Genomic DNA, 53,210 nt, shown 5'->3' on the forward strand with positions numbered 1-53,210 from the left:
AAAAATCGTTAATGCTGGCGCATTTTCTCTGGCATGCGGATGCGTCTATAGATTGGGCCGAATTACTCATTACCCAACTATAATCAAGTCATTATTTAACTATTTTATATATTACACGCTGTATATTACCACGAAAATAATGAGTGTTTGATTTAAGGAATTAATAATATTTTCAAACCTTTGACCTGCAACGTCTTACAAAATATTTACTCAGGGCCGTAGCCAAGAATTTCCATCGGGGATGGGAGGCAACTGTTTACTTGGGGGGAGGGGGGAATAATATGACGATTTTTAACTTAATGAATTAAAAGCTGAATACTGTTATTTTTTTAACAAGCCATTAATACTAAATTTTGTTTACATCGATCTTTCATCGATTCTCTAGTGCTCGATAAAACTCTCTAATATAGAGAATAAGGCCTCCCCCAATAATTATGGTTGCTGAGTAGCATTTGTTCAAGTCTTTGAATGCAAGATGATATAATTATACCATTATTTTCTGCAACTAATAGTCACTTTGCTATTTCATTTCATGATCTAAGGTTTCAATATTTAAGTTAAATAATGATTCTAATGGGACCATTTTATCTGATATAAAATAACTCAAGAGGGGACAATGTATTAAAACATGATAGAATATAACATCTTCTATAAATCTATCTAAAAAATAATTTAGATAGTAATCAATAATTTTATAATAATTCTTTTTTTAAGAACTTCAATTGGAGCCCTTTTTACAATCAAATTGCAATTTGGTGTCGACTAAAAAATTTTGAAGATTTGTAGGCTATATTCACTTAATGATTTTGGAGGGATGAGATTATATTTTGATATAAGTTTTTCAGCCTTGATTTTTATCAAATCACTTTTTTTTATTTTTTAACTGTAGATACTTATTTAGTGGATCTATTATTAATACCTCATAAATTATAATAATTAATTTCATGAGTGGAAACCTCTGAGTTTAGAAAAGTAAAATAATACTTCACCAATAGCCTCAAAATTTTTATAAATGATACGAGATGACTCTAAATGACCAATCTACCTCTGGTCTAAAAGTCTCTTAAGAGTATGGCCTGCATATTCACAGGATACGTTAAAACGCCTAAAAAATACACGTATCATTAGATAAATTACAAAAAATTAATTGATTATTTTTTTGAAACAGGGTTTGTCCCCCTCCATTTCGGTTAGACATGACGTTTGCAGCATCATATGATTGGCTTATTACATTCGATGAATATATATATTTAATTCATTAAGTTGTTTTAAAATACAATTAGTAATTCTTTCAACAGAAAGACATTATAAATGAATGAATCCTACTAAAATTTTTTGGATTTCTATACAATAAATATAACGAATAATGCTCAGGTTTTCACAACCTAATGTATCTTTTATCTCATCAGTCTTAAGATAAAAAAGAGGCATCTTATTTTTATATTTTTCTGTGATATATTCCAGCACCCTATCTGCCATAATAGATTAGAATTCGATTTATTGGGGTAAAATATAATGTGCATTTTAGAGTATTCATTTTATAATTTTCTTTAATTCAGGATATTTTTGGAGGGTGTATGTAAGCATTGCTATAAATAGTCCAGAAGTATAAATTATGTTTTCACCTTTTGCACCATCTGTTATTTTTTGCTGAACCAAAAATGTAGCTCCTGTATGCTAAGAAATAGCATCAAATCATATATTGATTAAGATAATAAAGATTACGGTTAATTTGTTGGCTTACCAAAATTGTTGTTATCTCAGTGTCGTTATTTTTATTAAGATTTTTATCATACCATAATATTATTGAATTTAAATGAGCGATAGAGCTTTCGTGTTTTAGCAGTTTCTTCTTTGCAGCTAACGCATTTTTTCAAGTGCTGAATCCCTTTTGCCCAAATTCATAATTTGGATGACTAATAAGTGAATGGATATTTTATAACTAATCTTTTTATAGGAAGGTTCTTATTTTTTATTTAAAAAAATTTGTTGTATTTTCATTTAGTTTTTAATGGCAAAATTTAATAATTAAAAAATTTTTTAAGGCCAGAAATTTTTTTTGGAGGAGCCTGCCCCCCCCCTCCGTGGCTACGTCTCTATATTTACTGGAAACAAATCCCTTCAAATCCTATATCTACCATTTAAAAACTAAAGAAAACCATATATATATTCATTCTAAGTTTAATTCTAAAAGTCAATTAATATATATTATTACTAGAAGATATCACGAGTAATAATCAATTTTACAAGGTTTTTATTTTTTTTTATAAATAATATAATATATACTAATTTATACATTTCTTTCAAACATTTTTAAGCTAAATTTCCTCAATTAACCTTTTTGTTAATTTACAGTTTCTGGTAGACCAACGTAGTGTAGTAGTCGTTGTTTCATTGGCACAACTATTTCTGTAATTTCTGATGAACTTTTATGAGTTGGAATAATTGAAAGATCTAGCTGATCTGTATGTCTCCACAATATTCTCTCGTTTCAACGATATATGAATATAGCCCTGTTTCTCTTTTATCATTACCTTTCTCCAACTTTTGGTATCAAACAGGTTGTGAAATCTCAATTACCTCCCTTTCGAATAATGATTTTGTCTGCCACTTATTTTTCTTTTCAATCTCAGGTTCTACATTTGATCCTATTCAATATAAACTAATTTTCTATATGGCATATGTTATTTAATTCACAGTAACGACGGAATTCCCCAGATATGATTTATGATCCATCGTCTAATAGAATATACTTAGTATTCTAAACCTAGCAAACCATTTTTTTAAACGTTTGATCATATTATCAGCTGAGATATTCTGCATTAGATCAACTTCTAGTCAATTATAGCAAGAATCTACATCAATTAACTAATATCGCGAATCCCCTTGTCCAGCAAATTCCATGTGAATTCGCTTCCAAGTCCTTAACTACAATCCAGAAATACAGCTGTACTTCTTGAATTCAAGGTCTATTTTTCTGGCATCCAGAATTTCAATATAATATTCTATATCGATATCATACCTGGTCTGCTACAATACAATCTAAAAATCGATTTTTAAATTTTTACCAAGATGTGCTCTATGAATTTTTTCTAGCACTGCATTCCTTAATTTATTGGATATCATCAATCTCCTATTCGATTCTATGATCTTATTATCGATTATAAAAGTTTTTACTCAAAGTTTTGTTAACTTTGCTGAACTATATTCGATTGTGAAATCATATGAAGTCACTTTGCAGGCCCAACGAGTCAAATGCTTATTAGAAATCTTAGGTAGATCTCGATTATCCCCAAATAATTAATCTAATGGTTTATGATCAGTTCGAAGTAAAAATTTTCTACCATAAATGAATAATGAAATAAAATTTTCAATTCCAAACAAAAATGCTCAAGCTTCTTTATCAATCGGTGCGTAGTGTCTATCTGATTCTAATAAAGTCCGTACGAGATATGTTTTGTCCTTCCGTCTAATATTTGATGTAACAAAACATCTCATAATCCTGAATCAGGAGCGTCGCATTCCAAAATTATTAACAACTGATCATTATAAGGAATTAACGTTTCGTCGGATGAAAATAATTTTATAATCCCTTAATGAGTCTTGTTCCTCTTTCGCCCACCGCTTAGGTACTTATTTCATTAATCTATGTAATAGCGCAACTTTACTACGAAGATTTCGAATAAAATTATTATGATAATTCACGAGTCCCAGAAAATCTAAGTTGTATATTCTTTGGTTTTGGTGAATTCCGGATAGCCTTCACCTATTCCGGATTAGGATATATACCAGATTTTTTAATAATAACTCAAAAATGATACGAACTTTTGTAAAAATCGAAATTTCGTCAACTTCTTTTTAAGACCAGCAATCTGTAATCTGTCTAACACGATTATCGAGGTAGAATTGATACCCTATTAACTGGAAACAATCTTAGTACAACGAGATTCTTTAAATGTATTAGCACCACAAAATAGTATGTCCCATCTTATCATTGAAAATTACATGTTTATTAACCAATTTTGAATTCTAGAATCTACTGCCAGGTAATATATTTTTTGTGAATAGCAAGATTCGATGTTTTAGATTGTCCAACAGAACATTAACCGACTTTGGTATTTGTATTATCCTATAATGTTGAGTCATTCCCAAATTAAATATAATCAATGATAGTCTGAAAAGAGGTACCCCATTATTGTTTATTATTACCACAGATAGCGTCATCCTTGCTCAAAACATTAACTTGAGCCTCGCCCTTAACATCTAACGGATGGTTACCATATGCAATCGATAATCAGGTTGTTAATATTTGGTCGCCAATTATTTTTCCATATATCACTCCGATTAATGATGCCTGCGCATTAGTGTCAAAATCAAATTCGACCAATCCATTAATCTCTGCAATTAGATTTGCTCTATTCTGTCGATTTTGTTAAATCTTCTATATTTTATGAATAGAATCACTTAAGGGCGATAAAAAATATACGAAGATATGGTTAAAAATATACGAAGATATGGTTTATAAATAAAATACATCGGGATTATATAATTTAAATTCTTTGATTTATAACAAACTGAAATTTTTTTTTGCATGCTGCATCTGTGCCTAGAAATTTCTTATCGGTTTGACTAAACCCACATTTATACTATTTTACTTTATTATAATCTTTATCAAATGTATTATTATATTTATCTATCTAAATCAAGACTAATAGACTCAATATGTATATTTAAAGCCTTTGTAATCATCCATACAGCTCTCAGGACACTCATGTCATAGGTCGCATGATGATAAAACATTCATATTTTAAAAATTTACAAAAAAAAGTTTTCCTTGCAAATATATATAAAAATAAGTTTTATTTAAATTTAAAATGTAATTTTAACATTAATCAAAATATAATCGTGATGGTAAACATCATTGGCAATTAAATGTGATTCTATTGTTAATTATAATACAACTAGTAAATAGCCCGTCAAAAATGACGGGAAATGAAAATTTTCTTCTTACTTTTATGCATGTTACCTGTTATTTGAAAATAATATCCAATTTTTATTCTTCTTACCCCCTCATCCCTTCAGGCCAGGTATAATCCATTAAAACTAAGTGCTATGGTTTGAGTAAAAATAAATTTAAAGCATTTACTTGATAATACCAATATTATTTGTTAAATATTACTGATTACTTATACCTAATATTTAATATTAAAAAAAATTTCCAGGCAAAGTCAAAAGCCATTTTAATTATGAAAATTCTTCCAAGCCCAATGAAAGATCATAATAATTTTGGTAGTTGAGAACTGAAATAAAATATTTAAATAATCATAATGAATTTAAAAATACAATCAAAATTCAGATTTTCATGGGCCTTGGTTTTTTGATCAGGTCAAGCCCAGGCCTGCAAAAAAATTTGTTTTAGGCCAATGTCTGACCTATAATTAATAATAAAAAAATTCTCAAGCGTCCAAGTTTATAAAAATTTTGAAAAATTTTTCCCAAGCCCAGCCCAATATAATTTATAAAAATATTTTCCAAGCCCAGCCCAACCCATAATAATTTTATAAAAAAAATTTCTCAAACCTGGCTAACCGATAAAAATTTTCCAAGCCTGGAGATAGGTAAATCTCTAAAAACCATATCTATTTTTTAGTCTATTTTGACCTAGCTCACTCCAACCAAGGCCAATCCATTAAGACTAAGAGTGAATACTATTTTTTTGAATAAAAATATATTTAAATTAGATTTTACCTGAGGGCCATATAAATATTCTGTGTTAAATATTATACCTATGCCTAATATTTAAAAAAATCCCAAGCCAGGTCCTCGCACTTGGTTTTCTTAAACCCGCAAAAGACCATAATAATTTTGATAGTTGAGGACTGAAATAAAATATATAAAAAGTCACAATGCATTTAAAAATACAATCAGAATATGAAATTTGCATGGGCCTTGGTTTTTGATCAGGCCTTGCCATGTCTTTAAAAGATATTTTCAGGCCAATTTCTAGTCCATATTTAAAATTAAAAAATTCACAGGAATCTTAGACTATAATAATTATGAAAAATGTTTCTCAAGCTAGGTCCAAGTCCATATTAATGGTGAAAAATATTTCCCAAGCCCAGGAAATCCCAAATAATTTATTTGAATCAGAAAAATAGGTCTGTTGTAAGGGGCTTATAAAAATTAAATCTGTCTAATTTCAAAATTATAATCAAATGAAGGGTAAATTTCTGATTTACCTATGATTCTACTGGTGAGCTCCTGGTATTTATATGAAATTCATGAATACATATTAAAGTACCATTCTGAAAATATGTTCATCCTAATTTAAATTTTAAACAAACCATTTTAAATTTTGATATTTCCAATACATGCTCACAGTACACATGCAACAATTTTACCTCTTTTAAGATAATTTTTGATATATGACGTTTGTCGTCACATAGCAATTTGCTAACAATTAGAACTACCATATTTGAATCATATCTGTCTATTTTAAAATTATGGAAGAAGAAAATAGAATAATATGTTTATCTTCGTCTTCAGATGATTCTTCAACTGAAAAGCAAATTTTTTGAAGTACTTCAAGATGATCATAATAAAGAAATTCATCGTGACTTTGGTGTTGACGAAAAAGTTATAGCAACTGTTACAGATAACGGCTCTAACTTTAAGAAAGCTTTCAAGGAGTTTGGATATTCCATGGAAGCTGTAGAGAATGACTTTGACATCAATGATGATGAATGTATAGAATTCGAAATCATTGAAAGTATTATTTAATACTTCTTTAAAATTTATTATGATATTGTAAATTTAGTAAAAAATTTTATTTAAATAAAATTATTTATTTGTTTATTTAAGGGTCTAAAGAAGCCTCAATAACATTGCCTCAACACATTCGTTGTTTGTGCCATACGATATGTCTAATTGCCACAACAGATGTCGAGAGAGCTATTAAGGATTCTCCTAACATTTCTAAAATTCATCATCCTGCAATAGCTAAATGTACTAAATGGAATGTAAATAATAGACCTAAAACTGCAGAACTTATCAAAGCAGTTTTAGGAAAACAATTAGTTACACTTTGTTGCACTAGATGGAATAGTTTGTATGATAGTCTTCATAGTTTATTAAAATTTAAAGGCGAACTTCCTAAATTATGTCAAAAATTAGAATTTCCTAAATTAAGAGATATTGAAATTCAATATTTAGAAGAATATTGCAATATAATGGCCCCATTGGCTATAGCGATTGACAAAATACAGAGTGAAATCAACTGCTATTATGGAGAATCAGCTCCAATTTTAAATGTCGTTAAAAAAAATTAGAAATTTAATTCAAACCAATCTACAATTTTGCAAACCATTAGCTGTTGCCATAGAAAATTATTTAAATAAAAGATTTAAAAATATATATGATTTTGATAACAATTTTAAAAGTGCATTTTTGGCAACTATTTCTCATCCCTATTTTAAAAATCGTTGGATTGATGGTGAAAAAGAAAAAAAATACCTTCAGGATTTATTATACATGAAGTTTTAATTGTTTTTAAAAATAATATTGAAATTAATACTTCAACAAAATCTTCAACTGATGAAGATGATGATTACTTTTGTCTTAAAAGTACCACATCCAATTCTAATAATTCAATAAATGATATTGAAATAGAGGTCCTAAATTATATGAAAGATGACAGGCGGAGTATAAATATGTTAAATAGTTATAAATAAATAAAAGAAATATTTATTAAATATAACACAATATTACCCTCCTCAGCCCCCGTTGAAAGATTATTTAGCTTTGCTAATATGGTTAATAGACCAAATCGTCAAAGATTGAACGATAAATCATTTGAAAAATTAATAATATTAAAAAATAATGCTGATTTATGATGCTGATTTATTATTATTTACTAATTATATAATTATTAAATGGAATATCGCATTATCTTTTATAATAAATTTGTTATTTTATACAATTTATTTTAAGTATTTTTTTATAAATTATTATAGATAAGAAAATAAAGCTTTATACATTTTGATTTTGACTATTTAAAGTTTTTTAAAAAAGTATCTTGTATCTTAGATACTTTTTTTTAAAAAATACAAGTATCTTATATCTTATTGAAATTTTTATTTTTCTAAAGTATCTAGTATCTTGTATCTTAAATACAAAATTTTATAAAGTATCTGTATCCGAATACAATTTTCTAAAAATTTGCCCAACCCTGTTAATACCATACACACAAACTAAATAATTACCCTTCAACATCTATATAATTAATTATGTTGAAATTGGTGCATAAAATGATTGTTAATTTAAATTAAATATATATGAAGAATTATCGTAAAATAAAAAGTTAAGGGTGGCTGCGTTGAAAGAACTTTGCCTTCCAATCGTGAAGTCGCAAGTTCGAATCCCTGGGATGGCAAAAAAAAATTAAAAAAATATATATTTATTATTATCGTAAAATAAAAAGTTGAGGAGTGCTGCATTGAAAGAACGTTTACCTTTCCAATCGTGAAGTCGCTAGTTCGAATCCGGGATGGCAAAAAAAAAAATTTTTTAAAAAATTAACATTACACTGTATAGTCTCCTTAAATTTTAAATACATTAAGGAGATACGAAAACGATCATTATGTGATTATGGAGATTATATATATTAGATAGTCAGGGAAAATGTCCTTGGTGTTAAAATGTAATTTTATTGCTAATCAAAATATAATCAACAGGGAGACTCCCTAGGTTCCTTATTTTTCTGTTTAGGCATCAGTGGCATCGTTAAGTCCATTCAAACGACGTGCTCATTATCCTTGCATGCCAGGTATATCGATGATGGTATACTTGGTGGTTCCAATGAGGAGGTCAATAAATTAGTTAATTTAATCAAGGAGGCTGGGTCTGCTATTGTACCATTAACCCTGAGTTATTTGAATTCCTTCCTATCAATTCAATCGACACACACAACTTCAAACTGACCACCCTTAAGGAACTATACCATTTAGGAGCTCCTGTTGGGGGTTATATATCAATAACGGTGGTGTTGCATGGACAAAAAATGTTTTATTTATTATAAATATATCTAAAACTAAAAATGATACTAAAAATAAATATAAAATAAGGTATATATATATATGTATTATAAAAAGAACAATTTAAACGAAATACATGGTTAAAGGCTAACATGTTTAAAATAAAAGCAATTTAAGTTAATTTAAAAAGTCAATCTCGATTAACAGGGATACACAGCAATATCTTCCTTTCTACATTCTACACTTGAAACACTTTTTGAGCTGGCTGATTTATTTTCGCTTCTCCCTTCCCATAAAGCCTTTATCCTCTTGAAAAAATTTTTCAATATTCCTCGTATTCTATATGCGCTTTGATCAACTCCTATTTTTAAATTTCCCATACCTCTCTGTGTTTATGAAAATGGGATTAAAGTCCTAATCGAAAATATTCTAAACCTCAAATTCGATGAAATAGCGTGGACACAAGCTTTTTTACCCAGATGAGTGGACTTGGTATCAGATATCCTTCCGATCTTGCCTTAACAGCCTTCATATCCAGTTGTCTTTTAACAAAAAATATAGTAAATTCCCATTTGATAAAACCCCACCCTTCCTATGATAATGCTATTATCGAGTGGAAAGCACGAATTATCGCTGATCACCCACTTCCAGAAACGAATAAGCAGATGAACTGGGATAGGCCTATTATTGCAAGCTGCGTTGAATCACTTCTTTTCAGAATGCTTATCTGACCGTCAGGGCCGTAGCCAGGAATTTTCACTTAGGGGGGCCAAGTGCTTACTTGGGGGGGGGGGGCTCTATTTTTTTTAAATCAAACAAATAATTAAGCATTCATATAAATTTTTTCCTATTTTTATTAAAAATTTAATAACAAAATAATACTATAATATGCATATACAAAACAAAATAATACTATAATATGCATATACAAAACAAAATATTACTATAATAGAATACGGCGATTTTTATTTTTAAATTTTAATATAAATGAACTAAAAGATAAATTCTGCGTTATTCTTTTTTCATACGCCATTAATACTAAATTTTGTTTACGTTTATCCTTCATTGACTCTCTACTGCTAGATAAAACTCTCTTTAATGTAGAGAACGAGGCCTCGCAAGAAGCCGTTGATATCCCAATGATTATCGCTGCTGAGTAGCATTTATATAATTCTTTAAATGCATGATTATATTTATTTTTTTATACATAATATGTAAGATATTTTCAAAATTATGATTTTCATTAGCTTCCGAAGCTAGCAATCCTTTTGCTATCTTCATTTCATGATGCAGTGTTTCCATATTTAAGTTTAACAGGGATTTTAATGGGGCCATTTTATCTGATAAAAAATAATCAGGGTCAAGGGGGGACAATGTATTAAAAGATGAAAAAAAATTAAAATCATCTTCTGTAAATCGGTCTAAAAAAACGATCCACAAAGTTATCTATAATTTCATAATATATCCTTTTTAAAGAACTCCAATTGGAGTCTTTTTCACAATCGAATTCTAGTTTGCTATCAACTAAAAAATCTTGGAATTTTTAGGCGTTTTGCGTACCCGTGATGATTTTTGGGGTGTAAGATTAAATTTTGATAAAAGTTTTTCAGCCTTAATCATAATCAAAGCAAAAGAATTATCACTTCTTTTATTTTTTAATATATTGATAGTAGAATCAATAAAATTTTTAGCATCCACTGGATTAGTACCTACTGATTGTAGATACTTATTTAGTGGATCTATTGTAATTAATATCTCATAAATTATGATGGCTAATATAATGTAATTTATATTAATACATTGAGATAAAAGACCAGAGGCTTCGACTGAATCATGAATTGAAACCTCTGAATTAAGAGTTCTATTAGAAAAGTAAAATAATACTTCACCAATAGCCTCAAAATTCTCATAAATAATGCGAGATGTTTCCAAATGACCAGTCCACCTCTGGTCTAAAAGTCTCTTAAGGGTGTAGTCTGTATATTTGCAGGATACGTTAAAACGCCTGAAAAAATTATACAATGCATTTGATAAATTAAAAAAATTAGATATAATAACAATATTATTATACCAATTTTGAACCACAAGATGCAACTTGTGGTTGTAGCAATGTATAAAAGGAACATTTTTATTAATTTTTTTTTGAAGAAGTGTTTGAACTTCTCCATTTCGGCCAGACATAACGTTTGCACCATCATATGCCTGGCTTATTGTATTAGCTGAATTAATATTTAGATCCTTAAGTTGCTTTAAAATGCAATCTGTAATGTTTTCAGCACACTCTAAATTATGATTCCTATTAAATTTTCTTGGATTTCTCCAGAAAAAATATAGCGAATTATTATGCTCAGGTTTTCACAACCTGAAGCATCTTTTGTCTCATCAGCCTTAAGACAAAAAAAAAGGCATCTCGCTTTTATTATATTTGTCTGAAATATGTTCAAGCACCATATCTGCATAATGAATATTACTTCGTTTTGAATCTGTAGTGATATATACTGGGCATTTTGGTGTATAAATTTCATAATTTTATTTAATTCAGGGTCTTTTTGGATGGTGTAGGAAAACATTGCTAAAGCCCAGAAGAATAAATTATGTTTTCATCTTTTGCAGCATCCGTAATATTTGTTGAACCAGTCCCACGGAAAGGTAGCTCTTGTATGCTAAGAAATAGCATTAAATCAAATATTGATTTAATATAATATTGGTTACGATTAATTTGATCACCTCCCAACATTTTAGTTATTTCTGTACCTTTGTTTATATTTTGATTTTTATCATGCCATATTTTAATTGAATTTAAATGAGCTTTTGAGCTCTCGTGTTTTAGCAGTCCCTTCTTGGCAGCTAACGCATTTTTCCAATTTCTGAATCCCGTTTGTCCAAATTCATCACTTGGATTACACAAGTATTTCCTACATGGAAAACAAAAGGCAGCGTCAGCTTCTACACTATACTCCAACCAGTCTCGGCCTCTATACCATGATTTTTGAAATGATCTTTGCCTTCCATTGATATCTTTTTTCGCGTAATTGTTTAATTTGATATGATTTGGTTTATTCTGGCCAATGTCACCTGGGATTTGAATTGAACCATTAGAGGACTTTTTTGACACTAAAAATATTATAATTAATAAATTGTAATGAGGGAAAGGGTCATAAATAATAATGGTCATCAGGATGGGCGAAGGAAGGGCATGCTGAAAATGAACAAACACAAAATTTATCTTGTATTTAAGATACAAGTTACTGTAGTGCCCAACGATGAAGATTATCAGTAAAGTTGATCAGTAAAATTTCAGTATTAAAAACTAGAAAAAAGTCATAAACATTATATCTTTAAAGATTAACAAAAAAATATAATATTTTTATATTTATAAATCAATTACTAGTTGCTTCTTGACAATGAGAGACTGAGCTGCTGATTGAGTCTCTTCTTCGTCTTTATTTGTTTTAAAATCAAAATGTAATAATGAAACACCATAATCTCCTACTCCTATTGATATTGTCAAAAATATATAAATAGAAAAATTTGGGTTAAATTTTAAACTATTTACCATCTTCCTCCTCCTGAGTGTAGTGAGGGTCATTTTCTAGATTATTAGTTTCATTCATATCTTGAAATATGAGTGAATATATTTATTTTAATAATTAAAATTATACAAAAATGATAATATTAATAATAAATGTCTGTCTCTTATCTTATATAAAATAAATATATATGAAATAATAATATATAGGTATTGCCCTATATCAATATCATATAAGTCATGAAATAATAATATAAATTTATACTAACTATGAGAATGAATATTTTTGAATAAATATTCAAAATTTATATTAAAAAAATAATCAATTCTAAAAAAAAATTCAAATTTGGGGGGGGGGGGGGGGCAGAAAAAATTTTGGGGGCCAAGATTTTTTCTGGGGGCCAGGTTTGGGGGCCCCCCACACCCGTGGCTACGGTTCTGCTGACCGTCCTTTATTCTCCTCGCTGCTTAATGGTTCAGGCCATGAGTTTCCTGAAGCCATTCCCTCAGTTAATTACAATTACAACTTAACCAAAATTAGCTCACTCACGCCATTGGTATTCGTTTAAACTGCCTAATAACCCAACCACCCCACACATGTTCAGGATGTAGTTCTGCCTTTTTGGGTAATGGAAGACATAGTTTTTATTGGTAGTTCGTGTAAAGGTCGTATCGTTAGACATAATTTATGCAATTCGTTCATTCTAAGAGCTTTAAGATCTGCTCAAATTCCCTCTATTCTCAAATCTTCTGGTCTTTTCAGATCTGATGGTAAACGTCCCGATGGGATTTCTCAAATTCCTTGGAAGCATGGTCAATTCAAGGTCTGGCATTACTCATGTATTGATTCTCTGGCACCTTCCAATCAAACCCTTAACATTCTTGAGAAATAGGAGTCACTTAAAATAGCAAAATATTTCGAAATTTCTCAAGAATATATTTCATTCCCATCATTTCCACAACCCTTGCAACCTTTGGAAATTGTGCTTTATCTTTTTTCAAGGAACTTGGCTCGTACATTCGCAAACTTACGGATGAACCTCACGAAGGTTCTAAGACAAAGACTCGCCATTGTTATTCACAAAGCTAATTACATTAGTTTCATAGGTAGCCTCATCCCACATGATGATTAGTTTTAACTTTACTCCTCTCTTTTCCCCCCTTATAACTAATATATGTATAAATATAATATATAAATAAATAAATAAAAACTGTTTAAATATATTTTTAATTTAATATTGTTATTTTTTTTAAATTTAAATTTAATATTTAAAATTTAGAAAAAATCAATTCAGTATAATCAATATGATATTCTGGGGCGATATTTAAACAAACAGCTCATAAGGAATGATCATAGGCGTAGCCATGGGGGGGCAAGGGGAAATTCCCATCCCCCCTTCAGAAATTTATCACTTTATGTGAATATCATTTTAAGCTGATAAAAAAATCCCCCTTAGTCTTCCCCCCACTCCCTGACCCCCAAAAATGTATGCATATATCTTAAAACAATAATTTGAAAGAAAGAATGTATAAGTTGATATTTTTTTATAAAACTATTCATCATAGTTTATACATTTTTGGGAGAAAGCATTTATATATAAAAAAAGTGAACCAAAAATGTTTTTTAAGATATGGAATATAAGTCAAAGATAAGTCTTAAGACAAAAGTGAAATGTATTATAATTATTAATAATAGATCCATAAAATTACTAAATAATATAATATATAAAATATAATTATTTATAAAGTGAGTAATTTTAATTTATTTATCTTAATAAAAGTAAAATATAATTATAAAACTATTAATAAAATTAAATCATAAATTAAATAAAAAAAATTAAAGCACAATACAAACAGTGGAATATTATATGTTGTAGATTTACAGTATATCTAATTTTATCAATAATCATATGGCAATCAAGTAATTTTTACCATTTTAGCGAATTATATATGTTAAATAGACACGGTGGCAGGCAAAGATGAGACAAAAATTTATTTATAAAAAATTAATTTAACATTATTGAACATGTCTAAATTTTAAAGTTTATATAGTTTTATAAAATAATATGAATTTGAATATAAAATAAATAAAATAAAATAAGTTTGTAAAAGTCGCGATATATTTTATAAAAGGTCGTAAGCGATATATTTATATAAGATTATAAGCGATATATTTATAAAAGGTCATAAGCGATATATTTATAAAAGGTCATCAGTAGAAATCGCGATGTATTCATATATTATAATTATTTTAACTTATTTTAATTAATATAATTTATTTATTTTATTTTAAATAATTATCTCTAACAATATATTTTACAGAAAACTATAAAATATTGATAAGGACATCAGAAAATATCTTTTAAATACATTGTGGGATGAATAATATGAAGATTAATTTTTAATATAATTTATATTTAAAATAATTAGATGGCGTTAAAAAATTGAATGCAAATTGTTGCATATTTATTATCAATATTGATAAGTAAAAATTGTTAAAATTTTAACTGTAATATATTCTCTAACTGTCAGATATGTCTGTAAAAGTGGAATTTTACCTAGTATTTGGTAACTAATTCTATATAATAGAGGAATATCAACTATATGTCTACTTACTTTTTATAAATATATTTCTTATATTTGTTTGTAGTAAATTATTACCATGCTTTTATATAAATGTATTACAAGTAATTTATTATATTTTAGATAACTAATAAAAATATATTTCATATTTGTTCCAGGCTTATTTTTTTTATTAAAATTAACCTCCTATCTTGTAAAAATATTTTATGACTATATATCGACTAAAGTAATCCGGCCGAAGGCCCAACTAAAATGGGGTCTGGGGGCGAAACCCCCAGTAATTTTTTAATTCCCCTCCCCCTTAGGAAAATCCTGGCTACGCGTATGAAATTGATTATTATTTGGACGCTATATTTTAAAATTTTATATTCAAACAATTATAAAAAAAATTCCTCTTGTTTTAATCTTATTCCATTTTACGCTTATTAATAGAATTTCCTAAGGTGATTTGTAGGTACGTCCTGCCTATTATTTGATTAATGGGCAATCATATATTTTCCTCTATTATGGGGTAAAAGAAGGATGGGTGATGGTCCATGTGGATATGTAAAAAGGAAACATTCTTCTCCTCAGTATTTTAATTTATTTTCTTACTGTGGCTAACGATCAAAAATCGTCATGCACATTTGTTACGAATTTGCAGATAAAAAAAAATATAGGCATTTAAGATTATTTTAATTTAAAGTCCTCCAGAGACCTGCAGGCCATACCGGGCCGTATTTTAATTGTTTTAAATATAACCGGGTCGGACCTGAAATTTTTTTTAAAAAAAATATACGGGCCGGGCCATTTATTTTAAAACCAAATATTTGAAATCGCCATTATTAGCTATAAAATTCAAATAAATAAAATATATTTTTAAAAAATCTGGACCGGGCCTAAAAATATAAAACCTGGACCGGGCCGAAAAAAATATTTGAAAAAAAATCCGGCCCGGGTGGTGAAAATGGTATCTTTGCAGGATTTTTCTCATGGAAAAGGTCCACGCGCTTGGAGGAACATTAAAAGAATCAGCAGCGCGTTCAAGCCTTCAACATATGAGTTCTGGACTTAACACCAGTTGATTTATATCAGTTTGCAAAACAAAACATGCCATCAAGTAAATTTTACATTCAACGAACGGTACAATTTAGAGAGATTAAACTTCGAGAAAGATTCAGTTTAGCTCGCCTCATTCCAGGAACTCGGATAGTACATTCTGTATTTACTTTGAGCTTAAGTAAACTTAAATCAAAAATATATTGACATGCAAAGAGAGGACTTCAGACACCAGGTCAAAATCTGATTCATGATAACAAGATTTAAAAAAAAAATTCTCTTTTTATATTGCGCAGCTGATGCGTCAGTGTAGATATAAAAAATAAATAAGCTGATAAAATCTTTAATTTGTGTAAGTGAAAGTTATTTTTGTATTAATTATAATTTTGATAATATATATTATAATAGTTTTTGTAAATATTTATCATATTGTTTTTTATATATATTAAATATTACAATTTTATAATTCATACCAACTGGATATATTATTAAATCAGATTGTTTGGACAAATATATTTATTAAAAAAGTCTTGGATCATAGCTGTAAAAATAGGGTTAATGCAGGACTCAGGTTCCAAAATAGTACAGCTAATTAAAATTTGCACAAGTTTGAATTCGTTAAACTTTTTATCGACCGCGCCATTTTTATAGTGTTTTTTTTAATAATTATGGAAATATAGAAATCTTTTGTTGTATTTTTTGTAGTAATAGAATTTTCGCCATTTTATTTCATCTCATAATAAATAATATAATTTTTTGTTATTCAAATTCAAATTCATATGATAATATATAATAATGAAAATAAACATTTTACAAAAAATACAAAAATAACAAAACAGCAATTCAATACTTATCACCAATCTATTGGGTTTCGTTCGTATTCTTTTTGGATAACTATCTTGACTTGTAATTCAATTCATCGTTAGTGCTTATTATGTCCTGCACTCTCTTCGGTTCTCTCTTCCACTTCGGGTTTCTCTTCTAATTCGTATTCATCAGTTAATATATTTTTGGTTTATTAAATGTTTGATAATCCGAATTACCGTGGAAAAACATAGGTCATAGGAAAATTGGGTGAACGTGTAAACGTTTTCTCGTGAGATACAATTATATTCATAATTTAGTTAAAGATAAAATATTAATTAAAAAATTGATATCAAATCTTTTAGTCTTATATAATTCTAAAATAATTTAATGTGCAGATTTACAATACAAAAATCTATAATAGGATAATGTTAAAATATTCTATATTTTTAAAGTAGCCCCTCTATTAATTAAAATGTTTTGATAACTTTATAGATTTTCTCGTAAGATAGAAATACTTTCATAAATTAGTTAAAAATATAAAGAAAATTATCTGTTATTGAATTAAGAATATAAATATAAATAATTTATTATAATAATGAAATAAATTTTTATTATATGTGTAAACAACATTTTTACATTGGTGAATAAAATATTATGTAAGTACAATAATATTTCGCATGTATTATAACACAAATTTACTAATTTTATTATATGATGGGTGAAAAATTTTACCTAGTAAAATAATTTAGCTAAAATCAAAAGGAATCAGAAATTTTACTATCTTATGAGGTGTGATTTTAACTTGGTTTGTTTTTAAGAATATAAATATTATAAGTTGAAGGTATAAATATTTTACAACTTTGGATAATTAAACAAATACCTATAAGTCAAATAATTTAGTTAAAATCAAAATGAATAAGAAATTTTTACAACTTTAGATAATTAAATCAATACACATAAGATAGTCAAATAATTTAGCTATAATCAAAATGAATATAAATTTTCCTATCTTATGAGGTATGATTTTGGAACTTATATAAATAAAATTTTTTAACTTGGTTTGTTTTTATGAATATATATAATATAAGTTGAAGGGATAAATATTTTACAACTTTGGATAATTAAACCAATACCTGAAAAAGTCAAATAATTTTGCTAAAATTAAAATGAATCATAAATTTTCCTATCTTATTAGATATGATTTTGTAATTTATATAAATTAATATTTTTAATTTGGTTTGTTTTTATGAGTATAAATATAATAAGTTGAAGGCATAAATATTTTACAAGTATAATTAAACCTATACCTATAAAAAAGTTAAATAATTTAGCTACAAAATGAATCAGAAATTTTTCTTATCTTGTTAAATGTGATTTTTTAATTTATATAAATTAAAATTTTTAACTTGGTTTCTTTTTATTAATATAAATATTATAAGTTGCAGGCATAAATATTTTACAACTTTGAATAATTAAATCAATACCAAAAGTCAAATAATTTAGCTAAAATCAAAATGAATCAGAAAATTTCCTATCTTATGAGGTATGATCTTGTAATTTATATAAATTAAAATTTTTAACTTGGTTTTTTTTAAGAATATAAATTATAAGTTGAAGGCATAAATATTTTACAACTTTGGATAATTAAACCAATTCCTATAAAAAAGTCATAGAAAAAATCAAAATGAATCATAAATTTTCCTATCTTATGAGATGTGATTTTGTAATTTACATAAATTAATTATAACTTGGTTTTTTTTTTGAATATATATATTATAATTGAAGGCATAAATATTTAACAACTTTGGATAATTAAACCAATACCATATAAAAGTCAAATAATTTAGCTAAAATCAAAATGAATAAGAACTTTTCCTATCTTATGGTGAATTAAATTTTTAACTTGATCTGTTTTTATTGAGGTAGATTTTAGTAGTTATTCTAATTTATAAAAAAAAAATATAATTTCAAAAATATTGAAAAAATTATACTTGGTTTTTTTCTTCTTTTCATATGAGTTATCCTAAAAAAAACTTATTTAATATATGTGTGTTAATTAATATATGTGGATTGTGTAAGAAGTGAAATATTAATAGAAGATTGTGTAAGAGAAATACTAAAACAAGATTTTGTAAGATGTTTATGATGTATAAGAAGTCGTTTCTGATATGTAAAGTGTAATGGTAGCAAGTGCATGAATGTTTGAATTTGGTATGATATTATCATTGGACCGAATACGCTATAATCATTTTTATTGGACGAATATTTTTTAAAGAACATTATTGGCTAAATTTGATTGACGATTTTTGAGGATTATTATAATAGATTGTTATCATTTTAAAATTTAAACTAATAATAAATAATAATTTTGCGTGTTTTTTAGATGCTTGAAGTCCCACTTCCGTTTTTATATTTTATTTTTTGAATTACCTTATTTATTACAACGAGTTTCTATTTATCTTAATTCTTTTTTATAAAATTATATTTAATAAGATTTGTGGAATATTGCTATTTCTAATTGATTTAATATATATTATTTATTGTCATAATTTTTTTCGTTTTATTTTTATATAAGTTAGCTTACACAAAAAAAAATTTTTTTTGATTAAACTGAGAATGGACATCATAACTCCAAAAATTGATGGAAACTTCAAATGTTTTTCGTTTTATGTTTATATAAGTTAATTTACATTTCACAAAATGAGTCAAAAAAATAATATATTTTTTAAAACCCAAAAATCTAAAAAAATGACTGTACTCAGAATGGACATCATAACTCCAAAAATAATGATGGAAACTTCAAATTTTTTCATTTTATGTTTTTATAAGTTTTCTACACAAATTCAGTCAAAAAAATTATATATTTTTTAAATTCAAATCTAAAAAAAATGACTAAATTGAGAATGTACAAAAATAATGATGGAAACTTCAAATTTCTTTTATTTTATGATTTTATAAGTTTATACCAAATAAATTAATCCAGAGCAAAGAATTATGCTCCTATAATTCATATTATTTTTAATTAAAAACCAAATTTTAAATCTATTATACCATCGAAATTTATTTATGATTTTAAAATTTTATTATGGGCGTTATATTTTATATAATAATATTATAAATTTATAGACTACTTTTTCTTCCATGTTCTATTTTATTTATGTAGATAATTTTAATTTTGGATAAATTTGATTTATATAATAAAAACATTTTATTTATAATTTTAAAATATAATTATGCTATAAAATAAAAATAAATTTTACAAGTCAATTCTCAGTTTATCTGTCCATACTTAGTTTACCTGTCAATTCTCACTTTAGTTACACCGTTGAGAAAATATAATAAATGATATAAACCCACTTAGGAAATATAATAAACGACATATACGCACTTTTAGAGTGCGCAAATATAAAAAATGATATACCCACATTCGAAGAGTGAGCAAATATAAAAAAATGATAATATAAAAAAATGGGTAAGTCACTGAAACTCGGCCATTATGACTATTGGTTAATCTCAATGTGTGCCACAACATAATTGCAAGTTATCTGCTGTGAAACATTTATGTTTATTAATTATAAATACATAAATAAAAATGGGAACATAAAAAAAAATAATAGAATTAAGCAAAATGTTTAGATATCAAATTGGTACAAACATAAAAATTATCACAACTGATGAATTTCCATATTATATAGAAAAAAATGAATATATGCATTTGTCGGGAATTTATCCATGATAGAAGAGAATAAGGCAAGGGGAGATAAAGACAAATTGGGAATATTCTAGAAGGGTCACCATAAATATCCAAGCCATGATATGTGTAAATTTTTGAGGGGTGTAACTCATTTATCAGAAGGTCATTGGAATCCCATATTAAAATAAGAAAATGGACCAAAAAATTTTGTACTATAAGGCCTTTGATGGTTACATTATCAAATATAGTATAAGACATTTTCTTCAACTTGGTCAAATTCAGACTTTGATTTTAAAATATTTTATTTTTATAAATATTATTTTAAAAAATAACTATAACACTTCTTATTAAATTTTAATGCTTATACATTTTCAATGGATATTAAGTGTCTCAAATTTTTCTAAATATATTTCATAAATTTTATACTAATTTCAGGGATCCAAACCGAAACGAATATCGGTTCAGGTTCAGGTTCGGATAAAAATAACGGTTCAAGGTTCGGTTCGTAAAAAAATAAAATATCGGTTCGGTTCGAATCTCTAAAAACTGGTTTGAACACTTTTGTATTCAAACCTACATTCGAATTATGTATAGGGAAAATATTTTTTTATTTTAATTTAAAAAACAAATGTATAAAACCTTCATTTTTATTAATTGCATATTATAAAATAATATTTAATTTATATAAAAATAAATATCAATGTTTAATTTTAATATGAACAATATTTTACTTTTTTTTACTTAAATTTTTTTTTATCTGTTAATAGTGTTGTTTATTCAAATTTGTAAAATAATTAATTGAGTATTAATTTAAATGTTTTGTTACATATTGTGTTGTTTATTCAAATTTGTAAAATAATTTATTGAGTATTAATTTAAATGTTTTGTTACATATACCAGTATATATACCAGTCGATGATATACATATTATAATTATTATTATTTTATTTTTTAAAGTAGAAATAAAATTTATTTAAAACAAAATACAACTTAATTATTTCTTGTTTCTTTTATGGCGCCCCGTTACGTTTTTGTAAAAAAAAAAAGAAGAAAATATATAAAATTTGCCTAAAATTAAAATAAAAAAGTAAAAATTAAATTAAATTCGAAATTGTGATGACTACCTATTGTGACGATTGCTTAATCCATTGAGATGACTCTATTTATATGACTACCTATTGTGGTGACTACCTATTGTGGTGACTACCTATTGTGACGATTGCTAAATCCATTGAGATGACTCTATTTATATGACTACCTATTGTGATGACTACCTATTGTGTTGATTGCTTAATCTATGGAGATGACTAGAATCAAACCTTAGCACTTTCATGCAAAAAGCTTCTTTCTTCATGGTGTCCTGGCTCTGGATGTTGGAATGGAATATGATAACCAGCACCTAACCTAATGTGACAACCTAGAAAGAACCAATATGGAACTAATCCACCAACTTTTCTAATCTACAAAAACGTATGGACTCACGCCATCAGACAGACTTATGCGCCCTCTGAGCAGCAACTTGATGCTTTGCCGAGGAGGGGAATGTTAATAGTGTTGTTTATTCAAATTTGTAAAATAATTATTGAGTATTAATTTAAATGTTTTGTTACATATACCAGTATATATACCAGTCGATGATATACATATTATAATTATAATTATTTTATTTTTTAAAGTAGAAATAAAATTTTATTAAACTTAATATTTCTTGTTTCTTTTATTATCAAGCCTCACAATTAATATATTTTCAAAATTCGTCTCACTCAAATTACATCTATAAGGAGATAGTATAAATTTAATTGTTGAAAAACATCTTTTCACACTAACTTGGGTAGCCGGCACTGCCAATATGATATTAGATTTGACATGTCATTTATAATAATATTTTGGATTTGATTTTTCTCTAAGCATTATAATTTATAAACTTGAAATATTTAAAAAATGTTGTAAAATGACAATATACTAAAGTTTATAAAAATTAGGGCAGACACTTGTGATCAGGGTTGCCAGGTCAAAATTTTCAAATTGCGGGAGAAATATGAAAATTGTGGTAGAAATATAAAAATTGCTAAAAAAAATTTTTGAGGGCCTATCCGCCTATTATTTTTTATAATTAGTTTATATGAATACGAAGTTGGTAACTATTTTTCAAAATAAAATAACATCTTGATTTATTAATATATATTAATTTATAAAAAATACCAACGATCATTTTTAAATATAAAAGAATGTAAACAAGATAAAATTTTATAAAAAAAACAATTTTAATTTTACAATTAAAAATATATTATTTGCGGATGTCCCTCAAAACTGCAATTGGAAATATACCGTGTGTGTGTATAACATTATAGGAATAGGCGCTTAATTATCACTTATCACGTTTAAATACATAATAAGGTACTTCAAAAATAAGAAATAATACAGATGCAACTACTGTTGCGGTAATTGTAATCACTTACAGTGTTGTGATGATTTAATGAAACATATTGACGATTAAATTAAACCCATCCATATAAAATTATAATCTTTGCAAAAATAATTAAAATAACAAAAGGAATAATAAAAGAAATTTCAATAATGCTTTGTCTATATTTTAATTATTTTTGCAAAGATTATAATTTTATATGGATGGGTTTTATAATCGTCAATATGTTTCATTAAATCATCACAACAATGAATCTTGTAGTACAACGTTCACAGAGAAATGTTGGTAGAATCTTTTTCCCATAATATTTAACAACTCTAATGTAAATGAAAACTATACTTGTAGAACAGAAATGAGCAAGTCTATCATCAATGTTCTAGGACCTAAATCCAGGAGGTCAATTCTTGACGATTTGAAAGATGGGCATACATTTGCAATTCTAACAGATGAATAATATTTCCCTTGATCCTCAGCTATTTCAACAAAATTAAGGTCGTTTCAATAAAACTATTAAATTTTTTCCCCTCAAATAGTAAAAAATCCAATGGTAAATATAGTAGATTCGAGATTATCAATAAATAGCATGTCAGTTTTCTGATTTGATAATGCCTCAGTGAATTTGGTAAAAACAGAGTGTATTTAAAGAATTGAGTCATCACAATGTTGGTTGCGATATCCTAATACCCGCCATCGTAGAATTTTAAAATTTTATAAACCGTTAAAAAAATATTTCTTAAATAAAGATTATAAAAGCTGTCCTAATAATTTGAAAATTTTTTTCAATAATGAATGGCAGAGGTATATTTAGGAATGATTTCACATGTAGGAAATCTATTACATGCTGTTAATGTGTAGTTGCAATCAGAAGAATCTTAACAAAGATTCACAAAATTATGCTGCAGATGTGTTCATCTTTACAGTTAATTATTGACAGTAAATTTTATGGCGCCATTGCTAAAACTTAATTAAAATTTATTTGAGATTTAAATAATAGAATTAAATGTATACCGTCGTTATAGAGATCTTTATCAAATTTCTGGCATGACATATATATTTGTTTAACCATTAGCTCGGCCTCTAATGTTGTTAAAGCAATCCGATTTCTCTCCTTTTTCCAGACAGTCTTCATCAGGCTAAAAATGCATTCGGGTGAAGCATCAGAATGTGGTAAGGAGAAGACATACTCATATATTTTTTACAAGCATAGGGATTTATCGTTATTACGAAAAAATTCTATCCATTTCTCCTTTGCTTTTAGACCATCTAACTAAGTATTTTGGCGAATCATAAAAAATAGAGAGAATTACAATCTCCTCAAACAAGACATCAAGGTCTTTCGGTATTTTTAATATATTTATTAAATTATAAAAACCATCAATTGATGGTTTCTATTTCAAGGTCATATTATTAATACTTTTGTAAATAGAGTTATTAAAATCAAATTTGTAAATATTCTAAAATTGTCCTAATAAAAATATTTGCTTCATTTAAAAATGTATTAATTAGAATATTATTTGAACATTTTAATATAATAATTTTGACAATAGCGCCATTTTTAACTGTAGAGATGAACAGAGCTGTAGCATGATTTTGTGAATCTTTTTTAATAAAGAATATTATGATTGCAACTGAATATTAATTGCATGATGTAGATTTCCTACATGTGAAATGAATCCCAAATCAAAATTTTAGGACAGCTTTTAAAATCTCTATTTAAGAAGTATTTTTTAAGGGTTTGTAAAATTTTAAAATTCAATCGATGGCAGGTATTAATGATAACCACCTGATAGGTATATATCGCAACAACTCACACCATTCCAAGGACAACTTCACCAACTTATTTAATTCATTAACTCTTTTAGTTGATGAACTAAATTCGTTAAAACATCACATCACAATTATTTCGACATCCACAGATAGTACATTCATTGCCTTCTTCAAGAATTATGTAGTATATGGCATATACAGCCAATTGGTATTAATTCATTATTGTACTGCCTCAATTCTCTAACTTTGGTTTTTATCATAATTTACAGAGGCATTATCAGCGCAGAAAGCTGACATGCAAATCACTGGTAACCCTGAATCAGCTATATTTACCATTATGTGGCTATCTACATTGTTGGATTTTTCACTATCCGAGGAAAAAAATTTAACATTTTTATTGAAATGTTCTTATTCTTGTTAAAATAGCAAGGGATCGAGGGAAATGTTTTAATATTTCCCTTGATGCATCTGTTAGAATTGCATATAGATGCCCATCTTTCAAATCGTCTAGAATTGACCTCTAGGATTCTGATACTAAAACACTTGTGATAGCCTTGCTCATTTTTGTTCTGCCACAAGTAAGGTTTGCACTTATATTGGAGTTGTTATATATCATGAGAAAAAGATTCTACGCACATTGTGATGATGTAGCTCTGTGAATGTTGGACTACATGATAGATATATACAATTTCCTCAAATGTAGTTGCATCTGTATTATTTATTATTTTTGAGAATAATTTTGTATTGCAATCGATGTTGATATACTCCCCTATACTGACTTATATGAATGAAAGATTTATTATTGGATAAAAATAAAACAGGATAGAAAGAAATTTACAAACTAGACATGTTTTTCGAATAAATATTTTAAATTTATTTTAAAAATATAAAAATAATCAATTAATGTCTCTCAAAACTATTATTTATATATTAAAAACGTTAAAACACTAAAAATAAATTGCGGGAGAAATTAAAAAATTGCGATAGATTTTTACGGGAGATTTCCAATTGCGGTAGTTTTGTGGGAGAGAGATGTCCGCGTGTAAACTAAAAAATTGGGAGAGTCTCTTGCTGATGGGGGGAGACATGGCAATCCTGCATGTGATTGAAGATAATCTTTAAAATAATTCAAATATAATTGAAATTTTTTTAATATACTAATAATAACTTACATATTATTTTATAAGAATAAAATCATGAGGCTCGAACCGGTTCAGAGGCATATTAGCGGTTCGGTTCAGGTTCAGCTAGAAATTTTTTTAGCGGTTTAGGTTCGATTCAGGTTTGATAAAAAATACCGGTTTTTAGCGGTTTAATGGTTCGGTTTGGATCCCTGCTAATTATGACTATGCAGTTTAGGTCAATTTATAATTCATATGTTAATATAAAAATTAACAACTAGGCACTATTTTAAAATGGACAATTTTAAAACACAATTAGAACTTTTTATATACATTAACTAAGTAATGCACGAAAATTTATGTTAAGAATAAAAAGCTGTAAAGATTTTTTAAAAATATATAAATTCAAATTCAAATTGCCTGTTAAATAAAAATAGCTAACAAAATAAATCTAACCTTAATATTTTACATTATTAGAAATTGGCCAATATTTTTATCAAGTAATTATTAAGCTTTTATCAAATATATATTTTTATTACTAATTTTACCATCTTGTAATAATATTAGTATTCAAGAATCCATAATTTTGTGGAAATAAAATACATGAAACATGAAAAATGCAATTTCCATATATGCGATTCAATTCATTATTAACATATTTATATTTTAACTCGTTACCATTGCTGGTTACACCTTCGTTAAACTTATCCATTCGTTTTGGCGTATGAACCAAGAAAGAAAGATATAATTTTTTCCTTATGTGGCCTAATACTTTCATTTCCCGCCATTAGCGTAATCTTGAGGAGTAACTGGGATTCCTTCTCATATTTGTCAGGTGGTTAAGTACCACTAATAAACCCCCCCCCCCCAACACTTCCCCAGGTTCCTTCTCCCTTAAAAAAAATATTATGTTAACTATATTTAAAAAAAAATAGTTGTAAGTTAATAATTATTTAAGATAATGGCTTTTACTATTCCGAAAATTTTTTTCTAATTAAATATAAAACAAGAATATTTTATTAATACTGGTCATGTTCTTAAAAGAGAGGCCTATAAATATCCAAATTTATCATAATAAAAACAACCTAAAGATCTCTTCTAGAAACACGTACATTTTTATTAATTCATAGCAGCTTCAAATATTTAAATGTAACTAACAATCCACCTCTGTTCTGCACAACGAAGGGTATTATACTGAGCAGTCAGCTGAACCTAAAAAATATTCCTCTAAATTTGTATATAGCCATAATTTTATGGTAAATTACATGCTGTTAATATCTGTTACATTTATTTATTATCATATAAGTGTTAAAATATTTATGCATTAAGTTCTTCTCAATCATTAAATTATTCGTTTTTATAAATCTTTACTATTTTATATTTCGTCATTTTATAATTCTATATTTATACCTTAGAAATTGTACATCAAATGTCATTCCGCGATTTAAATTAAGCCAAATTTTTTCAACAATCAATGAGCTTAGCCCATCATGTATTTGGCTCAATAGTAGCAGTAGGGTTATCGCCTATTATATTATTCTTCTTCTTAGTTATATTAATTACATCATCTGATAAATCTTATGGATTTCGGCGTTTATTTGTCAAGCTATTGCTACGATTATTTGAGGTATTAAACTTATTTATATGTATTCAATTCAAAATAAACAATTTTTTAAAAATTAATTAGTGGGCTAGTCAAATTCAACATGAAAAACAGCAAACTCACGATCCAGATGATATTGATAAAGATATTATTGACCATTCAAAAAATAACTTAATTAATAATGGAAACAGTAGGTCATCATTATTTCATAAGAGTGCTTCAGCTATCAGGCCTAATAAAAATTGTAATATATTATTAATTTAATATTGTTATTACTAATAATATATGATTAATTGAATATTATTGTGGAATTAACTTTTTCAATTAATTAACAATTCAATGAGTTATAGGAATAATATAAAAATAAAATATAATGGACAGTTTCAAAATATAATGAAGTTCCTAAAATTTCTGCAAAATAAAGACTATTTTGACTGATTATTATGAAATGACATCAATTTATTAATGTGATAAAATGTTTCTACCAAAGTTTGTAGTTTATAACTCTTGGAAATGAAACAATTCTCTTAAAATTTGCAGGAACTAAAACCAGAATTCCTTTAAAATTTACAAAACTATTTTACATGTATTTTTCAAAAATGTCCCAGTCATTTTGAAAGGGGTATTTAAAATTTTTAATTCTTTATGGAATTATAACCCATAAAACCATGCTAACTTTTTAAATATTTGATAACCTAAACCTTTTTAAAAAATGTTAGAATTTAGAACCATCTTTTAGCACAGGTTTTAAACTCTGTTTTGGTTCTTGAAATACAAGTTTTTGATAGGGCTATCTGATATTAAATATATTCAAGACATTTCTATTTATTATACATTAACAAAAGTGATTGAAAATAAAACATACTTAACTCTATGCCCAAAATATCAAAAAATTTAATTTAATTTAAACTTATTGCGAAACAATGAAAAATTAAAAATATAGCAAAATAGTTTTTTTTAGAAATATTGTAAAATATTTATAACCGTTATAGTTTTTCTTTGGAAATACGTTTTAGACTAAAATTTTCCTGACAATATTTTGAAACACGGAAAAATTAAATTTATTACAAAATTCAATTTTTTATAAAACTTGATTCAAAAAAAATGAGAGTTATAAAAATGATTATAATAATTAAAAATTTCTAACAAAATAATGTGGCCCCAAAAAATGGTCCCCATATATTTTTCCGGCCCCTTAAATTTAAAAAAAAAATTTGTAATTGATTATTTTTATATTTTTAAAATAAATTTTAAATATTTATTCATAAAACATGTCTTGTTTGTAAATTTCTTCCTATCCTGTTTTATTTTTATCCAGTAATAAATCATCATTCATTCATATTTTATTATTTTCATGTGTGTTTGTGTATTACATTTATAGGCACTTAATTATAGCGTTTAAATTGTACATATTTCAATGATGATTATTTTATTTATTATGGTTCAATCACAATATTATTATCTTTTGAAGGTCTCTGATATAGATCTGGGTGCAAATCATAAAAAACTGGGATTTTCTGAAGCCAATCAAGTGATTACATAAGGCTTGATATATATATATATATATATATGTCATCTAAGGAAACAGTAAATATTTATTAAAATAAAAAAAATCTTATTAAATTTTTACAAAATTTGGTAATTATTGTGCAGTGTTGCTAAACAGCTCGATTGGGTCGATTTTTAAAAATGGTCTGATTAAGATCTTAGACAAAATAATATTATCTTAGCCCGATATAACCAGTTATTTAAAACAGCGGTGAATATTTTAGCAGATAACACCAATTTTGGTAAGCCAACAAATTAACCGTAATCTTTACGATCATAAATCAAAATTTCATGATATTTCTTAACATACAGGAGCTACCTTTCCGTGGGACTGGTTCAACAAAAATTATGGATGCTGCAAATGTAGAAACCATAATTTATTCTTTCTGGACTATTTATAGCAATGTTTCCACAAACCATCCAAAAAGATCCTGAGTTAAATAAAATTACGAAATTTATATACAAAAATACGCTATATACATCACCCAGATTCAAAACGGAGTAATATCTATTATGGTAGATAGGGTGCTTGATTATATTTCAGATTAATATAACAAAAGTGAGATGCTTTGTTTTTGTCTTAAGACTGATGTGACAAAAGATGTTCAGGTTATGAAAACCTGAGCATAATTATTTATATTTTTTCTGGAGAAGTCCAAGAAAATTTAATAGGGATTATTAATTTACAGTGTCTGTCTGCTGAAAGCATTACTAATTGCATTTTAAAGCAACTTAATGAGTTAAATATTAATTCAACGAATATGATAAACCAGGCATATGATAGTTCAAACGTTATGTCTGGCCGAAATGGAGGAGTGCAAACCTTACTTCCAAAAAAATTAATAAAAAAGTACTTTTATACATTGCTACAACCACATGTTGCATCTTGTGGCTCAAAATTTGTATAATAATATTGTTATCATTTCTAATATTTTTAATTTATTCAATGCATTGCATAATTTTTTAGGCGGTTTAACGTATCCTGTAAATATGCAGGCCATACTCTTAAGAGACTTTTAGACCAGATGTGGGCTGGTCATTTAGAAACATCTCGCATCATTTATGTTAATTTTGAGGCTATTTGTGAAGTATTTGTTTACTCTTCTAATAGAACTCTTAATTCAGAGGTTTCCCCTCATGATGTCGAAGCCTCTCGTCTTTTATCTCAATACGTTAATATAAATTACGTTATATTAGCCATTATAATTTATGAGATATTAATAACAATAGATCCACTATATAAGTATCTACAGTCAGTAGGTACTTATCAAGTGGATGCTAAAAATTGTATTGATTCCACGATCAATATATTTAAAATATTTAAGAAGCATAATTCTATTGATTTGATTAGAATAAAGGCTGAAAAACTTTTAGCAAAATTTAATCTCACTCCCCACAAATCTTCAAGCGTACGTAAAGCGCCTATAAATTTCCAAGATTTTTTAGTCGAAACCAAAATTTGATTGCGAAAAAGACTCCAATTGGAGTTCTTTAAAATGGAATTTTGAAATTATTGATTACTTTGTTGATAATTTTTAGATAGATTTACACAAGATGATTATAATCTTCTATCAAGTTTTAATGCATTGTAACCCTTTGATAGTGATTATTTTATATCGGACAAATGGCCCGATTAGAATAATTATTAAACTTAAATATGGAAACTTTACATCATGAAATGAAAATAGCTAAAGGATTATTAGCTGCAGAAGTTAGAGAAACACATAATTTTGAAAATATCCTAAAAATTGTGTATAAAAAAATATCATCATGCATTTAGAGAATTGTATAAATGTTATTTAGCAGCCATCATCATTGGGATACCAACGGCTTCTTGTGTGTTCTTGAGAGTCGAGCACTAGAGGGTCGATGAAAGATCAAAGTAAGCAAAATTTAGTATTTGATGGCTTATGAAAAAAAATTAACACAAAATTTATCCTTTAATTCATTTATGTTTTTAAAAATAAAAATCGTCGTATTATATAGTATTATTTTGTATGTTCATATTATATTATTATTTTATATAACATTAATAATTTTTTAATAAAAATAGCAAAAAATTTCTATGATATGAATGCTTAATTATTTGTTTTATTTATAAAAAATAGCGCCCCCCCCCTAAGTTAGCAGCTGGCCCCCCTAACAGAAAATTCCTGGCTACGGCCCTGAGTCAGTTAAAATCTTAAAACATCGATGTAAAATAAAATATCGATTTTATATAACTATATATTATTATTTAAGAAATTTTTTCATATGGTAGCAGACAAAAGGAAACCAAATATTAAAGGAAAGGTATGATTTACTTTAAAACCTCTAAAAGTTGCTATCTCATTGTTGGCTGTTTTAGTTTAATCCTTTGAGATAAATTTAAACATGTCTTATTTATTGACCACTTCTCAATTCCATCTAATCAAGTGACCAAAACATTTTTACATATAATAGGAAAAATTGCCCACAATAATCTAAGTTAAGCAAAGACAGTAACAAAGGAATTTTTTTATTTTCCCTTGTTCCAGCTATTTTAAAAATAATTTTTTTTGGTTGCTGCCTATTGTTTCTTGGTTGTTAAATCACCAATCTTTGGCTAACTTCAAAATGGCTTAGCAAAATTGTTATAAAAAATTTATTTCAAATTCGGGCCATGTAATAGGAGCCCCATGCACGCATCAGTCATAAAAAGCTTAGCTAAGCCATAATGGAGTTGGCATTGCAATACCCATTCTATTTAGGATTAAAACTGTCTGAAAATACAGGGGCAAATTTTAGGCTTAGCCAAAGCTAGTTTTAAAATTTAATTTTCATGGATTTGGATTTTCAAGTTCTGCCCTAGAGAAAATATAACGCTCCTTTATATGATTTTCCAACTGATTAATTCATAACCATATAATTTAATTTTTAAAAAATCAGCTCGATGGATATGGGTTGGGTTTTCGTATTTTTATAATCGATATGAAACAATATGCATATTCATTATTTTTAATTCTCGGATTTAGTTTAAATTTTTTTGTATAAAATATGGTGAGCACTTTTATATTGTGACCGGCTAATGTGTCGAAAAATTAAATATTTTTTTGGTGGAAAGGAATTAGGCGCAGAGTTTCCTCATCGCTAAAATAAAACGAGAACAAAGTAGAGTCCTACAGGGCTAGCCTGGATGGGCCGGTGAATCATCAGTAAATTATATGGACCTGGTCCAAAGTTATGTTTCCTTCATATTTTTTTCGTTTATTTCCTGATTGTATTTACAATTATAAAATGGATTTAAAAATAAAAAAAATTTATTTTAAAAAAATCAAGAGGTCAGAAATATTTCATATTTATTTTTCATATTATAATTAATTTGTTATAAAATTTATAAATATCAATCATCATGAATTATCGAAGTTGTTGCTGAGTGTTTGAATATAGCGCGTAACATTATAGAGAATAAATATTTTGAGTTTGAAAAATATTTTCTAATTTTATTTATAAGACCGAGCCTTAGATCTAAAAATTTTGCCACCTGTCCTTGAGCATATTCGAATCGATTTTGCAGGTTTATATGTAAATATATATGCCTAAATTTTAGAAAAGCATTTCAGGAGTGTAACTAGACTTTTTAAGTTGTAACTTAAAACGTTTTTTCTGGGTGCTGTGGCATATCCGGGTGTTCGTTCAGTTAGCGACTGGAAAGTAAGTAAGGCTATGTTTAAGTTAATATTTTTTAAAAAGGGTAATTTGAGTATGCATTTAAAAAATTATATTTAAGGTTGTGTTAAATAATTATTCCAACATTTGATTTATTATTATATTTTATTTGTATTCAGATTTCAGATTTAAATTTTTGTCAGATAATTTATAAAAACATATATTAGCCAAAAGTAAATTGGTATAATTCCAAAATGATTCCTTTTGCAAAAAATTTCATTGTGATATTGGCTTTATTTATAAGTATATTAATTTCGTAAATTTTTTAAAATTAATTGTGTTAATGGATGCATAAGGGTATTTTGTAATAGAAAATTAGGTGAACTTTTGAATATCTAAGATTTTAAAGAAACCGAAAGGTAAGGGAACCTTATAAACAATTTCTTCCGGAAAAGTTACAATGATTGGAAATTAATTACTTCCATAAAAATAATTTTGAAACGGATTTGAAATGTTATTTTTTAAACAATAGCTAAATTTTTATCATGATATTATTTAGATTATAATCTATGGAATCTAAAATATTTTTGAATAACTTATATAAAACCTTTAAAATTAAAATGCTAAATATAATCAGCTGTTTTCCTCTATAACCGTAAGAACTAATGACTATGAACTTCCTCTAACAAGATGTTTAAATTCTCTCACAATTAAAGCTTTAAAAATGATATTATGATATAATCATTTTATATTAACTATGCCTACTGAGATAAGACAGTTACGAATTTTTTGTTTTTAAAATTTGTGATATGGAAATTCGAACGGAACAAACCCAAAAATTATCACCACAGGAACGGAACATATTTATTTTAAAAATAACAAAACGCAGAAAATATGCAACGTTTTAAATCCTCGATAAAGAAATCATGCTTGCTATTGACAAGCAAGTGGGATAAGAACAAAAAATTATTAGCTTTCATTTAATAAATATCCGATTCCGGCCCGACGAAGAAATCCTGTCGGGACCGTGTTTAAAATCCAGCCCTAAAAATTTTTTTTTAACATTTAACCTTACCAGATATCTAAATATTGAAACTGGCGTTATCCATTCCAGATTTTTTTTTTGAAAAAGATGGCTGGTAACTATTTAATTTTACTTTTAAACATGAATATGATTTTATTAACTTTGATAGATACGTTGTAAAAACCAAAGTTTCGAACCTATTTTTTACGGTTCTAGTTTCAGTTCCTGAAAATTTTGAAGGAGGTTCCGTTTTCGGTTCTTAGATTAAAAAAAATTCAAATGCTAAATAAACCTTCTAAAATGATTCACACAAAATTTTGAACATCATACACATTTATACATTAGTTGTGCTCTTGTTAGATTCGCTAGAAGTTTTTAAAAGATGTTCTGGTTCGAGTTCCTAGAAATTTCAAGAAAATTTTTGGTTCTTTTATTCGACAACACGGTTCCAAGGGTTTTATGTATTAGGTAAGTGGAAGGTTATTAAAAAAAATCAAGAACAAATCAAAGCAAAAAAAATAAGGATTTTTTGGATAATTTTAAACCAATTTTTTTTAAAAAAATTTATAACATTTTTTGTTTTATCCACTTTTTCTGGATTACTCATAAAATTGACCCCCCCCCCCCCCCTGTTAAAATACCAAAAAATAATTTTATCAAATTAAATTTCTTTCATTATACTATGAATTTCTTTTCATATCTTAGATAATAATATTACCATATTTTCCTTTCAAAAAAGTAGAATTATAAAAATAATTTTTTTTTGCTTTGATGTAGAATTTTTTACTGCAGCCCCTTAAATCTCAATTATAATACAACTTACTTTTTTTAAATAAAAATATTTTTTGATTTAAATAAAAATTTTTTTTGATAGCCTTCAACAAAAACTACTTAATAGAAAAAGACATTCCAACATACGGGCCACAAACGCCCATAGCCCCCGCTGAATCCTTACCTAACTTCCAAGTAGGCGATAATGATGGAGAAGAAGAAATTGAAACCGAAAATAAATATAAACCTCGAAAAGTGAGTCTGGATACCATTGAAATTAAACAAAAGAGAAACCACGTCGATGGTAGGATAGGTTTAACTAGGGAGGCACTCGGGGCTGACAAAAAGAGAGCAGTTAAATCACCGGAAATGAGTAATGGAATGATACCTAGGAGTGATAAGAACAAACCGATCGACGATAAAGTGAACCTACTGCCAGGGAAGCAAACTCCCAACGGTGTCATCAATAAAAATGGTCATCACATGCCGCCACCTAATTACAAAGTTATCAAGGAAAATTTCCAGATACACCACGTACTCGATTACCAACGATTCGGAATAGAGGTTAATATATAGTGCCATTTTTAGATTATTATATGTTTTTATGCCATATATGAGATTTGTTAAGAAATAAAGGAATAGTTATTTATTTATATTTTACTTTGTAAAATCAAAAGGCAATCATAGAAGACGAAGTTACACAGAGATTCCAAGCAGAAGGTAAATTTGTTTACAATAGTTAAAAAGTTTTAATTTTTTTCCCTCTCCTCAAATTTTAAAGAGTTGCCATCTTGGAATCTATTGACTCGAACCAACAAGAATTTCTACTACATCAGGTATTGGTAAAAATTAAAAAGAATAAATATATTTTATAATTATTTGTAATGAGTGACCTGCAGTTTTTGAATGCGATCTGGGTCTTAAAATTAATTTTTACTATTCGAATAAAACCCTCACCTGAAATATAATAAGTAATTTAAGATTGACCTTTTTAGAGATAGGCTATATTATTTTATTTTTTTATGATCATTGGCATTTCTACCTATAAAATAATATATTTTATATTTATATAGCCCGACCTTTACCATCTTATGGGGAATAGGATTTATATTTCGTTACATCTTCTTGTTGCCAGTCAGGTCATAAACAATCAATATTATAATGTAAAATATAATAAATACCAAAGAAAGAAGAAAAAAATTTATATTTTTACCCTGTATTGCATACTGTGTATCTCATTCCACATACCACAAATTATATAATAAATATATTTTAAATAAATTGTATGGTGTGTATTTGAAGCCACAATCCATATCTTCGATTCGAATGTTAATTTGGGCCACGTGATCTATTATTTATTTTTAATTTCGCATTTTATTAAACCCTATTTTTAAAAATGGCTATTTTTTTATAAAATTTTTCTTCTCAATTTTCTACACATTGGAAAAGGATAAATAATATATTTGACAAATTTCAAAACATTAAAATTAGATAAATAAAAGGTAAAAATAAATGTTTATGAAATTATTTTATATATATTTATTATTTTTGATAATTATATTTTGTAATAATCATACGTGGTTTTAAAGACACATTATGCAAATAATGTGTTTTAAAGACACATTATGCAAATAATGTGTTTTAAAGACACATTATACAAATAATGTGTTTTATTTGAGTTTTATATTTTTAGAATTATTATGGTAACATACCTAACGATAGTGAAGTTTCAAATTTAAGTGAAACGTCTGATTTTGAGTTTCTATCAACACAAAATAATGATTTAGGTATATTTAAATTTATGTTCTTATATAATCTATAAATATCTAGATTTCAATGAGACAGATGAATCGGAAGAAGAAGAAAATATCAATAATGAAAAAGAAATCGTTAGGAGAAAAATGGTTTGGAAAAATTGCTTAACATATTTACCGTTAATTATTCCAAAGTGGAAAGGAGAAATTCTAACGGTTGATAAAGTTAAAAAAACCAATATGGATTATTTTAATATATATCTCAATGAATTATTACCTCTTATTGTTTACGAATCAAATTTATATGCCATTCAATGCAATTCCAATAAACCTTTATTTATCGAGAGATGAATTAGATAAATTTATAGGGTTGGAGCAAGTGGCAATGCTGTGCTCGTTTAATTTCTTATATACCGCAGCAAATTAATTATAAATTATTTTTTGATAACTGGTTTTGTTCCCCAAATTTGTTAGTTGTACTCGCTCAAAGAGGGATATTTTGCGCGGCCACGGTTTTTATAGTCAAAACAATAAATTCTTTATTATAAAATTGTTTCCTATATATAGTCTTTTATAATTATGTCATTTAACTACTACTAATATGCAATTACATTGACCTCCATAAGATAATATAAAATGTAAGAAATATATAATTCAAATAGCGTAACCTTTTAAAATATATATAAACATTCAAATATAATATATCTTTCCCACCAAGTTAAGATCTTCTATCAATCTTTTTATTACCAAGTTCAAGTTCATCTATTAATCTTTTTGTTGGCTTTAGATCCCTTGTTGGATAACTCGGTTGCCTTCCTTTTTGACTTGGTTCAATTGGTATTATTGATTTGGTTTCGTCTGGTTCTTTCCTTATTCGTAGTTGATCTGCGTGTTTTCGTACTATTTTATCTTTTTCTTCTACGTTATACGAGAATTTTGATTGTTGATTTATTATTTTACCTTCATGCCATCCTTTTTCAAGTGGATTTTTAAAATCTCTATGTATGCCTTTGTTTAACTGGTCCTGTTTTACTACAGAGGTTTCTTATTTTTCAGTAATTGATGGTTTCACCCAGTCTAATAAAGTATTAAGTCTTCTCCCCATAAATAGTTTGGCAGGTATTCGGCCCGTTGAGGAATGTTCGGAATTTCTATATGTAACTAATATTTCATTAAGGCATTTTTCCCCATCATTTGTTTGTTCTCTATTAGCAAAATACCGATTTTTTATAGTTTGTATGCATCTAATCCGTTACTTCTCAGATGGTATGGTGTAGTTTTTATGTATTGTATATTCTTATTTTTGCACCATTTGTAAAATTCATTTGAAATGAATTGTGGACCATTGTCTGTGACAATTTGACGGATTCCTACCAGCCAATAAAATCCGTCTAGTGGTCCGGCAAAATCTAAATGTACCCTTTCCCAGGGTTGTGCTGGCGGATTCCGGTATACGGCAACTTCTGGTATATCTCTGCGATGTTTTTGACACGTTGACTAATTTTTCGACATCTTTATCTAATTTTTCCCACCATATATAAAGTCTCGTAATGGATTTCATCGATGTAATACCGGGATGACCTGTATGTAATATCTGTAAAACTCGTTTTTGTAGTGAATATGGAATTATTAAGCGACCATTCTAAAATAGGATACCGTCATCATTTTCTATTTCATCTATTCTTGTTCTAAAAGCTTGTAATTCTGGTGCTTGATTTTGTATATTTGTACCATTTAATAATATTTTTATCTTAAAATTGGATCTTTAGCAGTTTCATCTCTAAGTTCTTTTCTTGATAGAGTTAATGTGTCATAAGTAAGATTTCATATATATTTCACTGTTTTATTTCCCTTGTTATTTTATTATCATTTTTCTCTATTGGGTTTTGTGATAAAGCATCTGCAATTATATTACTTGCGCCATTCTTATACATTTTTGATTTTCTTCCAATTGTAGTTTTACTATTCGACATTTTTTATTAATCCTAATTTATTATCAAACACCGTAGCAAATTCTTTATATAGTTTGTCAATATTTACGTTACCATTATCACTATATTTATATCTATTGTTGATCATATTAATTTTTACATTTTTTGGTAACGATAAGTCAAATTCGACAATCCATGGAAATCCAAATAGAGCTGCATCATTTGTTTGTGTGACTAATAATGGAAGCCATTTTATGTTATTATTTAATTATACTTTTACATCAGCTTCACCCATAATTTTTATTCTATTATTTCCATATGTAGTTGGTGCTTTAGCTCTTTTAAGTTTTGGCCTTCCGATTTTATTCCATATTATTTCATTAATAATGGTTACTGCCGAGCCAGTATCATATTCCATTTTAATTTTTTGGTTGTTTATTAATACTTCAATTGTTGGATGTTGCCCATATTTGTATATTTTTCTTATTGAGACATCCGAATCGTCTTCTTTATTATTGTAATTTGTTCCGTAAATCTTTTCTTTAGCTTTACAACATACGGCGAAGTGGTTTGGTTTCCTACATTTGCTGCATAATTTTCCGTAGGCGGGACAATTTCTAATAGCATGAAACCGATTACAGAAATAGCATGGTTTTCTCCAATTACTATTATTATTTGTATGGTAGTTGTTATACCCGGGCACTAGTTCTCTTTTTACATATGCTTTATTATCCTTTTGATAGTGCCGTTTATCATTATTATTATACTGCCGATTATTTTTATCATGTATATTTATCCGATTATTATTATCATGTTTATTCGGCTCTTTGATTTTATATACCATTTTAGCAGTATTATATATTTCTAAGTCGGCACGTTACATCGCTAAAGCCAATTCTACCCTTTATTTAAGCTTAACGGTTGGTCTTCGTCTTTAGTATCTGGATATCTTAATCGTAGTTCTTTATCCAGTTGTGACATCTTTAGTCCGGCGATTAATTGATCTCGAATTCTCAGTTCTACCTTCAAATTCGCATCTTCGGGCTAGCTCCTTTATATTTTTTAAATAGCTCATTACGGATTCAGTAGCCCCGCGACTTAATCTAATGAAATCAATTCTTGTTGCCAAAATAGTTCTTTCATCTATATAGTTGTTTTGCTATTTTATATATGTCAATCCATCCTACCTCCTCTATATTCATAGGATAGAGTAATTTTTTGATATCAGTTATAATGTTTATTCCTCCATAAGCTATAAATAATTTTTTTAAAGTGGCGTCAGTTTGAGGAATATTTTTCACATTTAGTATATATTTGATATAGTCAACGTAGTCCTCGATAGAACAATCTTCCTTAAGTCCTGGAGAATAATTTTATTTATAATTTCTAAATATATATAATTTTTTTTTTATAAACAGAAAATTTTTTTTATAATTCTATATATTATTAAACTTGACCGAAGACCGAAAACCACGCGACTTAGATTTTTTTTTATTTCGTCGCCATTTTTTATAGTCAAAACAATATATTCTTTATTATAAAATTGTTTCCTATATATAGTCTTTTATAATTATGTCATTTAACTACTACTAATATTACATTGACCTCCATAGAAATATATAATTCAAATAGCGTAACCTTTTGAAATATATATAAACATTCAAATATAACAACGGTCAGAGGTATCGACTTCTAAATATAAACTTCCCAACAAGGAGTTGAAAAAAAAGGCGAGGATTTTTTGTTTCAAAAAAAAACAATAATAAACGGAGTGAAGCTAAATTCAGTGAAGTGGGCACGACAATCGTGCTGTGACTTTATTAAGCACTTTTGTAGGTGCACATCCTCTAATAGATTGTGAAAGATATGATAGGGAAAAAAAGGATAAAATCATGATAAAATGTCCAAATATTGTTAAAATTTATAATAAATCAATGGGAGGTGTAGATGTCATGGATTCTTTACTTTCCTTATATAGAATTCATACGAAATCAAGAAAACGGTACCATATAATTTTATTTCATATATTTGACATGTTACTTATAAATTCATGGTTGCTATATAAACGTGATTGTAATTGTATATCAATAGCACGCAAGGATCTTGCTAATATGGCAAATACACTTCAAACAATATACCAAAACGAAAATCAGTTCAAACTAGTTATCGGGAAAAATGTAAAAAAGAACCAGCCCAATATTTACCAAATGAAGAGGTTAGGAAAGACCTCACGGCTCATTGGCCCAAATATAATGATAAGAAGGGTAGATGTAAAATGCCAGGATGCTTATTTATTACAAAAGTATCTTGCAAAAAATGCGGTGTATATTTATGTTTTACGCCCACATAATTGTTTTATAGATTTTCATGTAAATTAAAATGTTTAATCATTTAATATTTGTTGTATTTAAATAAAATTATATATATTTATAGTTTAGAGTACAATAAAAATTATTGTGGAAAAAATTGAAATTTGTATCCTTAATTGCATAATGTGTATTTTAATCCACATACCGTTCATCTTCTAAGAAATTTAGAATTTTTTTTAAAAAGTGAGCCATGAGATTATCAATAGTATCGAGAGAAATAAAAATCTAGTTTGCCAAAAAAAAATTATTGCAATAGAGGGTTAAAAGCATATAACAATTGTATTTATTATTTTTTTAAATAAATAAAATCCATGACGCAAACAGGATTATGCTATTTACTTTGGGAATCATATGGCTCATGTTCTCTACAGCGATCATTGGAATGGTTCCAGAATCTGAGTAAATTTTTATCATTTATCTTGTTTCTCTTCTTTCTTTCTTTCTTTTTCGATAGAATAGCAAATAATTTATTTAATTTCTTGAGAATTAGATAGGACCAGTTAGGAAAACATTACCTACTCTAAACTGGCTTATCTTAGATTTAAGCCTATTTTTGGTCTAATTTTGAAGCTTAAGCTCTGTTAGCAATCTTGGTTCTGACCTCTCTACCCCCCCCCCCTCCCAACATATGGCATCAAGGGTTGTATATTTCTTTTTTAATAAAATTAAAAAAAATAAAATTATAATTTTTGCATCACGTGATCACAAGTTTTAAGATATGGTTATACAAACACGCATCTCTTATGTGCTTCCGTATACTAGCTCGTTCTTTAACAGCTATCGTAATCTTTCACAACAAGTTTCAACATTTACGTATATTATATCGTTTTTAAATTAAAGTGACATAACTTTTGTATAAAAAAATTATTTATCATTTGGTTTTAAGTTTTGGTTTCTTAAGGAAACGAAAAGGAAAAAATAGCTTTAACACCAATTAAATTTTCAGAGGCAAAATACGACGTAAAATCAGTTCAATATTCAAGCTCAACGATATATGTGAATAATTTCCTTTTCTTTTATTACTAAAATATATAATATTTTAAGAGATAATAGGGCAAAACCTGGTGGAATATGCGTCGCTAATCATACATCTCCCATTGACGTTGTCATGCTGTCGTGTGACAATTGTTATGCCTTGATAGGTTTCATAAATATTTTAATTAAACCCTTTTGCATCTTATCATTATACTTAATATGTTTTTCTATGGTTGATTCCTTTTGGATTCATAATTTAAAAACGATATTTACCACATCGTATTTTATCTAATAACTTAATTTGCTCAACTACATCATAAATATTATGAAATTCTTTTTTTTCGTTTTGTTTCTTTATTTATAAATATAATTAATACTGAATTTTTAAAAATTTTTACACACCAATAATCCTTTTATTTCTCACTATCATATATATTAAAATCAAAAGTACTATATTATTTTCAAGTTCCTATATTTTTATAAGATAAATAATCTTAAATGCTATATGTCATCATTGGGCAAATTTCATATTTATTTTCATAGCTTTATAATACATTTTTATTAGTGGTTTTGGGATAGTTCAAAGGTAAGAATGGGTTTGAATTGGGGGGGGGGATTATAGTATAAAAGTATCTTCCTCGCCATTTATTTCATTTAATTATTTATAATAAATAATATTATTTTAAGTATATTGGAGATCTTTTGAAGTTGAGGATAAAAAAAAGAGTATATTTCTAATTAAAGATTTAACTAAAATAGTTTGGCGCCATATAGATATCGAGAAATTTGATATAGACTATAAGGGATAGTGTTAACCGTAATATGATAATACCCCATTACTACACTGTTTGGAAATTTTTTGACAGCAATATCACTTAAAATTTTGAAAAAGAATTGGAGGAAAAACTCTCTCAATACTCTTTAAAGGAGGATGCGAAATGAAACAATATATCAAATTAAAGTTCTTTGAATGGGGGAATTAAAATATTTGACTCCGAATGTCATATATAGATGTAAAAACATTTACTTTTCTAAGTTCGACTCATTTTTCACTGGGCGGTTTCCATAGCTTCTTACCTGCTTCATTTCCTGTCATGTTGAACCATTTGGCGATAATATTTTTGGGAACATACGTAGATAAATCCAGGAGATGGAAATTGATTCATGTTTTAGCTTCCATTCGATATCATTTCTAGATGGCTCTACGAGCACGACTATGTCTTATTAATCGATTATTTACATACCCTCATTGTAGTTCTTTACAATTGCTTTATTCCAATGTTCATGAATGATTTATTAACCACTAGCTTACCATTTGTTGGCTAAATGTAGAGAATATAGTAACACATCGGTTATCTAGCCATTAATATATAGTTATTTATAGTACTTTTATAATCAAAACTCCCTCCCTTTCTTTTGAGCCATATTCATTTTTAGATTGCATCTAAATAAACGATATTGAATCTTATTGCTGCGGTCAAAGGGCACCTCCTTTTTTAAAATGGGTATCATTTAATTGCACAGTTGAATAATTGAAATTCAAGTTATGAATAATTAGCACTCGTAATAATTGATTTCAAAATCAATTTGTTTGATTTAACCCTGTATTGCATACTGTGTATCTCAAGCCACATACCACAAATTATATAATAAATATTTTATAAATAAATTTTAAATCAATTGCATGGTGTGTATTTGAAGCCATATTCTATATCTTCGATTGGAATTTTAATTTGGGCCACGTGATCTATTATTTATTTTTAATTTCGCATTTTATTAAACCCTATTTTTAAAAATGGCTATTTTTTTATAAAATTTTTCTTCTCAATTTTCTACACATCGTAAAAGGATAAATAATATATTTGACAAATTTCAAAACATTAAAATTAGATAAATAAAAGGTAAAAATTAATGTTTATGAAATTATTTTATATATATTTATTATTTTTGATAATTATATTTTGTAATAATCATACGTTGCTTTAAAGACACATTATGCAAATAAGGTATTTTATTTGAGTTTTATATTTTTAGAATTATGAATTGTGGTACCATACCTAATGATAGTGAAGATTCAAATTTAAGTGAATCGTCTGATGAGGAGTTTCTGTCAACCCAAAATAATGATTTAGGTATATTTAAAATGTATGCTCTTATATAATCTATAAATATCTAGATTTCAATGAGAGTGATGAATCGGAAGAGGATGAAAATATAAATAATGAAAAAGGAATCGTGAGAAAAATGATTTGGAAAAATTGCTTAACTAATTTACCATTAGTTATTCCAAAGTGGAAAGGAGAAAACCCAACGGTTGATAAAGTAAAAAAACCAATGGATTATTATAATACATATCTCAATGATTTATTACCTCTAATTGTTTACGAATCAAATTTATATGCAATTCAATGTAATTCCAACAAGCCTTTGAATTTATCGATAGATGAATTAGAAAAATTTATAGGAATTATTTTTTACATGTCAATTATTAAACTTCCCAGAGCACGTCTCTACTGGGCCACCAATACAAGACAGGCCAAGGTGGCTGATGTCATGACCCTAAATCGCTGGGAACAAATCAAATCATTCATTCATATAAATGATAATGACAAATTTATTCCACTTGGAAGTGAGGGCCATGACCCACTTCATAAAATTAGACCCTTGATAACTATAACCAATAATATACTAAAATCTTTATCGATAGGGGAAAATATTTGCGTAGATGAGCAAATAATTCCATACAAAGGGATGAGCAGATTAAAGCAATATAACCCCCAAAAGCCCAAAAAATGGGGCTATAAAGTCTTTCTACTATGCGGAGATGATGGCCTCCATAATTTTGAAGTATACTCTGGGAAAATACTACCAGCGGAAGGATTGCCTGATGTTGGAGCAAGTGGCAATGCTGTGCTACGTTTAATTTCTTATATACCACAGCAAATTAATTATAAATTATTTTTTGATAACTGGTTTTGTTCACCAAATTTGCAAGTCGTACTCGCTCAAAGAGGGATATTTTGCGCGGCCACGGTCAGAGGTAATCGACTACCAAATATCAACTTCCCAACAGATAAGGAGTTGAAAAAAAAAGGACGAGGATTTTTTGTTTCAAAAAAAACAATAATAAACGGGGTTGAATTAAATTCAGTGAAGTGGCACGACAATCGTGCTGTGACCTTATTGAGCACTTTTGTAGGTGCACATCCTCTTATCGATTGCGAAAGATATGATAGAAAAAAAAAGGATAAAATAATGATAAAATGTCCAAACATTGTTAAAGTTTATAATAAATCAATGGGAGGTGTAGATCTTATGGATTCTTTACTTTCATTATATAGAATTCATACCAAATCAAGAAAATGGTACCATCGAATTTTATTTCATGTATTCGACATGTTACTTATAAATTCTTGGTTGCTATACAAACGGGATTATAATAGTATATCAATAGCAGGCAAGGATCGATTAAGTTTGTACAATTTCAAAATTTCGGTGGCGGAAGTCCTTTGCAAATATGGCAAATGCACTTCAAACAATATTCCAAAACGAAAATCAGTTCAAACTGGTTATCGGGAAAAATGTAAAAAAGGACCAGCTCAATATTTACCACTTCAAGAGGTTAGGAAAGACCTCACGGCTCATTGGCCAAAATATAATGATAAGAAGGGTAGATGTAAAATGCCAGGATGCTTATTTATAACAAAAGTATCTTGCAAAAAATGTGGTGTATATTTATGTTTTACGCCCACAAATAATTGTTTTATAGATTTTCATGAAAATTAAAATGTTTAAACCTTTAATATTTGTTATATTTAAATAAAATTTTATATATTTATAGTTTAAAGTACAATAAAAATTATTGTGGAAATAATTGAAATTTGTATCCTTAATTGCATAATGTGTATTTAAATCCACATACCGTTCATCTTCTAAGAAATTTAGAATTTTTTTTAAAAAAGTGAGCCATGAGATTATCAATAGTATCTAGAGAAATAAAAAATCTAGTTTGCCAAAAAAAAATTATTCTAACATAGTACATGCAATACAGGGTTAATTCATGTTTTTACAGTTTCAAATGAAATGATTGAAAAACTGAAATCAATTATAACAATGTGAAACCAATTATTTAAAACTGAATTTCTGCTTAATTTACTGTTAAACGATACCTATATTAAAATATAAAAAAATGAAAGATTGTCAATATATGATCCATAAAAATCTATTATAAAAAATAATAAATCTTACGTTTGATTAATTTATTAGGAAATAATAAATATAAAGTGATTTTTGTAATTAAGATAAAAAATATAATGTGATGATAGAAATATGTAAAATGTTAAAATTGCCACGAATATAAATAAATCTACTGTGCAAACTTCATTTTAAAACTGCAAATATAATTAAAACCCCGAAAATAATGATTAAATTGAGCATTTATTTAAAAAAACTAGTGCTGTAAACATTACTACAAAAAGAAACGCGTTACCGTTACTCGTTACATCTGAAAAATGGAACGCGTTACTCGTTACCATTTTACAAAAGGAACGCACGTTACCGACTTTTCAAAAAAGTAACGGGCTACTCGTTACTTAAAAAAATTAAATGTTATATATAATGCAAAAATAAATTAATTTTTTTCCGAATATATAATAAAATAAAACTATACAAAAAGAACATTTAAGATCAGATCTTTTAATAAAAAATTTTCATATATAATTATAATATGAATAAAATTATACAAAAATAATATATCTTTATGTAACAATTTTTTATTTATTTTTAAAACAATTGATTTTCAAAATTTTGATCAGATAAACATGAGCGCTTAGTACTCAACACAACTTTCGCCGTGTTAAACACGTTCAATTGGCGCAGAGGATGGGAGAGTGGTGTTATATTTAGTAAACAAAAATTTTAATTCGGGGAATTTATTAAAAATATTTAAGGAAATATTTTTATTTTGAAAAAAGCTTGAAAGATCATCTTCAAAGAGATCTTCATTCATTTCCTCATCAAAAAATTTTTATCATTATCTGAAAATATTCAGTGTGTGTGTTGGATAAAGGAATCAAGCCTGTTCTTTCTTTATCAATATCTTTTCTCAAACTGGAAATAAGTTCCAGCATTCTTCCTTTATTGACCTCTAATTTTATCCAGGGCCAATCCAATTTAAATAATGGGTGAATTATTGCCGATAGTATATATTCATCATCATAGATGTGTTTGAATCTATTGAAAATATGATAGTCAACATATAAATTATAAGCAATATTTGAACTGTATACCTTTTATCTATGGCTTCCAGGATTAAATCAATAAGCGGCTTACAAAACTTAAAATTATTTAAAGACAATTCTTTAAGTTTTGATATTATAATGGTTATCGTGGGAGTGAGATATCCCAAATGCATATTTTCTTCGCTCTCTAAAATTGAAAGAGCCGTAGCTATCGAATACATGGTTAAATAATAAGATGCTAAATATATAGTATTTTAATTATGAAAATTAAATAACTTTTTTTAAAATCATTTCTTCATGATTAAGTTTTTATATGTTTAAAATAATTATATATTAATTCATTCTTTACCTTCTGTTTTTTTAAGTTTGAGTAAATTGATATTGACGTTGAGATATTTGCGTTGGGACATAATTTACATTTACAAAGTGTAGCTTGGTACCATTAATTTTCTTAATTGGTTTAAAATATAATTCAAAATAGGGCCAGGGAAGGGTTAAATCTTTTCCATCTGAAGAAGTAAGTACTAAACATAATATTCTTTTAAAATAAATTATAAATTAATTAATAATATCATTATATTTACTTTGAATTTTGATTGAATATTAATTTCGACTGATAATTTAACAACGAAATTTTAAAAAAAATGTTGGAAGTAGTTGATATGAATTAAAACTCGGTTTAAATTATTAATATTAAGAATTAAAAAATAAATAAAAGTAATTTTATAATACAATAAAATATGTTTTTCTTTTTATTGATATTTTTTAAGAAAAAATATAAAGTAACGTTTTGCGTTAGCGTTACTCAAAAAAATAAACGCGTTACCGTTACTCGTTACCTTTAGATGAAGGTAACGAATGGCGTTCCTTTTTTTCAAACTTTTTGACATTACTTCACAGCACTAAAAAAACTGAATATAATTAAATTAAATATAATTTTAAAAACTATGCACATAATTTCTTCTTTTTGGAATATGTGTTTGAGCAAATTATTACAGAAAATATTAAAGCCATTTATATTTATCAAATCTTCAGATATCTGAAAAGAGTAATTATCAGTTTTATCAGCAATTGTTGATATTGTTATTTACATATTTTCCTAAATTCCGTTAAATTAAAGTTTCTATAGACTCATCTCCCTTATATTCACTATCAAAATTGTTGATATCTATTGCGCTAACAATTTTGGTCGAATCTATATTTGGAAATATATTTTTATCCTCAATTACGATAAAAGGTTGTAAGGACATATATGAGGATGCAATTCTTCGGCATCTTCATTTTCATTACATTACCTGATTCGTCTCCTCAGATTACAATAAACATGGACATAGCTAAAAACAATACTATTATGCATAATGGGAATAAATTACTCGAAATTTTTTTTATCCTTTAACAACCCCTCCTTTCTTCCTCTTTTCGAACCCCCCCCCCATACCTTCCAAAATAATGTACATGATAACTAGTATTCTAAAACCATTATTAAAAATGATGACCTTTTGAAATTTGAATTTTAATTGGATCTAAGATCATGTTCCTTAAAAAAACTAAAAGTTCTAATACATTTATTAAGTCATAAACTTACGATTTATTTATTTTTTTATAAAAAAGTGGCAGGTTAATTTTGATAAATTCTAATCCGGAACCCTCGTGATAATCTTAAATCTCTTAATTTTTAACCATCAACTGAAGGCGATTTTTTAAATAAGAAAAATTATATTTCACCGAAATATATATTCTTTTTTAAATTTTAGTATTAAATTTATAATACAAAGATAGATTAATCTAAAAGTTCATAACAAAATTTAGAGAATATGTACCAGGCGCGTAACCATGTGGGAGATTCTCCCTCCCCCCCTCCATCACCATCGCAAATTTGCCTGTTCTCGTAAATATCATTTGAGCTAATAAAAATCCCCTCCCACCCCCACACTCCCTTCTCCCCAAAAAAATGTTTATAATATATCACTAAGGAAGAATTTGAAAGAAAAATTAGTAAAATTAATAACTTTTAATATAACGACTATCATTCAAATTTTTAGAAGAAAGCAATTTTGTAAAAGGCGAATACCCAAATTTTTTTTTTATTATCAAAATCGAATATAGCCAAAGGCCTACAATAAGTGGACCTAAGTATCTCCAATAAAGTTTATGAGGAAAACTCGACCTAATAGTGCTTCCCACCTCCCTTACCAAAATTCTGGATAAGTCTATAATATGTACTCTATACTTGTTATAGTTTATTTCAGGTAAACTCACACTTTTCAACTTAAATTCCCAGCAGTAAATAATTTGAGAGATTTTAAATCGCCTCGGGAGTTCACAAATTGGTTCTTATCCATAAAAACGTATCACGTATAATAACCTTTGAAATTCATCTTAACGCATTGAGATTTTAACCTAAGGGTAAATTAATGAATCAGCTTATATATAAAATTGTAATTGTGGCTTACAAAAGATATACTACCTATGTAGATTGTTTATGAACTTGATCCTAAAAATTTAAAGGGCAAAGACATGGCGGTTTTTTCGGATTTCTCCAAAAGCTTCTCACCAGGTCCACTCATCACGTTTGGTTCGAACGATCCGAAACGCAAGACCGACGTGCTGTGTTCGATACCATGAAAAGCCACGTCAGCGATCCGAAAAAATTACCCATACTCATTTTTCCCGAAGGTACTATTTATGTCATGAAGCAGTAGGTGATAGGGTTTAAACAGCATTAAAGGTATGCTAGAAGGTGAATTATATAAGCATGTCGTATGCTCAGGTTTTCTCAATCTGATGCATCTTTTGCCTCATCAGCCTTAAGACAAAAAAAAAAGCACTCACTTTTGTTATATTTATCTAAGATATTTCAAGCACCATATCTTCCATAATAGATATTACTTCCTTTTGAATCTGGGATGATGTATATTGGGCTTTTTGGGTGCATTCACAGTATACAATACCTTGCAAAATCTATTAGTTTAGATTAATATTTATAAATTAATAATTAAATTGGATTAAATATTAATAAAGAAAGATTTATCTTATTCAAATTTTTATAAACCTGGTCAGCTGCTAAATAATGTTGCATTGCGTCCACTATGAATTCAACTTCATTCCTATATTTTGCATCAGTCTCAATTTATAAAATGGATCTTATTATGTTTTCCAGTTTCTAAGTGTTTTTTTTTTACCCCAGAAATCTTACAAAGTTTTAAGGAAACACTTAAATTATATTAATATCAAAATTATATATTTATTTTGAAATCCAATCCAGGCACGTGTATTAACAACACATCCGTCATGATGTTTAAGAAAGGCAGTTTTGAAGTTGGAGGAATAATTTATCCGGCAGCTATCAAAGTAAGCCTCAATGGTTATTTGTTTTTATATTTAACATGAAAAATTTAATTTTAAACATTAATAAAATATTCAATGAGTCTAAATTTATAGGATAAATAAATCTATTCGAAAGTCAGAAATGTATAATAGTTATTTTCTTATATGAGCCTTACACCTACAAGCTCTAAATCCGACCTATGTCTTGAAATAAGATAGGGGCATAAAAATAAATAGAAATACAAACCCGGAATATAATCCTTAACCCGGCTAAGATAAATATAATGTACATTAATTCGCTGAAAAATAGTGCCAAAATTATTTTATTATTCCAGGTTAGACCAAGTCGTAAAATGTCGAAGTTTATTTTAAAAATATAAAAAAACAGGCTGGCAAAAATATTTTTTTTATAAAAAAATCAGCAGACTTCTTAAATGTACATATTTTATTATTCCAATACAGCGTCATGGATTTTCCTTCCGTTTTCCAAAAACATAACCTATTTTTTAAAAAGATTTCCTAATTTCAACCATCTCCCATTTGACACAAGATTTTTTTAATGAGGTTTTTAATTAATATGGCACTTTATCATAATAGGTGAAAAATTTTGGAAAGTTGAACTAGATACTATTTTTGAGTTCAAATTACTATATATTTATTGTTCCTTTATCGTCTTTTAAATTAAATAATTCTCTTCACGATTAATGAAAAAGTACGATGCTAGGTTCGGGGATCCATTTTGGAACAGTAGCCGGCAAACATTTCTCCAATATTTGTTGATGATGATGACTAGTTGGGCTCTAGTGTGCGATGTTTGGTATTTACCTCCCATGATTATACAGGTTTAATATGTTAATTTTTTTTCGTTGTTAAATAATTTATTTTCTAATGTATCTTATTTATAGAAAAAAAAGGTAGGCCGTCTCAAAACCCATTTTCAACAAGAAATTTTTTTCCAGAGTTGGAACTTGGACTAAAAAGAATTATTGTTTCGGTTTCTAAATATTTTTTAAAAATATGTTTCCGGTTTCTAAAATTTGAAAAGTTGGTTCCGTTCTTAAATTGGGCACGGTTATAGCTTCCAGTTCCAACTCTGTTTTTCGCTTTTTTAAAATTTTTATTTAAAATACTTTATACATAAACATGTTTTAAAATCAATTAAAAAAATATGTATTTAAAAAAAAATAGTAACCATATTATATTTATTATAAATAATGTAGGAGAATGAAGATTCATATCATTTTGCAGATCGGGTCAAAGCTGCTATAGCCCAACAAGGGGGATTAGTCGATTTAGACTGGTAATTTTAATCGGGTTTAACATTGCTCAAAATTTATGAATCTTCAAAGATCTTTGCTCTTTTGAAGATCAAAAATGTGAAGGTTTTTATATAAAGAAAAATTTTGAGTTCAAAAGAAGATTTTTGAACAAAAAAAATGTTTTTTATCAAAAAATCTTCTTTGATTTTCTCTTTGATGTTTTTTTAAAAAAAGAATAAAAAAAAATTTCTTGTTTTTTTAAAGATTTTTTTTACGAAAAGATTTTTTGCTCAAAATTTTGGGCAAAAAAAAATCTTCAAATGCGTGTTAAACACTGATTTTAATTTGATATACATTTAAATCGTTGGAATTTATCACCTAAAATGGAAAAAATCAATACGAAAATATTTTTTATATTTTGCAGGGATGGAGAATTAAAACGTGCAAAGGTCAAAAAATCTTGGATAGACAATCAAAGATTTATATATAGTCAAAGAATTAAAACTGAATAATTTTTTTTTCGAATAGATATTATATATATAACTAAACGAATATTATTTGAAAACTTGGAGATAAATTTGATTTCTCTTGAATTATGATTTTAATTTATTTATATAATATATAATCAAATTTTAGTTTTTAAATTTGACATAAGCAAGAAACTCGAATCTTAAAAAATTACTATGACGGCTCAATTGAGATGAGGTTTAGTTAATTTAGTATAATAATTAGTGACCAAATTTTATTTTGTCTTTTCATGATCTTTATTTTATTAGCTTATTCAAATTATTTAAATATTGTATTATTTGTATAGTTGAATTATTATTTTATAATATATCCATGGCAATGTTTGAAATTGTAATATTCTGAATATTTCTTTATTATATCAATACAATCAAATAAGTTGCATAGTAAATTTATCACAAATAACATACGAAGATCTTTTTACAATTATTATTGCTTTATTTTTATTATTATAGTACTATTATATGGAAATCATGTTATATTAGATTGATTTTTAATTTAATTTCCTAATATAGGCTTTTTATTTTCAATAAAATTGATAGGATTTCTATTTTGTAGATTATTTATATGATAAAAAGAATTAAAAAATTAAATCAGCATCAAAAATTTAATATAATGGACGGAGTAATAGATTGCAAATAATGTTTTTCTAAAACAATAGTAGGAGTATGAATTATCATTTATAAAGCTTTTTTAAAAAATAGTTGACATGTTTTTTATATTTTAATTATATGCTATTTTTTAAAATAGTTTATTTTTAATATATTTTTTAAAATAAATAAAATGATTTTTTAAAAAAAATTTATATTTAAATCATAATTATATAACTTAATTTTTTTAAATATTAAAAAAGTAATGTAACGTTAACAAGTACTAGCTAGTAATAAATAAGTAAATGAGAAAGGTTTAAAAACTTTTTTAAAAACTATACAAGAAAAACTTAACAAACGGAAAATATATAAATAATATATTTAAGTAATAATAAAAGGGTTTTAATTATATCAGTGACCTTTAGAGGTACCATTTGTACGACCCAGCCCGGATTTTTTTTTAAAAAATTTTCAGCCCGGCCCGGATTTTTTAAAATATATTTTTGATTTTTACAGCTAATAATGGCGATTTCAAATATTTGATTTTAAAATATACGGCCCAGCTCTGCCCGGATATTTTTTTAAAAAAAATTTTCAGGCACTGCCCGGGTAAATTTAAAAAAATTAAAATATTGCCCGGCCTGGGTACCATGGCCGGGCATGCAGGTCTC

General features: G+C 27.1%; 2 protein-coding genes across 3 annotated transcripts; one reads left to right on the forward strand and one right to left on the reverse strand.

The window, feature by feature from the left end:
- Positions 1-11,604: 11,604 nt before the first annotated feature.
- Positions 11,605-12,646, reverse strand: LOC135922373 (uncharacterized). The gene is made up of 3 exons (XM_065456761.1): positions 12,589-12,646; positions 12,421-12,527; positions 11,605-12,135 (listed from the first exon to the last, which is right to left on the reverse strand). Exons 1-3 carry the CDS (start codon positions 12,644-12,646, stop codon positions 11,605-11,607), a joined length of 696 nt encoding a protein of 231 aa, XP_065312833.1.
- A 14,746-nt stretch (positions 12,647-27,392) lies between these two features.
- Positions 27,393-52,499, forward strand: LOC135931066 (glycerol-3-phosphate acyltransferase 3-like). Of its 2 annotated transcripts, XM_065467930.1 has the most exons (14): positions 27,393-27,623; positions 27,684-27,843; positions 34,673-35,133; positions 35,247-35,289; positions 35,351-35,405; positions 35,643-35,708; positions 40,948-41,022; positions 41,333-41,422; positions 41,668-41,765; positions 49,347-49,514; positions 50,104-50,189; positions 50,879-51,007; positions 51,386-51,465; positions 51,849-52,499. In XM_065467930.1, exons 1-14 carry the CDS (start codon positions 27,471-27,473, stop codon positions 51,934-51,936), a joined length of 1,752 nt encoding a protein of 583 aa, XP_065324002.1. In that variant the 5' UTR covers positions 27,393-27,470; the 3' UTR covers positions 51,937-52,499. The 2 variants fall into 2 exon arrangements, with proteins under 2 accessions (XP_065324002.1, XP_065324003.1); XM_065467931.1 differs by lacking the exon at positions 49,347-49,514.
- The last annotated feature ends 711 nt before the right edge of the window (positions 52,500-53,210 follow it).

Source organism: Gordionus sp. m RMFG-2023, chromosome 1 (assembly GCF_954871325.1).
Source record: "Gordionus sp. m RMFG-2023 chromosome 1, tfGorSpeb1-WG-v2, whole genome shotgun sequence".
NCBI lineage: Eukaryota > Metazoa > Nematomorpha > Gordioida > Chordodea > Parachordodidae > Gordionus > Gordionus sp. m RMFG-2023.

Bases quoted from the DNA above. Each gene is read 5' to 3' on its own strand.
- LOC135922373 (XM_065456761.1), bottom strand. From the start codon at position 12,646: ATGAATGAAACTAATAATCTAGAAAATGACCCTCACTACACTCAGGAG. The intron at 12,528-12,588 runs GTAAATAGTTTA...CAATATCAATAG, and splicing joins CACTCAGGAGGAGGAAGATG to GAGTAGGAGATTATGGTGTT. The intron at 12,136-12,420 runs GTAATTGATTTA...GTGTCAAAAAAG, and splicing joins TCATTGTCAAGAAGCAACTA to TCCTCTAATGGTTCAATTCA.
- LOC135931066 (XM_065467930.1), top strand. From the start codon at position 27,471: ATGAGCTTAGCCCATCATGTATTTGGCTCAATAGTAGCAGTAGGGTTA. The intron at 51,008-51,385 runs GTTTAATATGTT...TAAATAATGTAG, and splicing joins TACCTCCCATGATTATACAG to GAGAATGAAGATTCATATCA. The intron at 51,466-51,848 runs GTAATTTTAATC...TATATTTTGCAG, and splicing joins GGATTAGTCGATTTAGACTG to GGATGGAGAATTAAAACGTG.